Source organism: Carcharhinus amblyrhynchos, chromosome 13, assembly GCF_965287045.1.
Source record: "Carcharhinus amblyrhynchos chromosome 13, sCarAmb.v2.hapA, whole genome shotgun sequence".
Lineage (NCBI taxonomy): Eukaryota > Metazoa > Chordata > Chondrichthyes > Carcharhiniformes > Carcharhinidae > Carcharhinus > Carcharhinus amblyrhynchos.
In genome coordinates this window covers 58,175,130-58,247,218 of record NC_137336.1, presented here as the reverse complement: position 1 = coordinate 58,247,218, position 72,089 = coordinate 58,175,130, and the positions used below count along the sequence as shown (strand labels likewise).

The following is a 72,089-nucleotide window of genomic DNA, read 5'->3' as shown; positions in this document are numbered from 1 at the left end:
ATTATTATTAATTTACAGAAACCAAAGGACACAGCATAGAACTACAGAAAGATTACAGCACCAAAAGAGGCCATTCAGCACATTACGTCTGCTCCGGCTGATAAAGAAAATATTAAAAATTAGCTACATATTCTAATCCCACCTTCTAGCATCCGGTTTATAGCCTTGCAGGTTGCAGCATTTTAGGTGCCGATCCAGATACCATTTAAGGACAGTTTCTGCCTTCACCACCCTCTGGATGAAGAGGTTTTTCCTCATGTCACCGCTAATCCTTCTACTAAATCACCCTTAATCTGTACCCCTAGTAAATAACATGCCTCAGACAGTCACCTCATTTTGTCCAGGGTTGCGTATCCTGACTTCTAACCTCACCTGTGAAGAGGCATATTGCAATGTTAGATTATTCATAAATAAAAAGGAACTAATTGTTATGAGAATATACATCCGGGGTGCTGCATTTTACTGCTGCACTGCAGTCACGTACCGAGTTTGTTTCAGTTGACTGTGAGTCACATGGAGAGTTGCACAGAATAACTCAATGAAGTTCCAATATTTTAAGTCTAAAATGGGATTATTTCTAATTTATGGGAGCAAGCAGACTCAGTAAAAAGTCTGACAACACCAGGTTTTAGTCCAACCTATTTATTTGATAATATACTCACTAGCTTTCGGGGTTACCCCCTTCGTCAGGTGAATGGAGAGTAGTGAGTATATTATCAAATAAATAGGTTGGACTAAAACCTGGTGTTGTCAGACTTTTTACTGTGTTTACGCCAGTCCAACGCCAGCATACCCACAGCAAGCATACTGACAGTGAATCTGAGTTAACTTTTCATGCAAGTTGTCAGTGCATTACTCTGAGCAGAGAGACAGGCTGGAGCGTGACATACAGCCCATATCAATAACCACAGCAATCACACTCTCTAAACTAAATAGTAAAGGTCAAGGCAGCCCTGCTGACTGGAGTGTGTGTGTGCACGTGCAGATTTCATGGCAACTCTTCAGTGGCTGTGGTGAAAATGGAAAGGAAGGAGATGTCATCGCTTGGAGCAGATGGAGCAGATAGCAGGAAGCATGTCAGTTAGCAGGTCACATTGCCCTGACACAGGTAGCGTTCTGCCTGCAGCTTCATTGTCTGACTTTCATTCACACTGAGCTTCATGTTGCTGCTGGCTGGTTGCCCATTTTAAAATGGAGCTGCAGCTCCTGACTTGCTGCAAAGCATGGTGGAGAAAAAGCCATGCTGAGGCAGATCGTCAGGAACTGAGCCACTTTAGCACTGTGAAATGGAGGGGCGATTCTCCCAAAAAGGTTCTAAGTGCTGAGTTCGAGGGAAAAATAGTGTAAACACGATTGTTTTGTTCAGTGGGAGTTCAGATTCGAATCTCCCACACTCTGTGCAGTGCAGAGGTCACAAATCGTGAATATCATTAAGAGTGGGGGTGGGGGTGAGGGGTGGTGGTGGGGTGGGGTGAGGGGTGGTGGGTGGGGTGGGGTGGAGTGAGGGGTGGTGGGGTGGGGTGGTGGGGCAGGGTGGGGAGTGGGGCGGGGTGGGGGGGTGGGGGGTCATGCCACAGTCTAACAATTCCGGGCCTCTGGCATGTGCAGTAGCCCTGAACTGTCAGCCTGCAGTTTGCTGGCCAGCTCCATTGCTGGCCAGCCTGGGAACCCCGCAGTGCTGCCCCTTCCACCCGTCCCATGGCCAGATTGTGATTTCCCCCCCCATCCACTCCCGAGCCAGCCCCGAATCCCCTCATCCCACCCCCATATCCCGGAGTGCCCTATGGTGACGAAGGAACAGTGTTCCGAAAGCTTGTAGTGTTTACTATCAAATAAACCTGTTGGGCTTTAACCTGGTGTTGTGAGACTTCTTACTGTGTTTACCCCAGTCCAACGCCGGCATCTCCACATCAATTAGGGACAACCCAATCTAGTCCAGGAGGCCATGTATACAGACAATGTTGTTTTTAATTCCCTTTTTTTGATTGTAAATTTGTTTTTCCTGTAGCAACCTCGATATTCCAGTTCAAGGCCAGTGTTTTTGTTTTTGCTTCACAAGCTTGTGGGTTGAAATCCCACTCCTGCAGCAGAAGCATATAATCCGAGTCTGTGTTTCATTTCATGAATAAGTAAAGTTCTGCATTAGGGATGGCAGAGAGCGCAGACCAACATCTCTGCCGATCCTCTCGGATAGATGTAATAATTCCCATAAAGAGTCCTGGAAAGAGTACAAGAGTACTTCCTGCTGACTGGATTGGGTTTAATCCTGATGATTTGCACAGTCAAACGACCTGTCCTTACCTACCATGATGTGGTGAGTTCATGGGCTTCCAGCCATAAAGGTCCACCCAGAAGAAAAGCAAAGAGGGAAAAGAAATGAATGGAGGCAATGGTCTCTATCTGAGGATTGCCCACCTCCCCACCTCAGTCCTGCCTCCATGACCAGTTTTCAAGGGTAAAAGTGAATTAATATCAAAGCCACGTGCTCTCACACCAATGGAACAGCAATATTTATTATCCTTGAATAGCATTCTTTCAGTTTATATTTTAATTAGTTTTCTAACAATGTGCAACTAGTTTGGGAACAAAGCGTCCGTCTGTGCCGTTCCATTTGTTCATTGCTCTTGGGCTGTGCTTGGAGTTGGATAATACAAAGGTGATAAAATGTGTTGTTTCAATATTGTATCAGTGCTATTTGTGTACCCAGTCTCCCAAGCAGAGCATATGGGTAAATATTGGCAGTAAATGGGGCAGCTGACGGAGCGTTTACATAACCATGCTTCACCTTCAGTGTTCTTCTGTAGTCTTTATCTTTTACTCCAATCACCTTTAGATGGCTCTTGGCACATTGTGTGCACAGAGCAAATAATGGATTGACTTTTTACACCAAAATAAAGGATTTCAAATTCATGGCAATGAACAACATCTAATTATGTTAATAAAAAGCTAAGGAAATAGTTAGGAGCAGGTGTCAGCCAAGAGACTTAACATCAGGATATACCTTAGGATTATTGAATGAAAGACAAGCTCTAGCAAAGAGTGTGCTGATCTCAGTATCAAATAATGGGTTCAGAATTGCTACACTGTGTGAAGCCACTCGGTCCATCAGTTCTGCACTGACCCTCTGACAGAGTGTCTTACCCAAGCCCTCTTCCCTGCCCTATCCCCGTAACTCTGCAAATTTGTCATGGCTGATCCATAACCTACACATCCTGGAACACTAAGGGACAATTTAAATTTAGCGTGGCCAATCCACCTAACTTGAACATCTTTGGAGTGTGGGTGGAAACCAGAGCATCCAGAGGAAAGACACGCAGACACAGGGAGAACATGCAAACTTCACATTGACAGTCACCCGAGGCCGGAATCAAACCTCATTCACTGGCATTATGAGGCAGCAGTGCAAAGCACTGTGCCACCGTGCCACCCAAAGAAGCCCTCTTATTATCTTCTTATCCCCACTTGTACTACTACAGGCTGATGTACCTGATTAAAACATCCCGATAAAGCCACTATTCAAATACTCTAAGGTTCTCACACCTTGATGTAGAAATAAAGGAGGGCATAGCTAAAAATTACTTCACAACAGTGGCAATGCTTTGAAAGTACTTTGTAGTCTGTGAAGTATTTTGGGTCATACAGTGGCCATGAAAGATCATTGAATCATAGCATCCCTACAGTGCAGAAGGAGGCCTTTTGGCCCATCAAACTGTACCAACAGCAACCCCACCTAGGCCCTATCCCTACAGCCCCAAGAATTTACCCTATTCCCAGACATTAAGGGACAATTTACCATGATCAATCGATCTAACCCGCACATTTTTGGCATGTGGGAGGAAATTGGATCAACCAGAGGAAACCCACACAGTCATGGAGAGAACATATAAACTCCACACAGACAGTCACCCAAGACTGGAATTGAACCCGATCCCTGGCACTGTGAGGCAGCAGTGCTAACCGCTGTGCCACTCTCTGATGCTATATAAATGCAAGTCATTTTTTTTCCTTTTAAAACGCAAAACCATCAGTTTATCCGTAAAGAAAATGGATAGGTTAATATTGGTCTGGAGGACATTCTATTTCCTTTCTCTTTTGCCATGGCCATGGTTTTTGTCCCTTAAGCAACACCATTAAAGCAGATGAACTGTTTGTTTTCACATTGCTGGTTGTGATAACTATCTTCTCTTGCCACTGTCCTCATTTCCCTAAGTCAGTTCCAGTTCACAACCAGTTACAGATTTAACATTGTAGCGGCTACCAAAAAGATTCACAAGAATGGTTCCAGGATGAGGAAGTTCAGTTACGTGAATAGACTGGAGAAGCTCACTCTTCCCTTTGATGAAGTGAAGTTTAGGAAGAGATTTGATGGAAAGTAATGAGTCATGAGGGGCTTGGACAGGGAGAAACTGTCCCCATTGGCGAAAGCATCAGGGGACACTGATTTAAGGCAAAAAGAAACAACGGTGATGTGAGGAGAAATTTTTAATTGAACGAATGGTTAGGATGTGGAATGCACTGTCTGAGAGCGCACAGTGAAGGCAATTTCAGTTGAGGCCTTCAAAAGAGAATTGGATAATTACCCGAGGAGAAAAATCTGCAGGGAAAATGGCAGGTGAGTGGGATGGGCAAGCTATTCTTACAGAGAACCAGCATAGGCACAGCAGATCAAATGGCCTCGGCTGTAACTATTCTCAGATTCTATGATTCTCGTATTTTCCAGTTCTAATGGAAGTTCAAGACCTGCCTGAAATGTTCTGTTTCTCCCTGCACAGATGTTCCCTGACTTGCTGGCAATCCCTAGACTTTCCTGTTGATATCTCCAATTTCCAACATTTTGTTTACGTTGTTTGTGGGCCCTTGCAGATCGGTTGCTGACATACACAGTGACTACACTTCAAAAAGTACTTCATTCATTATAAACTACTTTGGAATATCCTAAGGTTGTGTCGGGTTGAATATAAATGTAAGCCTTTTTTTTAGTTGGGACTTTTAGCAAATTCCCCTGGCTCCTCTCACCACTCAAAATTTCAGTTCCAGTAACTAGAATGGGCCTTCTGTGTGAGGCTTCAGCAGGCAGCTATTCAAATAAAGGCCCATTCTGTTGAATAAATATTGTTAAGCTGTTCATTTCCTTCCAAGGGCAATGTGGAGCTGAGTGACAGGTTCAGGTTCACTAATCCTCAAACATTCCCTTCTTTATTACTTGGAACAAAATGGCTCAAGCTGTGGACAGATCAGTCCATGGTTCACTCAGCGTTTCACACACAGCATCTCATTGAACCTAAAGAAACTATAGAAATCCTACAGCCCAGAAAGAGGCCATTCGGTCATTGGATCTGCATCAACAACAATACCACCCATAACCACACACATTTCACCCCGCTGATCCCTCTAATCTACACATCCCGGGACACTAAGGGGCAATTTAACATGGCCAATGCACCTAACCTGCATATCTTTGTACTGTGGGAGGAAACTGGAGCACCCAGAGGAAACTCATGCAGACACGGGAGAAGGTGCAGACTCAGTGACCCAAGCCAGGAATCAAATCCAGGTCTCTGAAGCTGTGAGACATCAATGCTAACCACTGTGCCGCCATGCCGCCCTACCTAAATGTCAACTGGCCAAAACTCCAATGTTTTTTCTTTGTGGTTTTTCTGGTGATCTACTTCTACTCATCAATGTTTGTGGAATGTTAACACTGGCAAGATGACACCATGGACACAATTGTGGGTCCTCATCACCAGACGCATATGGCTCGGTTTATCAGTTTAGTTTTTATCCCTATGATATTCTGTGCGATAAAGAGTTTGAGGCAAGGAAGGCTTATTAACAAATTGTGTTTCTACTTAGTGTCGTAATATAGAGAAAGGAACCTCCTGAGGCACTTGAGGTGCAAGCAAAAAATGGACACCAGCCAAGGAAGGCAATGAGGGATGAGTTTTAAGAAGGACCTCGATAGAGGAAAGGGGGTGGGCGAAGAGGGGATGAAGTTTCAGAACATGGGCTTATGGTATAACAATGGAAGTGGTGATTGCAGAAGAGGCTGAAGTTGGAGGAAATCAGAGTTCTCGAAGGGTATGGATTTAGGGAGGGAAGGTGCCATGGAAGGAATTTGAACACAATGAGAATTTTTAAATTAAGGCATTAGAGAACTGCGAGGCAGCGGTGTGTGGAGCACTGTTGAATTCCTACTAATCACCACCCAACTGCCCACAATCTGATAAACAAGCAGCAACAAACCAGAAATCTGGCAAATGAGCTCCCTTGGCTCTGTGCTATTACCTGGGAAAACACCCTGATTACATTTTTATTGCCACCTTTTATTTTGTCAATGATATATAAATAAATCAGTCAGATGGTCATAAATCCTCCTTGGCGTTGAGAAATGTGACGTTTAGTATAGCGTGCAGAGTATTCTCTTTTGTTCTCCCACATTTCTCTTTCACCTTTGCGGTAATTTTTTCAATGTGGTTCTTGAGAAATTATATTTTATGAAGTCATTGTACCTATCAGTGCAGGTCACATATGCCATGAAGCCCTTGTACAATTAACTGTATAGTCACATGTACTGTGAAGTCATTTTACAATTGCACACATATCTTACTTGGAAACCTGCCCCATCATCTTAAATATAAATGGTCAAATATCAATTCTATATTTATTTGTTCATTTGTAACAATCTGGATGAACTGTTAGTATGTATGAAAATGAATGAGTATGATATGAAAGCCCTGATAAAGACATGGTTGTAAAGCAATCAAAGTAGGGAGCTGAACATTTAAGGGTATTTGACATTTTAGAAGGACAGGAAGGAAAGAAGTACTGCTGAGAAAAGAGACTTGCTGTCAAAGTTTTTCAGCTTGTATTCATCAGGACAGATTAGCAAGAATACCAACTGTAAAGGAAGCAGCAGCTTATATTGCATGAGGACAGAATACTGATTGGTTAGCAAGTGGACCCTGATTGCTAGAGGTTTTGCCATGAAGAATGCATCAGGGAACAGTTAACTACCAAGTTTTTGTTTAAATTCAAACCAGGCAGGTCAACTCTGATTTGTCAAGGCATTGCCATGGGGAATGAACCAGGAAATGACTGTCCCTTAAGCTTTTGTCTTTTGCAAACTGAAAAATAATGTCCATGCATTGTGCCTTTTTCAACCAAACACTGTCACTGGAGAACAAGTACTTGGAAAACAAATGAGACCAAAGGCTAACAAGTCCTGGGCCTTGTGATTTATATTGTAGTGTCTAAAAGTCTTAAAATAAATAGCTGCAGAGATAGTGGAGGCATTGGTTGTAATCCTCTAAACTTTGCTAGATTCTGGATCTCCCCCATCAGGCTGGAAAATTGCAAATGTAATGTCCTATTCAAGAAAATTGGGAGACAGCAAGGAAGAAAATTCTCAGTCAATTAGCCAAACATCTGTCATTAGGGAGATTCTGGAATGTATTATTGAACGAGCAGTAGGAGCACATTTGAAAAATTATAATACTATTAAGCAGTCAAGAGAGTTTTATTGAGTTTGTCAAATTTATTAGAGTTCTTAGAGGATGTAACATGCAAGGTGGAAAAGTGGAACCAGCACTCCAATGTATTTGGATTTCCTTAAGTCATTCAATAAGGTGCCACAAATATAGTTACAACGCAATATAACGACTTGTGGACTTTCTTTCTAAATGGAAGATAGCTTTGTGAGAGCTATGATACGACTCTTCAAATATTGGCTGTTGTACATCTGCTGTCTCACCTTTTAACTTATTTTCCTTGTCCACTTTAGCCAACTCTGTCTATATATATTTGCATTTTTCTATACTTAAGCTAAAATTACTAGTTTCAGACCCAAGTTTCTTACCCTCAAACTGAACATGAAATTCTACTATATTATGATTGTTCTTCGCAAGTTGACCCTGTTCTATGAGATTAAATAACGTTGTCCATTGTCAACTGCAATCTGTTTGTATATTTTACTTAAGCTGAGCCAATTTGTTGCTTTACAATCACACCTCACCTTGTGACAGAATTCTGTTCAATGCACATTCTGGAGAGCACATTGGGGCAGTACGTGTGAGAATGATGATGGGGGCAATTTGTTCCACAACAGATGGCAGAAAGTTGGAATTCTCTGTCTGTAAAAAGCTGAGGTTGTTGGAACAACTGGAGATTTCAAAACTGCAATTTAAGTGTTGAGTAACGCTCACTCTACAATTCTCCATCAAACACTTCCAGGTCAGGCACAGCACAGATTGGGTACAGAGTAAAGCTCACTCTACAATTCTCCATTGAACACTTCCAGGTCAGGCACAGCACAGATTGGGTACAGAGTAAAGCTCACTCTACAATTCTCCATCAAACACTTCCAGGTCAGGCACAGCACAGATTGGGTACAGAGTAAAGCTCACTCTACAATTCTACATCGAACACTTCCAGGTCAGGCACAGCACAGGTTAGATACAGAGTAGATCTCACTCTACAATTCCCCATCAAATTTTCCCAGGTCAGGTACAGCACAGTGGGCAGCATGGTGGCACAGTGGTTAGTGCTGCTGCCTCATAGTACCAGAGGCCAAGGTTCAATTCTGGCCTTTGGTGACTCTCTGTTCTCCCCGTGTCTGCGTGGATTTCTTCCGGGTGCTCCGATTTCCTCCCACAATCCAAAAATGTGTGGATTAGGTGGATTGGTGATGCTAAATAGCCTCTTAATGTCCCATGATCTGTAGGTTAGCAGGATTAATACATGGGGTTATGGGGTAAGCCAGGGTAAGAATTGGTGCAGACTCAATGGGCCAAATGGCCTCCTTCTAGGGATTCTATGATTATCTGAGCACAGGTCAGATACAGAGTGAAGCTCACTCCACAATGCCCCTCAAGCCCTCCCAGGTCAGGCACATCATGGTTGAAATTTGGTTTAAACTATTTTAGCATTCTGGCTTTTATGTTGTTTCTGCACGTTTCTGGTTTCTACACTACTCGTTGTATTCAGAGAAGCAATGACCACCATAGTATCAATAAAAGAGAGAAAGGTAAGAATGGCTGCTACAAAACGTACTAGACTGGAAATGAAAGAAACGTGATCTATCAGACACCTGACATTTCATTTCCTGTTATGAATGGTTCTACACCAGATGGGCTGATTATGAGTTAAACTGAACTCTGCACTGTTTAGAAAGTGATAAATGTCTATGTTTTACTTACTAACCAAAGACACACCTCTGCAAGCTCAAGGCCATAAATAACAGATTGTTCAACAGAAGTATTCGTTGCACCTGTTATGTTCTGTTTCATATGTCAGAGTGCTATGTTGTTAGGAGGCCAAAACAGACATTCAGGGTAGGAGCAAGTCTGTGTACACACACACACATGTATACATACATATGCATACATTATACTGACATATACACACATATATACATACGCACACACATTTTAATTTGATTTGATTCATAATTGTCACATGTATTGGGATACCGTGAAAAGTATTGTTTCTTGCACAAAATACAGCCAAAGCATACCCGCTCATAGACTACATAGGAGAGAAGGAAAGGAAAGGATGCAGAATGTAGTGTTACAGTCATAGCTATAGTATAGAGAAAGATCAACTTAATATAAGGTAGGTCCATTCAAAAGTTTGATGGTAGCAGGAAAGAAGCTGTTCTTGAGTTGGCTGGTATGTGACCTTAGACTTTTGTACCTTTTTCCTGACTGAAGAAGTTGGAAGAGAGAATGTCCAGGTGCGTGGGGCCCTTAATTATGCTGGCTGCTTCCCAAGGCAACAGGAAGTGTAGACGGAGTCAATGGATGGGAAGCTGGTTTGCATGATGGACTGCATATAGACACACATAAATATACACACATGTACATTCACACATACATATATGTGCATGCAAATATTCATACACACATATAAATATACACATACACATTTCTTCCCCCTTTGTGTTGCAAAGACATCTGCCTCTTAAATCTCTCTTCCCTGGACTGAAGACACACTAGGATTTTGTTATCCAATAAGATCTTCTAGGTTTGGTCATTGAAAAATGATTGCATTTCCCTGCAATGGCAGAGTTCATGAATGTGAAAGAACAAGAAATGGATAAAAGATGTCTCAATCTGGCAATCCCAAAACTTCTATCACCATCGACAACTTACTATGTAATAGACTTGCTCTCACTCATTGAACCTGTACAATCCACGATAACAATCGACCTTTCCCATGTGTTATGTTTCACAATTTCTGATCATTTTGTATGAACTACAATAAAATATTGCTTTGTAGTTTGATTATACTCTAAAGTGTAAATCTGCAAAGGCAAATGTTCGGGGGGGAAGAAATCTCGAACAGGAATATTTAATGGTTTCTCCAAAAGAAATCCAATGAGTAGGCCTTAAAGATCTGAGAAATGCAACTTTTAAATGGTTATCACATTCTGAACATTTCCAAAAGCCTGAGGTGTTGAGAGGAGCTAAATCCACAAATACAATCTTATGTGAGAAAAGTGACATCTGTGTGCACGTGTGTGTCCGTGTGTGAGTGATCAGTTGTGTGTGTGTCAATGTGTGAGTAATCAGCTGTGTGTGTCAGTGTGTATGTGTGTCTGTGTGTGTGAATGATCAGCTGTGTACGTGCGTGTGTGAGAGATCAGCTGTGTGTCAATATGTGTGTGTGATCAGTTGTGTGTATGTGTCAATGTGTATAGCCACTATGTGTTTGGGTGTGTGCCCTCATTACTGAGCCTCAATGTGTGTGTAATTAACCCCAATGTCAGCACATTACAGTCAGGATTAGCTAACAGAGCAGTAATAGAAACCAATCATTGGTGATGATCTCAGAGCTACTGCCACATGCCAAGGACAGTGTTACTCTGCAGATTAACCTTACTGCTGTATCGGTGTTCATACATTCAAATGTCACTCCATCCTATTCAATCCCAGTGCGGTTTAATTTCTATTTCAACATCAACGCTCTGCCCCAGCATCAATTCGTGCAGTAACCTCAGGCTGATAAAGAGGGTGGATTTTACCCTGTCCACCAAATGGTTGCGTACATTACTTAACTATCATTGAACTGTGTGTATATTTGTGACTCTGATTTTTATGGGGCTTCCTGGGCTGGCCACTAAGCTGACTGACAGACATTGGTGGAATACTTTGTAAGTATGTTGATTGAATGAAACATTGACTCTTGGCTCATTAATGAGGCTCAAGAGTTAAAATAACCTTGGCTTTGTTTCTGCAGCTGTGTGAGCTCACCAACTCCCCAGCCAGAGTTAAACTGGGGCCAATGTTATCTTGTATCCTGCAAAATATTACACATCCTTTCAGTCAGCAGGTGCCACTCTCTACCATTGTATGCTAGTGTCTGCCAATCTCTCCCCTGTGTACCAACAAAAGACTCTCACCCTGCTTACGAGCTTATGGTGCCAGCTTCTCCCGTAATTCCAACTGGTGCCACCTTCTGTCTTCGTGTGAGCTTGTGCCACCTCTCTCCCGGGGTATCAGTTTGTACCACCCTCTCTCCCCCCACCATGTTCCAGTTTATGCAGCCCTCTCTGTCCATATACTAGCTTATGTCGCCTTTTCTCCCTGTGTACCAGCTTGTGCTGCCCTCTCTCCCTGTGTACCAGTTTGTGTCAACCCCACTCCCTGGTTCCGACTTGTGTCACCCTGTCTTCTGTGTACCAGTTTGTGCCACCCTCTGTTCTAAAGGACTATTACTTACATGGCGAAAAACTGCAGCATGCGACGGTGCAGAGGGACCTCGGGGTCCTTGTGCATGAGTCGCAAAAACCCAGCCTGCAGGTGCAGCAGGTGGTCAGGAAGGCGAATGGGATGCTGGCCTTCATAGCGAGGAGGATTGAATATAAAAGTAGGGAGGTCTTGCTGCAACTGTACAGGGCACTGGTGAGGTCGCAGCTGGAGTACTGTGTGCAGCTTTGGTCGCCGCACTTACGCAAGGATATTTTGGCCTTGGAGGGAGTGCAGAGGAGCTTTACTAGGCTGATGCCGGAGTTGAGGGGGTTGAGCTATGAGGAGAGGTTGAATAAACTAGGCTTGTACTCGTTAGAGTTTAGAAGAATGAGGGGAGATCTCATTGAGACATATAAGATGATGAATGGGATGGATAGGATAGAGGTGGAGAGACTCTTCCCGCTCAGAAAGGACAGTAGGACTAGAGGGCACAGCCTCAAGATAAAGGGGGTGGCAGTTTAGAACGGAGTTGAGGAGGAACTTCTTCGCTCAAAGGGTGGTGAATCTCTGGAATTCTCTGCCCGTTGCAGTGGTGGAGGCTGCCTCGCTAAATATTTTTAAGACGCGTGTTGATGGGTTTGTGATAAGCGAGGGGATTAAGGGTTATGGGGAGAGGGCGGGAATGTGGAACTGAGCCACGACAGATCAGCCATGATCTTATTGAATGGCGGGGCAGGCTTGAAGGGCTAGATGGCCTACTCCTGCTCCTATTTCTTATGTTCTTATGTTCTCTCCGTGTACCAGCTTGTGCCTCCCTGTGTACCAGATTATGACCAGGTTGAAAAGTCCAGTGCATGGCCTGCACACTCTGCCACATTGTGAGGCAGGTGCTACTTGAAGGGTTGAGCAGATAAGGTGTTTGGAGGTTTGTGCACTCTCTTTGATGCCTTGACTTAGAATCATGGAGTCATTGGGTTTTGCAACACGGAAAGAGGCCCTTTGGCCCACTGTATCATACCAGCCATCAAACAGCTATCTATTCTGACCCCATTTTCCAGCACTTGGTCCATAGCCTTGTGTGCTGTGGCATTTCAAGTGCTCATCTAAATACCTCTTAAATATTGTGAGGGTTCCTGCTTCTACCACGCTTTCAGGCAGTGAGTTCCAGATTCTCATCACCTATAAACCTACCCCTTAACTTAAATCCTGAATTGGTCATCTGCTGAGATAAAAGGTTTCTTCCTATCTACCCGATCAATGTTCCTCAAAATTTTATACACCTTAACCACCATTCAGCCCAAAGAGAACGACTCCAACCTAATCAGCCTGTCTTCATAACTGAAACACTCCAGACCAGACAACATACAAGTGAATCCCCTCTGCACCCTTTTTAATGCAATCACATCCTTCCTATAGTGTGGCAACCAGAACTGCACACAAGCTGTGGCTTAATGTAGCTCCATCATTACATCTCTGCTCTTAGATTTAATGCCTTGGTTAATAAAGGCAAGTATCCAATATGCCTTCTTAACTACCTTATCTACCAGTTCTGACATCCCCTCTGCATTCTCCTGATGAAGTCTCTCTATGCATTTGATGTCTTCCCAAATAAACTGCTGTTCCTTACACTTGTCTTGTCCTGCAGTCCATGGTGCCTCTCAATGGGTGAAAGTCACTCTGTGACATTGGAAGGTTTACTTGGCTACTGGGAGGAGGTAGTTGAGGAGGACTATTCCCCGTGGAGGAGAGCATGGAGCTCCTCTGTAGTTACTGCAATCAGACTTGTCTCCCATCTTGAATGTAGCACAATCACACCATCCCCGTTTCCCCATTCCAGATGAGGGATATGAGGATGTGCAGCCATGCCAGGAGTGTATCTGCACCTTGTCCCAGAATTCTAACAGGGTTAAGTGGATTGGCCAAGCCTCTTAGTGTCAGGGGGACTAGCTAGGGTAAATGCATGGGGTTATGGGGTTAGGGCCTGGGTGGGATTGTGGTCGGTGCAGACTTGATGGGCCGAATGGCCTCCTTCTGCACTGTAGGGTTCTATGATTCTATGATTTTTATCTGCCTCAGAGGCATTGTTATTTTTTAGTTGTCAAATGGCTTTTTTAGCTTTGCTCCAGACTGAGGGAGCACTGAGACTGAGCCGGACCGGGTTTGGAGGAATGGGGTTGACATTCAGGTCAAAGCGTCTTAGTTGAGAAGTTCTTCAAAATGTTCTCTCCCATGAGTGCTGATTGCTGACCTGTCCTAGATGTCCGCTCTTATATGCTTGCCTCTCAGATCCATCGCCTCCATGGGAAACAATGCATGGTTACATACCTTGCCTAGTGGCAATGATTAGAAGAGGCCCAAGCAATGGTTATGCCTTAGGTTCATTGTCTGAAATTCCTTCCCTGAACTGCTTCACCTGCCCTTACACTTGTAAGATCCTTGTCAGCTCTTTACCAACAGTGTTGATCACCTATCCTGACCTGATCTCCCACTTTCTGCCTTGGTGCCTGTTCTCTCACTGCCTCTGTACACCATTGGATGTTTATTTGCATTAAAGATGCTGGCCAGAATTCTCCAACCTCTCCCATGGATGGGATTCTCCAGTTCTGCTGCTATGAATGGAGATTAGTCTGAGCCAAATTTTCCGTTCTCGCTGGCAGCAGTGGCATCGGAGAATTCGGGCCACTATTTAAATCTAAGTTTTTGTTGAAACACACTGGAGATTCACTCAACCAATTGGTGCTGTGAGTTCACGGGTGTGAATTTCCCCATCTTGCTATGCTGGTTGGTAGCAGGGCAGGAAATGTCAGCAGGAGGGCAATAACAGGTGTCCGGCCAGTTGCCATCTTCCCAGGTCATTATTTATGACATGATCAGCCTTGCTCTGGGGAATGGGGCAAGGCTGACTAGAATACTCATTACCCTATTTCAATCTATTTAGTGAGCTCGGGATGGTATTAACCGAGCTCACTTATGTTTCCTCCCTCGCCAGTGGAGGTCCACACCAGCAGGGTAGCTCAGATGGTTAGACTGTGGTGCTAATAATGCCAAGGTTGTGGTTTTGAGCCCCATGCTGGCAAAATGCAATTGTACGTGCTTATAGACACTACATCCCTGTTTAATCAAGGACCCCAAACATCCTGGACATTCTCTCTTCCATCTTCTTCCATCAGAAGAAGGATACAAAAGTCTGAGATCACGTACCAACCAATTCAAGAACAGCTTCTTCCCTGCTGCTGTCAGATTTTTGAATAGACCTACCTCATATCACCCCAATTATGACTGTAACACTACCTGCTGCACTCTCTTTTCCTTCTTTATGAACAGTATGCTTTTTGTCCATATGGTGTGCAAGAACAATACTTTTCACTGTATACTAATACATGTGACGATAATAAATCAAGTAAAAGATTGTCCCCAGAAATTGTGACCTGATGTGGTGGCCCCACTAGTGGGACTGGAGTCCACTGAGGCCCCATGGGAGATCATGGGCAGGGGGGCACTGCCCTTTGGACAGTGGCACTCTGGCAGCGACAACCTGGCACCCTGCCACTGCATTCCAAGCACCCTGACAGTGCCAGCCTGGCACACTGACTGTGCCCATTGGACACTGGGCTGTGCTAATGGAGTAGGGCTTGAGGGGGCAGGGTCTCATGGGACAGACAGAGTGGAGCCAGATGGGGGGTGGAGCTAGGCTGGGAGGGAAGGTGGGACCCAGCATCAGGGGTGGGGGCTGGTGCTGTGCCAGCAATCAGAGACCAGGGCCAGCCATCGGAGGTTGGGGCTGACCATCAGGAGGCTGGGGCCAGCCACTGGGAGGCCAGCGATCAGGGAGTAGGACGGAGGCGGCCAGGCCTGCGATGTCTGGACAGGAGGAGAGGGGGTTATGTCAACAAGTCTCCTGTATACTGGGAGATTGGCATATGCCCAATGGCCCCCCGAACAGTCTGCTGTTGGCCTCTCGAATGGGATTAGGGTCCATCACCATCCCCAGTCCCATGACGTGAATCGCTTGACAGCCTCTGTAGTGCATAGATTACCATAAAGTATCAAAAGTCAGCTCACCCACCCTCCTGTTTTCCTGCCCATTGGAAACTTCAAATTCTTTTGGTAAAATCGCACCCTACATCTCAAAATGCTTCTTGTTAGCGATATAAATGTCATTATCTCTTTCTCTCATCTTTCTTTTAGCTTTTTCTTTTATGCACTTGCTCTCTTGCTACGTCATATTCTCCTTCATAGCAAAATAGTCCTTTTCTGGGGTGAAGATACACCATCACTTGTAACAGTCTGGGACACCACATCATCCAGCGCATTGACTGCGAAAAGACCTCTTGCTTTAAAAAGAGAAGACAGTGCAAGAGTGAAATTCTGCACTAAACTACATCTACATACACAAGATTGTTTAGTATCTGCTTAAGAGAGTAAGATAAATTGGTAGCCATGCCATGGGTTACAAACTCCGATTGGACATAATCTGCAATCAAAGAATCCCCATGTGGCAGAAGGAGACCGTTCAGCCCATCGACAACAGTCCTACCCAGGCCCCAACCCCATAACCCCACACATATACCCTGCTAATCCCCCTGACATCAAGGGACAATTTAGAATGGCCCATCAAACTAACCAGCATGTCTTTGCACTGTGGCAGGAAACCGGAACACCCAGAGATAACATACGCAGACATGGCAAGGACATGCAAATTCCACACAGACACTGAGCCAAGGTCAGAATTGAACCCGGGTTCCTAGCGCTGTGATACAGCAATGTTAATCACTGTGCCGCCCTCTGGAAGGTTTCATCACTTGACCTCCAACCCCCACTCCTTCCCCACAATCTAAGACCTCCCATCTGACATATCTGTCTTTGAGACATACCGAAATCTAGATTCTATCTGATGGAGGGTTCCTAACTGTTATCCAAATTGTTCCCATCTCAGTTTTTTTCTAGAATCAATAAACCAAAATGCTGAAAGAAAATGAAAGCTTCATAATTTTTGTTGAATGCCCCATAGTCTTTCTTTCTGCTCGATTGCTTAGAGAATTGTTTTTTAAATCTCGGAGGCTTCAGGATGATTGGTGAGTCTAAGATTCATGCCTTCATTGATCCAGATAATTATACAGAAATAGGCTCAGCACTCCCGTTCCTCCAATGTTAGAAAATCTCAGAATAGAAAAGGATTCCCCAATATAAGAGTATTGCTTGAATCTGTGACAAGAAAAATCAATTTATAGACTCAATTAATGATCAAACATCTCTCACACACACACTGTCACTCATACTGTCTCACACACACACACACAGACACACAGTCATTCACACGCATGCCGTCTCTCACATGCATGCTGTCTCGCACACACACACACACACACCGTCACACAGTCTCACACACACACTGTCACACATGCACACATACACACCGTCTCACACACACACACACAGTCATTCACACGCACGCTATCTCTCACATGCACGCTGTCTCGCGCACACACACACACACACACACACCCGTCTCTCTCTCTCACACACACACACACACACACACACTGTCTCTCTCACACACACACAAACACACACAGACACACACACACACACACACACACACACACACAAACCCCCAGCAGAAGTCAGACCAGCGCCTCTCTGCTCTCACTGCTGGATGGCACTGTTGGGCAGATGTAGGTTTCCTCCTACAACAATTTGAACCTTGGGTGAAGAAAAATCACTCACTGCAGGGATTTCATAGAAAAACACAAGAGAAAGAATGCAAGAACTATATTCCTGCACAGATTCCACCCCCCAGCCCCAAATTCCATCCCACTCTCGGAGATTCAAAATCACAGCTATTCTTGGATGACAGTGCAGCTACGGAGGTGAAAGTGCTTCATCTATGATGGTGCTGTCTGATTGACAGATACACAGTCAGTATGGAAATCGTCCAATACATTACAGCCAACTGAGTACTTTCGAGATATAGCCACAGTGTGGACACTTGACCCTGCACAAGCATTTCTGTCGTAAAAATACAAAAATAACTAATTTTGCTTTTACTCAGCCAACACCAGTGTTAGTGGCTCAATGTATCTGTCTGCTCCAGTTCCATGTACAAACTCAAGGCTGTGCCGCTGACGTGTGTATGAAAGGCTGTTCTGACCTTTCATTTATACTTGCGGGTACGGTCAGCAGGTACAGGGTTAGGTGGATTGGCCATGATAATTGCCCCTTAGTGTCAGGGAGCTTACAAGGGTAAATATGTGGGATTATGGGATGGGCCTTGGGTGGGATTGTTGTTGGGCAGGCTCAATAGGCCAAATGGCCCTCTTCAGCACTGTAGATTCTATGATTCTACAATGGTATCGACTTACACTGTTGTAAATCTACCATCATTTTATTTTAATCATAATTACAGAATAAAGCATGTACTGGACTGCATTACACTCAGGGTGGCATACAGGCTGTGCAGCATGTTACACACGGCATGATGTATGGAAGGAGTGTGGTATACAAGGAATCGCATTTAACCCAGAGTGGGTTAAATGCAGACTGACCAGTATCCTGTGTATCACATATACTGCATCATGCAATCAAAATGTTCAAGTCGCAACATATTATAAGCCTTCAGAGGGTTAAAAATGTTATAAACTAGGCACCTTAATGTATGCCAAGCATCATTTAAATAATCTTGTTTCAGGTTTTCTTAACTCAGTATCATATGCGGCAATATACTCTTTGCAATGCCATACTTTCCTTTTGCCAAATTTTACTGTGTCTCCTCTTAGAATGTCAGAATCCCTGGAGTGCAGAAGGAGGCCATTTGGACCATCAAGCCTGGACTGACAACAACCTCACCCAGGCTTTATCCAAATATTTACCTTGCTAATCCCCGTGATACTAAAAGGCAATTTAGCATGGCCAATCAACCTAACCTGCACATCTTCGGAGCGTGGGAGGAATCTAGAGTATCTAGATGAACCCACACAGACACAGGGAGAATGTGACCTGAGGCCAGAATTGAACCCGGGTCCATGGCGTTGTGACGCAGCAGTGCTAATCACTGTGCCACCCTCTATTTGCATTTCCTTTTTCGTCAGGTTTTTTAGTTTCTACAATGAACTCTTTGCCCTTGCAAGTGGTTCCATTCCCCTCTGTGTCTTCCACCACAATAGACTGTTCACAACCTCAGCATTGCCTTCTCCTTGTTCTGAGTTTCCGACCCCATAGCTTTTCCATCACAAAGACCATCTATCCCATCTTGCTAACATTCCCTGTCTTCACCCCTACCTCAGACCAGCTGCTGTTAACTATATCCCACTGCTCTTCTGACTGGACTCTCACCTTCCGCAAACTGCAGTTCATCAAAAGGATACAGACCCAAGTGCTGGAAAATGGGATTAGAGGTGCTTGATGACCAGTGCAGAGATAATGGGCTGAAGGGCCTCCTCCTGTACTGTAAAACCCTATGGGCTGGATTTTCCGACCTCACCCACAGCTGGGATTCTCCAGTCCTGCTCCAATGAGTGGAGCTTTGCCTGAGGGCCAATTCTCCATTCTTGCTGGCAGCAGCGGGCATGAACGGCCAGAGAATTCCGGCCTATGATTTGAGAAGTCTGCAGTACAAATCCTATCCTGCACCATGTATCATATGCTCATCATTCCTACCCTCATGCTCTGCATGGGCTCCAATGTTTTAAATTAAAAATTCAGAATGCTGCCATTCACGCCTCTTCTCGTCATATCTTTTGTTTCTTTACTTGGCACATTACCACTGCCTTTGGTCTTGCACAATGAAACCTTTTGTCCTTTAATATCCTCCGCTTCACCAATCATAGACCTTTTCTTTTGTTCATCATTCCACCCTTGTTCCTTTCACTCGCTCAGAACCTATTGTATTTCTAACATTTCCCACCAAAAGGTTCAGCTGGAACGTTAGCTGTTTTTCCCTCCACAGCTGGGTCCTGTATTTCCAACACTTTGCTGTCTTTATTTCAGATTTCTGGCACCTGTATTTGTGTCTGTAATAATTATCACTCTTGCATTTGAATTCCTCTGTGCCCTCTCCCCTCGCTATAACTATAACAAGCACCGCCATGTCATCACTCCCTCCCCTTAGGCAAACTACTCTGTCTTTTAAACACTTCCTCCTCATTCTGCTTGATCAGTTCCATCCATAGAATCCATAATCTTTACAGTGCAGCTGGACGTCATTTGACCCATTGTATCTGCATCTGCTCTTCAAAAGAGAGTCCAGTGCCTATGCCCTCTTTCCCTGTAATCCTGGGCTTTTACCATGGCTAATCCAACTAACCTGCACATCTCTGGAGTGTGGGAGGTAACTGGAGCACCCTGAGGAAACCCACACAGACATGGGGAGAACATGCAGACTCTATACAGACAGTGATCCAAGCCAAGAATCGAACCTAGGTCCCTGGCACTGTGAAGCAGCAGTGCTAACCAGTGTGCTACAGGGCCACCCATGTTTTTGACTGAGGAATCCACACTCTAGAATTCCCTAGAAACTCTCCCTCTCTATTTGTCTCATCATCAATATGCCGCTTAAAATCCAACCTTTTGATCCAACACATGATCTCTCCTCTTTTTGCTCTATGCTACTTCTCACTTACAGCTCTGTGAAAGACTTGGGATATTTTCTCTGGTAAAGTTAACATAAAAATGCAGCTTGTTGTAGTGCAAACCTTTTGTCTCTGATTTTCCATTTTCTTTGCAGCGGTGGCTATGGGTGGTTAGATTGACACTTCATCTGAAGATAATTGTGTGTTGGTGAAGAGAGGATTATGCACCCGTTGTGTTAGACAGGTTCTATATTGTTGGGACTGGTGTCACTTCAAGGCATTTTCAGCATTTTCCATTTTAAAACCTCCAACATCTGCAGGTTTTTTAATTCCCAATTTGCCCATTTTCCTTGGCTTATTTTTGTTTTTCCCCTCAGTATTGTTAATATCAGCTATTTTGTGCTCTTAATGCTTTCTTATTATTTTGCTGATATAAAGAACAAAGGAAATTACAGCACAGGAACAGTCCCTTCTACCTTCCAAGCCTGCACTGACCATGCTTTTTTTTATAGTTTTTGATAGGAGAGGGGATTAAGGGTTATGGGGAGAGGGCGGGAAAGTGGAACTGAGCAGCGACAGATCAGCCATGATCTTATTGAATGGCGGGGCAGGCTCGAAGGGCTGGATGGCCTACTCCTGCTCCTATTTCTTATGTTCTTATTATGTTCTTATGCTGCCCGACTTAACTAAAACCCCCTGCCCTTCCGGGGACCATATCCCTCTATTCCTATCTCATTCATGTACTTGTCAAAACACCCCTTAAAGTTCATTACCATATCCACTTCCACTACCTCCCCCATATGATCTTTTAGATTATCTAATAATTTCCTACTTTTCTATTAAACCGCTTGCTGGTGATTAAACCCATTAACCTCACCTCAGCGTTTAGTTGCTTCACTGCCTTCCTCTCTTGTTCACAACCAGTCTGAATGTGTTAGTTTACCTTGCAGATGAAATGTTATATCTAAGCTTTCACGCGTTTCCCTTTTACTAATACTAAACATTCCAACAAGGAACCATTGCTAAATGTTCTGACAAAGCTAAGGAAATTTGACATGTCAGCTATGCCTCTCGCCAACTTTTACAGATGCACCATAGAAAGCATTCTTACTGGTTGCGTCACAGTTTGGTATGGCTCCTGCTCTGCCCAAGATGGCAAGAAACTACAAAGGTTGTGAACGTAGCCCAGTCCATCATACAAACCAGCCTCCCATCCATTGACTCTGTCTATACTTCCCGCTGTCTCGGAAAAACAGCCAGCATAATCAAGGACCCCACGCACCCTGGACATTCTCTCTTCCACCTTCTTCCATTGGGAAAAAGATACAAAAGTCTGAGGTCACATGCCAACCGACTCAAGAACAGCTTCTTCCCTGCTGCCCTCAGACTTTTGAATGGACCTCCCTCACATGAAGTAGATCTTTCTCTATACCCTAGCTATGATTGTAACACTACATTCTGCACTCTCTCCTTTCCTTGTCTATGTACGGTATGCTTTATCTGTATAGCATGCAAGAAACAATACTTTTTGCTGTATGCTAATACATGTGACAGTAATAAATCAAATCAAGATAGCTATTATTTCTAGTCATTTTCCTTTTCTGTGCCTACTTTGGAGACATGTGCAACTGCTGCACCCATCAAAGAAAGAACATAAGAACATAAGAAATAGGAGCAGGAGTAGGCCATCCAGCCCTTCGAGCCTGCCCCGCCATTCAATAAGATCATGGCTGATCTGTCGTGGCTCAGTTCCACGTTCCCACCCTCTCCCCGTAACCCTTAATCCCCTCGCTTATCAAAAACCCATCAACCCACGTCTTAAAAATATTTAGCGAGGCAGCCTCCACCACTTCAACGGGCAGAGAATTCCAGAGATTCACTACCCTTTGAGTGAAGAAGTTTCTCCTCAACTCCGTTCTAAACCGCCCCCCCTTTATCTTGAGGCTGTGCCCCCTAGTCCTACTGTCCTTTCTGAGCGGGAAGAGTCTCTCCACTTCTATCCTATCCATCCCATTCATCATCTTATATGTCTCAATGAGATCTCCCCTCATTCTTCTAAACTCTAACGAGTACAAGCCTAGTTTATTCAGCCTCTCCTCATAGCTCAACCCCCTCAACTCCGGTATCAGCCTAGTAAACCTCCTCTGCACTCCCTCCAAGGCCAAAATATCCTTGCTCAAGTGCGGCGACCAAAACTGCACACAGTACTCCAGCTGCGGCCTCACTAATGCCCTATACAGCTGCAGCAAGACCTCCCTACTTTTATATTCAATCCCCCTCGCTATGAAGGCCAGCATCCCATTCGCCTTTCTGACCACCTGCTGCACCTGCAGGCTGGGTTTTTGCGACTCATACACAAGGACCCCGAGGAAGAATTGCCCTAACGTAGCACCTTTCACAATCTCAGGACAATCTCAAGACAATTAAGTACCTTTCAAGTTGTATTCTCTGCTGTAATGTAGAAAATGTAACCAGGATAGGCACAGCAAGATCCCACAGTCAGTGATGAGCTAAAGAGCAGTTCAGCCTGTTTTGTGTTTTTTGGGGCGTTTCTAGTTCTGAGGAATTCAGCCACAATCCTAGAGCTGATAGCTTTGCAGCATTGGTGCCTCAGGTAAGTGCAAACACAAATATCTGAAGTTGCAATCCCTTTTGTAAAAAGCAGAGTTACAATTGTAACAACACCATCGTCATGAGGGTAAAAGTGACCTGTCTCATGTCAGTCTAAATTAAAGGCAAAATATTGTGGGTGTGGAAAATCTGAAACAAAAACAGAAACTGCTGGAAAATCTCAGCAGGTCTGGCAGCATCTGTGGTAAGAGAAACAGACATGACTCTTCTTTGAAAATCAGTTCCAAAGAGGACAAAGTAGGCCTTGGTTTAAAGATTCATCAAAAACAAAAGACAGCACCTCTAGCAGTGCAGCAGTTCCTCCCTGTACCAGGGACTTGGGTTCGATTCCCAGCTTGGGTCACTTTCTGTGTAGAGTTTGCACATTCTCCCTGTGTCTGTGTGGGTTTCCTCTGGGTGCTCCAGTTTCCTCCCACAGTCCAAAGATGTGCAGATTAGGTAGATTGGCCATGCTAAATTGCCCCTTCTTGTCAGGGGGTCCAGCTAGGGTAAATGCATGGGGTTCTGAGGATAATACCTGGGTGGGATTGTGGTCGGTGCAGACTCAATGGGTTAAATACACTGTAGGGATTCTATGATTCTATGTGCTCAAGTTTGTGCTCAAGTGTCCTGTGTGGGAGTTGTCTGCTTCAGAATGACAAAGGCTGGTTCTGGTGTTGTTTGCTGAAAGAAGGTGGGAATAGATGTTTGCCAGGTCATGAATTTGAGAAGGAAGGGTGTCCCCTTATTTTCAACACTACTCAAATTTCCAGTGGATCTGGGACTAGTGATGGAGGTTCCTGTCCAAAGTGAGTGGGAACTTCATTTTAGTGCCGAACAAGAGGGCACGCTCCACTTAACTGGCTGGCAGTCAAGATCTAAATACAACTCGGTGACTTGGCATCCAGTTTTGCTAGAGGACCAACAACTCGCATTTATATTTATCTTTAATGTGTATGCATCTTTAATGTAGAAAACATTCCAGAAGGCCTCACTAAAATTTAATGGATGGCGAACTGAAATAAGAGACACTTAGAGAGATAGCCAAAAACTTATTCAAAGGGATTTGTTGCCAAGAGGATTTTAAAAGAGTAAAAGAGACTGGCGGGGTCTTGGGGTTTAAATAGGGAAGTTCGGAGCACAGGGCTTGGTGGCTGAATGAACCATCAACAATGGTGGAGGTGTGGGACAAGGGGGAATGTAATAGAGGCCAGTATTAGAGGAATAACACTGTGGTGGGCGTGATGGGGCTTGGAGGAGAATACTGAAGGCCACAGGAAGAATCTAAATGTGAGGATGGTGGTTTAAATTGGAGGCTTTGTGTCCTGTGAGACAATGTTGGTGAGCGTGGACTAGAAATGTGAGCAGGACTGTGGGGGATGGGATGCAGCACTTTGGGTGAGCTGACATTTACAGAGTGTGAAAGAAATGTGGCTGGCAAGGAGAAGACTGCAGAAGTAGAGTCTGATGGAGACTAAAGTCTGAATGAGGGCTTTAGCAGTGGTGTAGAAGCTGAGATATCTGCAATCCTCTAATGCGGACCTCTAGTGCATTTCCAAGTAAAGTCTCTCCACCATTGGTGGCCGTGCCTCCAGTTGCCTGGGCTCCAAACTTTGAAATTCTCCCCCTATGCCTCTCTACCTCGCTTTCCTCCTTTAAGACATTCAACCAAAGCTTTCTTTGACCAAGCTTTTGGTCATCTTCTTATATGACTTGGTGTCATATTTTGTTTTATAATGTTCATGTGAAGCGTCTTAGAACCTTAAAAGTGCATCATGAATGTAAATTCTTGTTGTATTACATGCAGTCCTGTAATAGGAAGATTACTGGAACCCTGGGGAAGGTGCAACATGGATTCACAAAGTTACAGAGAGGTATTATTAATAATGGGGTAAAATAGGGGCATACTCACTGGATAAAGCGGTTGATAGGAGATGGAACAGAAATGTTCTGTGTTATGACAGGGTTTGAGAGGGTCAATAGTAGAGTTATTTCCAATGTTCAGTAAATTAGTATCAAAGGAGCAGACACTTTTCCTTTGCACTAGCAATGTGAAGGAAGAGAAGGGAACTTTTAATATGCAAAGTGCCATTAGCTTATATAATACATGACCATACATGACTATTGAAACATAGGAGGGAATTGGAGGTAATTTAACAATGTAGAATTTTAACCTCAGAAAGCATGCAAGATGAGTAGGTATTTGCATATTTATTAAAATGGTTCCTTAAAGAACAATGTTTGCAAGACTGCATGCATCAGGAAAGAATAAGAAAGTGTAACTGGAATAGGCAGTTTCACTGTGATAACAGTGACACAAGCAGGTGGCTTGCAACGGCTCCATTTGCTGTTAAAATTGTGATTGACAATTGAATAGATTGGCACATTGTACTGAAGCAGCCGAGATAATAGAAAGTTATTAACGCAGCCTATTAAACAAGCGGTTTGGCATGGTTTCAACACTTTCTTGCTTCTGTTTCTGCCTGACCTTATCAACCTCTTTACATCAGTCTTCCTGAGTGTTTCAGCATTTATTCATGCTGTGTCCCTGTTCTGTACAGGTAGGTGTATCTGTCTGTCTGTCTGAGAGTAGTGCGTGTCTGTGTGTGTATATGCCTCTGGTGTCTCTTTGTATTTGTGTATACTGGGCTGCACAGTGGCACACTGGTTAGCGCAGCGCCAGGACTCAATTCCAGCATTGGGTGTTTGTCTGTGTGGAGTTTGTACATTCTCACCTTGTCTGTGTGGGTTTATTTCGGGTGCCCCGGTTTCCTCCCACAGTCCGAAGATGTACAGGGTTAAGTGGATTGGCTATGGTAAATGTGCAGCATTACGGCGTGAGCCTGGATAAGAAGCTCTTTTGGAGAGCCTGTGCAGACTCGATTTCAGCACTGTAGGGATTTTATAGATTGTGTGGTTTATGTGTGTTGTGTTGTGGGTGTGTGATGCCTATGATTGTTATGGTCCCAAGCTTGGAAGGTGCTGTTGATGAATGCAGGACAAGTTGCTGCATTGCATCGTGTTTATAGTACACATATCTTCCACTATTTGGTGGAGGGAATAAATGTTTAAGGCTGTGGATAGGGTGTCTCGTGTGTGTGTGGGTGTGTGGGTAGGTATTTGTATCTGTGTGGATCTGTGTATGCATGTGTATATGTGTACGTATTGGTGTGTTATATGTGTGATGTATGTTATCTATCTGTAGGTAATTTAATTTAAAGTTTATTTATTAGTGTCACGAGTAGGCTTACATTAACGCTGCAATGAGTTACTGTGAAAATCCCCTAGTTGCCATACTCCAGCACTTGTTTGGGTACACTGAGGGAGAATTTAGCATGCCCAATGAACCTAACCAGTACATCTTTCAGCCTGTGGGAGGAAACCCAGAGCACCCAGAGGAAACCCAGGCAGACATGGAGAGTACTTGCAGACTCCGCACACTGACCCAAGCTGGGAATCGAACCTGGCGCTGTGAGGCAGCAATGCTAATCACTGTGCCATTGTGATGTGTCTGTGTGGTGGGTGTCTGTTGGTAGGTGTTATCTGTGATAGTGGTACATAAATCCTGCTCTCCTGCTACCATGATCTCATGAGATTTCCTGCCTCATGTGCCCAGATATCATGGTCAAGGATTGGTCTGTTCAATCACATAGAAACCCCTGACAGTAACCCATCGCTGTGAATCGACGTCATCCTCAAACTGAGGGACAACTGAGGAAACTACAGTGATGGTGTTGGTGTGTCTGAGTGTGTTGGATCTGTGAATGTGTTTGTAGTATTGCTGTCTTTGTAGTTGGTATGTGTCTTTTTGTGAGGTGTGTGTTTGTGTGTGGTGGGTTTGGGTAAGTGTGTTGTGGATGGATGAATAGTGTTTGAGTGAACGTGTGTATTGAATATTGATGTGTCCTTAGGTTGTTTGTGTGTGTGTGTGTATGTTTAGCTAACTGTGTTGAGTGTTGGTGTGTTTGGCTGAATCTCTGTGTTTGTTGAAGGTGGATGTGTCCTTATGTTTTGTGTGTGTGTGTGTGTTTGGTTGACTGTGTTGAGTATGGGTGTGTGTCTATGTTCTGAGTGTTGGTATGTTTGGCTGAGTGTCTGTGTGTGTGTGTGTGTGTGTGTGTTGAATGTGGATGTGTCCGTATGTTGAGTGTGTGTGTGTTATGTGTGTTTGATTGATTGTCCATGTTGGGTATGGGTATGTAGAGTGTGGGTGTAATTGGCAGAATGCATGTGCGTGTTTGACTGAGTGTGTGTGTAGTTGGTTGTGTGTTCTGTTGAATGTGGATGTGTGTCAGTCTATAAATTGAACATGTTTGGCTGAGTGTGCCTGTGTTGAGTGTGTTTGGCCACGTGTGTATGTGTGTTTGGCTGAGTGTGTTGTGTGTGTGTGTGTGTCTGGCTGAGTGACTCTGTGTTGAGTGATTTTCGCAATGTATTGTGTGGGTGTGTGTGCGTGTATGTGCGTATGTCTGGCTGAGTGTGTCTGTGTTAAGTGTATGTGTGTGTCTGTGTTGAGTGTGGGTGTGTAGTTTGAGTGTGTTGAGTGTGCGTGCATAGTTTGAGTGTGTTGAATGTGGGTATATACTTTGAGTGTCTGTATAGTTTGAGTGTGTTGAGTGTTGTGTGTCTGTGTTGAGGGTGGGTCTATAGTTTGAGTGTGTTGAGTGTTGTGTGTCTGTGTTGAGTGTGGGTGCATAGTTTGAGTGTGTTGAATGTGGGTATATAGTTTGAGTGAGTTGAGTGTGGATGTATAGTTTGAGTGTCTGTATAGTTTGAGTGTGTTGAGTGTGGGTGCGTAGTTTGAGTGTGTTGAGTGTTGTGTGTGTGTTGAGTGTGGGTGCGTAGTTTGAGTGTGTTGAGTGTTGTGTGTCTGTGTTGACTGTGGGTGTGTAGTTTGAGCCTGTTGACTATTGTGTCTGTGTTGAGTGTGGGTGCGTAGTTTGAGTGTGTTGAGTGTGGGTGTGTAGTTTGACTGTGTTGAGTGTAATGTGTCCGTGTTGAGTGTGGGTGCATAGTTTGAGTGTGTTATGTATTGATGCAGTGAGACTAGCATCATGTAGTTACTGGCTGAATTTCTGTGTCACTGCTGCCTCGGCACGTGGGTGGGCGTGATGTTGTAAAAAGCCAGTAGTAACCAGAGACACAAAGAGAAAGGGAGAGGGAGAGTGTTTGGGATATATCGGCTTCCCAGGGAAGGACTGGCTGCAACGAAGCACCAAGGAATTGGCAAAGTGAGAAGGAAAAAACGCGAAGATGAAAAAACAAGTCCCATTGTCCACTTGACAGTATATTGCGATTTTGTGTTTCAAAATGAGAAGTTGGAAAAAATATTTACAGAAGAAAACTGAAGAAGGCTCTTTGATTTGATACCCAGAGCTGTCCCCTCCCTAGTAAGTTGGTGATTTGGAAAGTTGGTGTGTGTTTGTGTGCAGGGAGCTGGATGCAACAACGAGTCCAGGCGCTGCTCTCGGTTCCCAGGGCGGACAGCCAGACAGTGAAAGCTCCTCCAAACTGACAGAGAGTGCCGGTGGAGTGCAGGCAGGTCCAGTATGATGGTCCCGAGGATCTCCCTACTCCTAGCGCTTGTCGGTAAGTACAACACCGCCTCAAAAGCGGGATCACTCAGCAGCTCCTTCCTTAAAAAGAAACGGAACCGGATCATCATTCTTTTACAGAATCGTTATAATAAAAAAAAGTTATTAAAATAACAATTGAGCATTAAATTTGATTTCCAGTTTAAGTTCCTTTATAATTTGATACTTTTAGAATGTACACTTTGCCACTTTTCTGTTGGGTCAGTTGTTGATGCTATTTGAGAAGTCTGAACTGATTAAAAGGAACACAACAGATAAGATTGAGGCGTATCTAAATGTGCTTTAAAAATGTCACTAATTCATAAACAGCAGACCATGGTATCTGAGCGCTGATCTAATTGTGGTAAAACCACAGGGGACCTATTCAAGACTGAGGTCCCCACACAAAGGGACAGTGATTAGTTCCTGATCAGAACCATTCTGCATTGAAAAAGTCTTTAATTCGATTAAATGGCTGCACTTTTGAGAAATGAACAAAAGGAATTACACACATGTGTACGATGCTGTAGTTTCAACTCTGCTGCCTGTAATATACTCACTCTAAAACACTATCTACCCGAGACTGTACAACACCATCTCCAGAAATAATGTCTGTACCACACCACCTGCCCAGTACAGTCTGTGTGACTCCATCTGCCCGGTACAGTCTGTACGACACCATCTCTCCAGTACAGTCTGTACGACACCATCTCCCCAATACCGTCTGTATGACACCATCTCCCCAGTACAGTCTGTACGACACCATCTGCCCAGTACAGTCTGTACGACACCACCTGCCCAATACAGTCTGTACGACACCACCTGCCCAATACCGTCTGTACGACACCATCTCCCCAGTACAATCTGTACGACACCATCTGCCCTGTAGTCTGTGCAACACCATCTCCCCAATACCGTCTGTATGACACCATCTCCCCAGTACAGTCTGTATGACACCATCTGCCCTGTAGTCTGTGCAACACCATCTCCCCAATACCGTCTGTATGACACCATCTCCCCAGTACAGTCTGTATGACACCATCTGCCCTGTAGTCTGTGCAACACCATCTCCCCAATACCGTCTGTATGACACCATCTCCCCAGTACAGTCTGTATGACACCATCTGCCCAGTACAGTCTGTACGACACCACCTGCCTAGTATAGTCTGTATGACACCACCTCCCCAGTACCGTCTGTACGACACCATCTCCCCAATACAGTCTGTACGACACCATCTGCCCAATACTGTCTGTATGACACCATCTCCCCAGTACAGTCTGTGTGACACCATCTCCTCAATACCGTCTGTATGACACCATCTCCCCAGTAGTCTGTACAACACCATCTGCCCAGTACAGTCTGTACGACACCACCTGCCCAGTACAGTCTGTACGACACCACCTGCCCAGTACAGTCTGTATGACACCATCTCCCCAATACTGTCTGTATGACACCATTTGCTCAATACAGTCTGTATGACACCACCTCCCCAGTACAGTCTGTACGACACCACCTCCCCAGTACAGTCTGTACGACACCATCCCCCTAGTACAGTCTGTACGACACCACCTCCCCAGTAGTCTGTACGACACCATCCCCCTAGTACAGTCTGTACGACACCACCTCCCCAGTACTGTCTGTACGACACCATCCCCCTAGTACAGTCTGTACAACACCACCTCCCCAGTACAGTCTGTACGACACCATCTGTCCAGTACAATCTGTACGACACCACCTCCCCTGTACAGTCTGTACGACACCATCTGCCCAGTACTGTCTGTACGACACGATCTCCCCAGCACCGCCTGTATGACACCATTTCCCCAGTACCGTCCGAATGACACCATTTCCCCAATACGGTCTGCACAACACCATCTACCCAATACTGACTGTATAACACAACCTATATGATACTTTCTATGTGTGCACAATCTGCACCTGTACTATAGTGCCCTGTGAGCTGACTGATGTATGTTATTTACACAAATTATCCATCACATCATCAATATAATCCTGTCTGATCAACGAGTTCTCTCCTTTACGACCTTTATGATATCACTAGTACAATATCAGTTGTGTATACCTCCTGTCTGTACAGTTGGATCTGAATGATATCGCCTGTCAATGCCATACTGCTTGTACAATGACACATGAACATTTGCAGAGCAATATTGCCTGTACACACTCCATCAGTGTCAGACCACCCGTACAGTGTAGTAAGCAAAAAAAAGTTTCATAAGTTGCAAGGCAATAAAGAGAATAATTTGGGGAGTATCCATCATTGGCTATTTGAATAACATGGCAAGCGATCTATGTCCACTTAAAATGTTGTTAATCTGCCTTAAGCTCCTGCCAGCAATATTCAGAAATCAAAACTTCAAGAACTTGGCCCACGGTCAATTGTAAGGAAATGTGTTCTACCTCAGTTCTCAACACAGCTTCATTCACTGATCTCCTTCAGGCAAAGCAACAGACAGAAGGTTTCATTTGGGGTGTGCTCAATATTTTGCGCTGCTGAAGTGGAAACGAAAACTAGATGAGTGGGGAAACGGCATTTGTATTTCATACCAACAACAGTTGTTGTCTATGTCTTGAGTTTCTGTTTAAAACAAAAAGCTGGGCATGGGCTTCTAAGTGAATCAGTACTGGTGTAATTTGAAACAAAATTACAACAAAAGATGTATTAACCATCTCCCATCCTGTTATAACCTTTCAGCTTTCTTGCTGCTTGATGACAGGATTGTTCTTTGCATGCTTTTGTCGTCACGTCAGTAAGGAACAGACAAGGAATAAATTGATCAAAAACCTCATTACTGGCAGGCAACCATTCACCCCCGTGCTAATTCAGTAGCACCAGAAAATTGTTTTGAGATTGCGCTGGCATAAAGTAATAGTGCAGGGTTTGTCGATGGATGCTGCGTCGATGCTGAAGGTGTTCAGGATAATGCTGTTCCGTGGTAAAATAACCTATCTTCACCCTCTTCATTAAACTCCAACCAGTACCTCACTCTCCATTGCTCTGCAAAGGAACCATATGAAACCCTCAATTAGATGTAAACCTGTACTTCACTTCCCACATTTACATTATTCTCAATAGAATCATAGAGGTTTACAGCCCTTCAGGTCCTTCGGCCCAACTTGTCCATGCCACCTTTTCTTAAACCCCCAAGCTAGTCCCAATTGCCCGCATTTGGTCCATATCCCTCTTTATCCATCCTACCCATGGAACTGTGTAAATGCTTTTTCAAAGACAAAATGGTACCTGCCTCAACTGTCATCTCTGGCAGCTTGTTCCAGACACTCACCACCCTCCGATTGAAAAAATTGCTCCTCTGGACCCTTTTGTATGTCTCCCCTCTCACCTTAAACCTATGCCGTTTAGTTTTAGACTCACCTATCTTTGGGAAAAGATGTTGACTATCTACCTTGTCTATGCCCCTTATTATTTTATAGACCTCTATAAGATTACCCCTCAGCCTCCTATGCTCCAGAGAAAAAAGGCCTAGTCTATCCAGCCTCTCCTTATAACTCAATCCATCACAGTCCTGGTAGCATCCTAGCAAATCTCTTCTGTGCTTTTTGTGCACTCATGGTAGTGTTGTTTTATTGGTATCTGGATGCATAATTATTGAAGTGTAGCTGTTCATTGCAGCCTCCTTTTTGTTATGCAGCTCAAATACAAATGGCAGATTGAATTGTTTTCACAATATCTTGGTCATTTTTCTTTAAAACATTGTTCTCAGGGAATGGCCAAATGCAACAAGATTGGTATTGAGTGCCCATCCTTAGTAGGCCTGAAAAGGGTCTTCTGAGCCTTTACCTTTTCTCCTAGTAGCGCAGAAGACTTAGGGGTGATCTTATAGAGGTCTATAAAATAATGAGGGACATAGATCAGCTAGATAGTCAACATCTTTTCTCAAAAGTAGGGGAGATTAAAACTAGAGACCATAGGTTTAAGGTGAGATGAGAGAGGGCAATATTTTCACACAGAGGGTGGTGAGTGTCTGGAACAAACTGCCAGAGGTAGTAATAGAGACGGGTACAATTTTGACTTTTACAAAGCATTTAGACAATTACATGGATAAAATGGGTATAGAAAGATATGGGCCAACTGCGGGCAATTGGAACTAGCTTGATGATTAAATAAAAAGGGCAGCATGGACAAGTTGGGCTGAAGGGCCTGTTTCCATGCTGTAAACCTCTATGACTCTATGACCTTGAACCACATGTTTTTTCAACAAGAGGGTTAGATGTGGAATTCCCTGGATAACGAAGGAATGGAGTGTCACTTGGAGATGAGGCTGTTATGCCATCTATTAATTAAATTCCCATAATGAAGTATGAATCTGTAAACTAAAAACTATTTAAAATGATTACAACAGTTTACTCTGAAAGGAGCAGGATCTAGCAGTTTTGGAGTTATCTTGGGATCAGGTACAGGGAGAGATATAGTATTGTCTGTCTTCAAAAAAATTGGGCTTTATCCACAAAAACAGGTGCATTGTAATTAGAGCAGCAGCTTTCAGTGTCGGCACATGACTGGCTTGAGGCCTCAGTCAAATTCGACCTTGGGCCTCATTTAAACATCACTGGTTAGTTGTGGCTGTAACTGTAAACCAAGAGCTTCACGGCAGCTCGCTGGATAGTATGGTGCAGAATCATCTGATTCCTCCACTGAACTGGCAGTCAGCCTGTGTCTAAGATGTAACCAAAAGAGAAAATGCTGGAAAATCTCCGCAGATCTGGCAGCATCTGCAAGGAGAGAAAAGAGCTGATGTTTCCTGTCGGGATGACCCTTTGAGGTGGGGGCGGTTGAGGGGCAATGCCAAGAAGATAATCCCAGGAGGCCACTTCAAAGACACACGCCCGTGGACTGGGGAGTTTTATATGCAGGACCAAGAGAATCATCCTTAGAGGCCCAGAAAAGTATGAACTGGAATTTTCTTTTTTTGAATCATTTCTAATGCTTTCATGGGCTGTGAGCTTCACTGTCTCTAACACCATCTCTAATTGTCCTTGAGAAGATGGTGGGAAACAGTTATAATGGTTGCTAAACAAGGACTTTGTCATGGAAGAAGGTTGATAGTTCGGAAACTATTTTCTTTGATGATAATTGTTGTTATTATAAACAACAGATTTCAAGAAAATAACGTTCATTCCTTGAAGAATATTAAGCCTATCAGCTCTTAACCTGTCTTTTAACTCAGGAGTAAACCACCACAACAGATTTTACTTTTGCTGGTTGTTATCAGATGTGTGGGGAAGAGAAAGAACTTCCAACAACATTCCCTTAGTTTATTACAGTGCCTGTTATATTTTAGTCTGGTTTTGAAGCAGGTGACATGAGCGGCTGTCAGAATAGTTCTGCACCATTTTAAAAATCCCATCAACTGAGGATTATGATCAGCCAACACTTTAACAACAGGTCATGAGGTTAAGTTCTGAGTTGCTATAAATGTCCCACTTTATTACATATACGTAATTTTGACATTTGCCCGACAATATAAAGTGGCAGATATTGGATCACCTGTGGGTTAAGTATCTCCCTGGGTTTTTACTTCCTTTGACATTGAGATGTATAACAGAGGTTGATCCGACATCTCCTGTTTCAGACTCTCACCCAAAGCCAGAAAGTACAGTGTGTGGAGTGATCACTCAGTCCTCTTTCCTCTGTTTTATGTATCACCCTTACTGTTTAGTTGCAGTCGAGTTTAGTTGCTTCCGTCTGAACTTTGCTTTGTTTTTAACACTTTCTTCCTTCAATCTGGCTCGTTTAACTTTGAATTCATCTGTCACCCGGTCCGTTACTATCGTGAGCTTAGGCTTACTTTACTTTTCTCTAAATCACATTACACCTAAAGGGTAGTCCATTGGGCCCATTTTAATTCACCAATTCAGATTTGTCCTATTGCCTCCCTTTTTCAACATCGAACGCTCGCAGCTCTTTTTCTAAGAACAGAAGAAAGTATACTATGTTGCCCTTGAGCCTGTCCCACTGTTCGATATAACCATGGTTGATCTTCTGCCTCAACTTGACTTTCCCAGTTTGCCCCCAATATTACTTGATTCCCTGAGGAACCAAAAGCCTGTCTATCTCAGACTTAAATATACTAACCGATAGAATATCCACTACATCCCGCGGTAAGTAATTGCAAAGATTCACAACCCCCTGAGATAAAATATTTTTCCTCATCTCAGCCCTAAGTGATCAATCCCTTATCCTGAGATTGTATCCCAGTGTCCCAGATTCCCCAGTCAGGAAAAACAACCTCTCACCATCTACCCAGTCAAACCCCTTCAGAATCTTGTATGTTTCAATGAGATCAATCTCACTCTCCTAAACGCTAGAGAATAGGCCCAATTTACTCATCGTAGCACAACCTTTTAATTTCATAAATCAACCTATTGAACCTTCACTGTACAACCTCCTTAAACACAGAGACCAAAATATGCACAGTACCCCAAGAGTGGTCTCGCCAAAGCCCTAAACAATGGTAATAAGACTTCATTATTCTTGCACTTCAAATCCCTTGCAATAAAGGCCAACATGCCTTCCTAATTGCTTGCTGTATCTGCATGCTAACTTTCTGTTTTATTTGCATGAGTCTCTGAGCATCAGCATTTAAAAGTCATGGGGGTGATCTTAGCAAAAAAATTCTAAGTGCCAAACGAGCGTGGAAACAGGAGAGAATCGTGCTCATTTTCTGGTCGAGCTCGCAGTCTCAATCGCATGGCACTTAATTGAAAAGAAGAGCCACAGTGAGATTCTCACCAGTAGGAGAGGGGCAGAGCCTAATTTCATTGTGAAGCTGGCTGTTGAGCTCTAGGGGGCGCTGTTGTGAAGGCACCCTGATTTTCCTGTACACAGTGTACAAGGAAACCACCTGTCATTGCTGTCCCCCCGATGCAACGTTCCCTCCTTCACTCCCCCACTACGGAGCTCTTCCCCATCACTCCTGGCACCCTGGCCCTGCCCCCACCCCCCCCACACACAAACTGTGACCTCATCAAGCCCCCCCATCAGACCCTTGCCCCTTGACATTGCCAGGGTGCCCAGATGGTGATGCCAGGCTGGCACTGACTGAGAGGCACTGTCCAGCACTGCCCCAAACCACCAGGGATCTTCAATGGCCTCCGTTCCCACCAGCAAGGCTTTTACGTCTGGTTCCTTTTGGTTGGGACTGTACATGGTCCTTGCCAGTGAGGTAACGAGCTGGTAAGTGCAAGTCAGCCTGGGCAATAGCGATTTCACGTTTTGAATATTGGAAAGGGCATGAAGCCAATTTTACCAGCAGAACAGTCCTGGTGACATTGCAAGGTGAAAAACCAGGTGTGAACCCAATTTTTTGCCTCTCACCTGATCGACAAGCGTGATGAGCCAGTAACATCACCCCCATAGTGCTTTAAAAAAATTGAGCCTTTTTGTTCTCACTATGGGAGTAAGTAACCTCCTACTTCTCCACATTATACTCCTTCTACCATCTTATTGTCCACTCGCTTAACCTTTCTTTGCATCCTCTATGTGTCTTCATTGCAGCTTATAGTATTATCCAGCTTTGAATCATCAGCAGCTGTAGATGCATTACTCTGTCAGAGTGATTATTATAGATTGTAAATAGCTGAGGCCCTAGCACTCATGGTTGCGACACTCCACTAGTTACAACCTGCCAAATTGAAAATGCCTCTATGCTTCCTGTTTGTTAACCAATCCTCCTTCCATGCTAATTTACTATTCCCGAACGCAATCCATCCTCAGCTTGCATATTAATGTTTGCGCAGCACTTTATGGAAATCCAAGTATATTACATCCATTACTTTCTCTTTATCTAACCTACCAATTACCTCCTCAAAAACTCTACAACAATTTTTTCATTCATTCGTGGGACATGGGCATCACTGGCTAGCCAGCATTTATTACACATCCCTAGTTGTCCTTGAGAAGGGGGTGGTGAGCTGCCATCTTGAAAAGCTGCAGTCCATGTGCTGTGGGTTGATCCACAATGCCATGAGGGAGGAGCTGCCAGGATTTTGACTCAGCGACAACGAAGGAAACAGTGATATATTTCCAAGTCAGGATGGTGAGTGGCTTCAGGGGCAATTTGCAGCTGGTGGTGTTCCCATGTCCTTCTAGATGGAAGTGGGTTGTCAAAATTTGTCAAACACTGTCGCTCCTCATCGCGTTCTCCATTACAGTGCCTCAGCCAATTTCAGTTAACTTGCCAACCAGTCAGTCCCTTTTTCTCTTGTTGTATAAATTGTTACGATTCCTTGAAATTTGGCATTCCTGCCTTTGTCCTGAGAGTGTGAGATGAAGGGCTTAGAACCATGTCTCGCTTTTCAGCAAGTTCTGTACTACCAAGCGACTGTTTAAGAAGACTGTTTCCCTTTTGTAAAACCGTATTAACTGCCCGAACATATTTTGATTTTCTATGTGCATTGCTAACAATAGTTTCCAGCATTTCCTTAACCAGTGATGTCAAGTTAACTGTCTGTGTTTTCTCCTCCCTTTCTTAAATGTTGAGTTACTTTTGTTAAGTTCCAATTTGTCAGGACCATTCTAGAAATCTTGGGAATTTTGGAACATGGTAAATGGAGCATCCTTTTTTGTAGCTGCCTCTTTTAGAACTCTGGGATGTAGGCCATTAGGCCTTGAAGATTTGTGCCTTAAGCTTCTCCAGTGTTTTCTCTCTTGTAGTATCAATTACTTTAAGTTCCTTATACTCATTAGACTTCAAGGAAGGAAGTGAGTCAGAGACAGGTTAGATTAAAAAAAACTACTTCAATGATACTTCCATAATATAAAATGAGACACTTTTGAGGACTGAAGCCATCAAATCCAGTCACTAATTTTTAATTTGTTTTATTATTGTCACATGTATTACCATACAGTGAAAAGTATTATCCTCAATACAGATGAAGCATACTGTTCATAAAGAAGGAAACAAGAGAGTGCAGACTGTAGTGTTACAGTCATAGTTAGGGTTTAGAGAAAGAGCAACTTAATGCAAGGTAGGTCCATTCAAAAGTCTGACAGCAGCAGGGAAGAAGCTGTTCTTGAGTCGGTTGGCACATGACCTCAGACTTTTGTATCTTTCCCAAAGGAAGAAGGTGGAAAAGAGAATGTCTGAGGTGTGTGTGGTCCATAATAATACTGGCTGCTTTTGCCCAGGCAGCAGGAAGTGTAGACAGAGTCAATAGATGGGAGGTTGATTTGCATGATGGATTGGGCTTCATTCACAACCTTTTGTAGTTTCTTGCCGTCTTGGACAGAGTAGGAGCCATACCAAGCTGTGATACCACCAGAAAGAATGCTTTCTATAGGGAATCTGTAGAAGTTAGTGAGAGTCATTTCCTTAGTCTTCTGAGAAAGTAGAGGCATTGATGGACTTTCTTAACTATAGTGTTGGCATGGGGGGACCAGGACAGGTTGTTGGTGATCTGGACATCTAAAAACTTGAAGCTCTCGACCCTTTCTACTTTGTCCCCGTTGATGTGGACAGGGGCATGTTCTCCACTACACTCCCTGAAGTTGATGACATTCCCCTTTGTTTTGTTGACTTTGAGGGAGAGATTATTGTTGCCGCACCAGTTCACTGGATTGTTTAACTCATTCCTGTACTCTGTCTTGTCATTGTTTGAAATCCAACCCACTACGGTTGTGTCGTCGGCAAACTTGAAAATCGAATTGGAGGGGAACTTGGCCACACAGAATAAATTAATCCTAACCAGCATTGCTGATTAAAGAACTCCACAGGTAGACATGGAGGAAGAGATATAAGTACACAATAAAAAGGTAAAAATCAACAATCGCACACCCAGAGCCACTAAAACATATGGAGCCAGATTCTACCATTCCCTGCCAGATGTGTTTTTGGCAGGGGAGAGCACATAATTTACGATGAGTGGCAATCCCACTATCTTTCCATTCCTGACACCATCCCCATAATACAGGAGATGGTGGGTAAAATGTCCACCTGCCCTTAAGCCTATTGGTGCACAGTGCAACAGTGATTAGCACTGCTGCCTCACAGCACCAAGGTCCCAGATTCAATTCCGACCTTGGAACACTGTGTGTGTGGAGTTTGCATATTAACCCCGTGTCTGCGTGGGTTTCTTCCAGGTGTTCTGGTTTCCTCCCACAGTCCAAAGATGTGCGGGTTAGGTGGATTGGCCATGCTAAATTGACCCTAGTGTCAGGGGGATTAGCAGGATAAATGTGTGGGGTTGCGGGAATAGGGCCTGAGTGGGATTGTGGTTGGTACAGACTTGATAAGCCAAATGGCCTCCTTCTGTACTGTAGGGATTCTATGATGCCTTTAAATGGCCAGTTATTGCTCACTTTAGGTCTCAGTCTGCCTGCACTGTCAGCATACACTAAGGAGTGGAATGTGGCGAGAGTGGAAAGGCCTTTTTGCTTTCTTACACAGTTTTGGTGAAAAGCTGGAAAGGAGGGGTGGGTTACATTGTTCAGCGAGCACTATTGGAAGCAACACCCCAAGACATACCCGCCCCCTTGTATCTCCACACCGGGCCTCTGAAACCTGCCTCATTGTTGGAATAGCCTTATTTAAAACTGTTCGAATTGGCACCAAACTTTCTTTTCAGGGGGCTTGGGAAACAAGAAGTACACTTGCTGCCCAACCACCCTCCACTTCCCTTGCCTAAACACACTGAGAAGCTGAGACATGGCACTGTCTGTGGCAGACTGCCTTTTTAACAATGTATTAACAAAACCCAGCCTGCAGGTGCAGCAGGTGATCAAGAAGGCGAATGGGATGCTGGCCTTTATAGCGAGGGGGATAGAATATAAAAGCAGGGAGGTCTTGCTGCAACTGTACAGGGTACTGGTGAGGCCGCAGCTGGAGTACTGTGTGCAACTTTGGTCACCGCGCTTGCAGAAGGATATATTGTCCTTGGAGGGAGTGCAGAGGAGGTTCACTAGGCTGATACTGGAGATGAGGGGGTTAGCCTATGAAGAGAGGCTGAATAGACTGGGTCTGTACTCATTGGAGTTTAGAAGGATGAGGGGGGATCTTATAGAGACGGATAAGATAATGAAGGGGATGGATAGGGTAGAGGTAGAGAGATTCTTCCCGCTTGGAAAGGATAGCAGGACTAGAGGGCACAGCCTCAAGATAAGGGGGGGGCAGTTTAGATCAGAGTTGAGGAGGAACTTCTTCACTCAAAGGGTGGTGAATCTCTGGAATTCTCTGCCCGTTGAAGTGGTGGAGGCTACCTCGCTAAATATATTTAAGTCACGGGTAGATAGGTTTTTGATAGACAGGGGAATTAAGGGCTATGGGGAGAAAGCGGGAATGTGGAACTGATCCACTTCAGATCAGCCATGATCTTATTGAATGGCGGGGCAGGCTCGAAGGGCTAGATGGCCTACTCCTGCTCCTATTTCTTATGTATCCTTCATGTTTGAACTTTTATCCATTTTTTTTCCCTCACAGATTACGTCCTCACGGACGAAATTGGAACTCAAGATGGCTGCCTGTCAGCAGAAACACAGTGCTCCTTGGACCATGACTGCCACACAATGTTCCAAGTGCTAAAGCAGTGCACAGATGGCAGCGGGATTGAACACTCACAACCAGCTGCCAGGAACGAATGCATGATTGCTGCGCGTGCCCTTCAGTCCAGCCAGCTCTTCACGTGCAAGTGCAAAAGGGGAATGAAGAAAGAGAGGATTTGCCTACGGATATACTGGATCATGCACCAGAGCCACATCCCAGGTACATTGTGTCTAGAAGCTCACCCCCTCCCCCACCCCGGCACCTGATCTTCGATTGCCCCCTCCTTCACTCCAGCAGGGTTGGGCTGCCAGCTCCCCGCTTGTGGGGGGGCTATATTAAACCCTGCTGGAGTGAATACTCCTGGTTTGTGGGAAGACACTAGCAGGCCTGGAGACTTCAGTCCCGGGCCAATAACGGGATGCTAATCACAGTTACAGCTCTAGGCCCATTTATGGCTTGGAGCTGATGGCGTTGGAAATCCCGAATTGGGAGACGCACCCACAGTGAGCCTGTGAAATGGCCTCTACTCAAGACTGTGGGCCCACTGCACTAAAAAAACAGTGGGATGGGAGAATTTTCTCCTATATGTCTTCAAGAGGGAGTTAGATATAGCTAAAGGAGGCTGAAGGAATTCAAGGACATGGGATGGGGGCTGGGGAGCGGGGGGGATCAGGCTATTGAATTGGATGATCAGCCATGATCACGATGAATGGTGGAGCAGGCTCGAAGGGCTGAATGGCCTATTCCTGCTTCTATTTTCTATGAAATGTAACAAGAAGCTGAGCATACACCTTGTTTGGATGAACAGTGAGTTGCCTTTTTCTTTTCCTGTAGGCTACAATGAGCTTGAAGCATCACCCTATGAATATTCGATGCCTGGCCCGACCTGGGGCCTGGACTACGGTAGACTTGCCTCTCTGGTGTCAGGTACTGCAACCTGTAAATCTCACTAAATGCATCATTCTACAAATGCCTTAGAATGGTATTATACCAAGTTAGAGCATCAGATATCTTTTCTAGTCGGTGGGGAGGCTGAAGAAGGAGTACATTTGCACTGTGAGTGACAGAATTTCCAGTTAATCTGCTTCAGATGCTTCTTTAGTAAATAATATGACAATCATTAAACATCTGGTATTGACACTGTTGTGTGTCAATGAGCCGCAGCAATCATTGGAATTATAATAATGTTTCTGACCTGGAACTGCATCACCACTCTTTGACTGCTGCTGAGTCACTACTCATTCCCTATCAGCACTGCGGGTGTACCTACACACATGGACTGCTGCAATTCATGAAGACAGCTCACCACCACTTTCTCAAGGGATGGCCAGCCTAAATGCTGACTAAGCTAACCTTATCTATATCCCAGGAATAAATGAAACAAGCCCTGGACTAACACCCTATGCTATAAAATTGGCAGTATACTATAGTTAATCATACAGGGATATCGTCCGTTATGTTATTGATTGATTGTACAATTAACCCTTGATTAGACTCCAACCTATGATTCATTCCCAAGGATTTAGCAGCTGATATACTCCCACCTAACCATTTTATTAGATTGTGGCATATCCATTATTCAGTGTTCATTCCGACTAAACAGCTTGATCAGTGTTGGCCATTGAAGCCAATAATAGATTCAAGAGACAAGTAATAAGAGTTTATGAGACAGAAGTTTAAAATTTAAGTTTATTTATTCATGTCACAAGTAGGCTTACATTAACACTGCAATGAAGTTACTGTGAAAATCCCCTGGTCGCAACACTCCGGTGCCTGTTCGGGTACACTGTGGAAGAATTTAGTATGGCCAATGCACCTAACCAGCATGTGCTTCAGGCTGGGAGAAAATTGGAGCACCCGAAGGAAACCCAGGCAGACACGAGGAGAACATGCAGGCTTCACGCAGACGGTGACCCAAGCTGGGAATCAAACTCGGGTCCCTGGCACTGTGAGGCAGCCATGTGTGGTTATAATGTGTTAACAAGGATTGGGATCTGTGAACATAATGGCTATTCCACTCAGGTTGTAGTAATGGAAAGAGAACAGTACATCTGCTCCAACTAGTCTATATCAGTGTTTATTCTCCCATGAAACTCCTCACACCCTACTTCATTACCACCATCTCCATATCCTGCTACCCATTTCTAGCATTGTCCCAAAGATGCTGATGCTATTTGCCCCAACGATACCATGTGGTAACACATTCCACATTCTAAATAAGTAAGTTTCACCTGAATCCTTTGTGGATATTTATTTTAAATTTAAATCTCCCCAGCTAGTGGAAACACTTTATCAATCTTACTGAATTACCTTCATAATTTGTAGGACCTATATTTGTCGCCCTTCAGCCTTCCAGCAAAGGAACTTCAGCCTGAGTTTCCTGAGAGTCCTTAATCCTGGTATCATGCAAAACTTTTCTCACCTTCTACAGTGCTGCCATATCCTTTTGATAATATGGAGACCAGAATTTTATACCAAATGGGGGAGATACTCGGAAAAAGTCAAGGTAACTCTTTACGAGTGGTGAGGAAAATAACAAGGGTCCTTCTTGGAAAACATATAGGTTAGCACTGAATGTTTCCTCACATCTCCATCAACCAGTAAAGAGAAATAAATGCACTCAGAAGGATGGATGAATGACCATGATAAACTGCAGGATCTAAAAATGAGTGGAGAGAGATTTGAATTTTTTACTATCTTTATAGAGAACAAAATAATTGTATGGCTGAGTAAGCCCAGACTAGCTGAACTGCATGGGTTTTGAACAAAAATGTGGTTTAGCACCTTGTGTCTATAAGCTTTTTAAATTGATGTTGCTATTGCATACCATTGGCTTTACAATTGGATTACAATTGTGTTTGTTTTGGTGTTCGTGTTGCTTCCCAGATGGGCCCAAAGTTCAACGACCAACCAACGTTAACCACTGCTTAGACGCCACTCAAGCATGCAATGTCGACGAGACGTGCAAACAGTACCGCAATGAGTATGCCAGGAACTGCCTCAAGCCTAGCTGCAACAGACAGAAGTGCCACAAAAGCCTTCGGCGGGTTTTTGACCTCATGTCAGAGGAATACAAATACCCAATCCTATTCTGCCCGTGCGAAGACAGTACGTGTGCTGAACGCAGGCGCCAGACCATTGTTCCTGCTTGCTCCTTTGAGGAAGCAGATAAAAAGAATTGTTTGACTCTACAGGACATGTGCAAAAAACATATCATTTGCAAGTAAGAATGCTGACCAATGGAATTAATTTGGGAGTTTCTAGGGAATCGGAAAGAGAGAAATGAGAGGAATTACAGCTGGTGAAAGATAATTGTCTGTCTTAGTCTGCACAACAATTCACAGCCCTTCCCATTACTTCCATTGTGTAGAAATTCAAATTAATTAACTCCCTTCTTAATTGCTTCCAATGGCCCAGCTCCATTGGAATTCTATAAAATGGCATTGAATGGAATTCTTTGTAATGGACTGGACTGGACCACTTGCTCCTATTCTGACTCCCCCTCTGAGAGTATGGAATTTCCCAATCAGGGTTCAAATCACCCAAGGACAGCGAGCAAATTCACCTTCGAAAGCCCATGAAGATTTAATCATGAGGGCGACCAGTGAAAGAAAAGTTGCTCCAGTGAAAGTCTTAAAAGAGCGGACTTTTCCTGTCCCGCTCGCCACGGGAATCGTAGCAGGCGGGACAGGACCATGCAAAGGTCTGTTGACCTCGCAGGGAAATTTCCGGCCTTTGAGCGAGCCCAGTCTGAAAATCCCATCCATTGAATCTGAGGAGGTGCTCCTCCAATCACAGGTCCCCTCTCTCCTGAACTTGCTGCTCTACCAGAGTCCGAATCTGTGATTGGAGGAGTAGTAAAGGCTGAACATCCAAGGCCAGGTGGATCAGGGAGAAGCAGAGACAAACAAGGAGGGACCTGAAAACACAAGTGAGCAGATCAGAAATAGATCAATCCACCATTATGGTAACTTCATCCCTGACTCCCTCTGGCAGTGACCAGCCCTTTCACAGATCCTGTGGAGCTGCCTCTGAAAAGCACCTTTGAATCATTAAATTTTCAGTTTACTCATTCTACGTTGTACTGGCGGTGATTGCATTAAGAGAGGGGGCTTTATCTCCTTTTGGACCTGGACTGGAGCACTTGCTCCCATTCTGACTCCCCCTCTGAAAGTATGCAATTTCCCAAATTCTGCAGTAAACTCCCACCTCTGTCTAAACTGGCCTCTCAGTCCTGACTCCTGAGGGTCAAATGAGAGGATTGACAATGGAAGCATTGCAATGGGACCCAAGCAGCACAAGCCTGGTGGCATTGTGTGCCTACAGCAACTTAACACCTCAGCATAACTCACACTTCCAATTAGCATCATCAATCTTAATAATGCTTGGAGCCAAAGTAAGCCACTTTTGAAAGAAATCGCCATTCTTTCACTGGTGCGTTTCAAAAGGGAAAAAATGCACAGGCTTCAAACAGGAAGCTGATTATTTTCTTCTCATTTATTATATTCAAATCATGCAATATGCTGTTTGACACCCCGATCAAGCTTTGTAACGGTCGATCTTGCAAACCTAGTTAAAAGGTAAAATGGCGGAAGGCAAGAAGGGCTACCTCACAATATGGAGATGGACAAGTTATTGGCCAGAATTTCCTGCTCCCCACCAGTGCGTTTATAGGTGGCGGCCTGAACTAGAATTAATAGGCTTTCCTCTGGGTTGCTGCCTCCCCAATCCTGCAGTGAGCTGGGCCCACCCTCCAGGCATGCCCTTGCCCCAATTACTGGCCAATTAAGGGCTATTTCCCACTGAGCCTCAATTTTTAGGCTGATGGAAGGATTTCACAGGCATAGGAGAAGCATAAAAATGGTCAGGCTTAGACTTCAGGCAGGAACAGAGCAGGCACAGCCCCTCTCCCACATCCACCATCAGAAGCCCCTCCTAACTTCACCAATGGCTGCCACCAATGGCCACTAACCACATACTCACGCATCACCACTTTTCACCCACCCTAGGCTTTCCCTATCCTCCTCTGCTCCATGGGACCCCAAAATTCTTTCCATCCAGTTCAGGAACTTAAGTTCTGTCATCTTCATACATTTGCTCTTCTGAGATTGGAGAACTGGCAACCAATCTGAAAGTCTGGACTTCCTCCTGTGGAAGGAGCAGAAGTCACACCTGCAGCTTGTTGATGTTGAGTTGCGTGGGGTTGTGTCCACCGCTGACTCCTCGAATGGGAAGAGCCCAGGGGAAAAAGAAACATCATTTTGACCTCTGCTCCCAATATATTGGATTTCTGGGATTGGATCTCCCAATCATACCCATCACATAGAATTTCAACAGAGTCAAACCATTCACGTGCAACAAAAACAGGAAAATGCTGGAAAATCTCAGCAGGTCTGACACCATCTGTGGGGAGAGAATAAGGCCAATGTTTCAAGTCTAGATGACTTCATCTGCATTGCCGTCTTATGGAATTCCAAAGCTATAGCTCTTTTGCTACCACAGATAAACACACCAGTACCTCCATGAGTACAGACATACACCAATATCCCTGTGCTGTCACATTAACACTTCAGTCTTACACTGACCTCATGCTCTGCCAAATGCACATGAATAAAGAAATACAGAAGTAACCCTGCTACTTGGAGGTTAACTTCAGGGGTGGCACGGTGGCACAGTGGTTAGCGCTGCTGCTTCATAGTGGCAGGGACCCAGGTTCATTCCCGGCTTAGGTCACTGTCTGTGCGGAGTTTGCATATTCTCCCCACGTCTATGGGTTTCCTCCAGGTGCTCCGGTTTCCTCCCACAGTCCAAAGATGTGTGGGTTTTGTAGATTGGCCATGTTAAATTGCCCCTTAGTTTCAGGGGAACTAACTAGGATAAATGAAAGGGATTGTGGGGATAGGGCCTGGGGGGAGGATTGTGGTCGGTGCAGACTCGATGGGCCAAATAACCTCCTTCTGCACTGTAGGATTTTATGATCCTATAATCCACTTTGACTATAAAGCTTAAAGACTATTAGATGAATTACTGACTCAACATAAATGGCTTCACATTATGTTCTGTTGTAAGAAATCCCTCCCAAATCTGACTAATGATGTTCCCCAAGTGTAATGTTTAGCTTTCTCTATTCTTTCTGACAGATCTCGACTTGCTGACTTTCAGACCAACTGCCAACCATCCAAGAAGTCTGCCAGCTATTGTTTCCAAGAGAACTATAACGCCTGCCTTCAGTCTTACACTGGCCTCATTGGTAAATACTCTGACCTTTACTTCATGAAGTGCGCACCAAATGATTTCCGCTAGTTTCTATGTTAAAGATATTGCAACAATCAACGGGCTGAATTTCTCAGTCCGAAGGTACATTATGAGCAACGGTGGGAAACCTTTTTAAAATTCATTCATGGGATGAATCACTGGATAGGCCAGCATTTATTGCCCATCCCTAATTGGTCTTGAGAAAGTGAGTAAAGTGCTGCAGTCCCTGTGTTGTGGATAAACTCACGCTGATGTTTGGGGGAGTGTTCCAGGATTTTAACCCAGTGACAGTGAATGAATGGCAATATATTTCCAAATCAGGATCATGAGTGGTTTGGAGGGGAACTTTCAGGTGGTGTTTCCATGTGTCTGCTGCCCTTGTCCTTCTTGATGGTAGCAGTTGTGGGTTTGGGAGGTGCTGTCTCAGGAAATTTGGGTTCCTGCTGTGCATTTTGTAGACAGCATGCACTGCTGCCATTGTGCATCAGTGATGAAGGGAGTGAATGTTCAAAATGGTGGATGGGTTGCCAATCATCTGGGCTGCTTTGTTCTGGATTGTGCTAAGCTTCTTCGGTGTTGTTGGAGCTGCATTTATCCAAGCAAGTGGAGCATATCTAGGCCCACATTCCTGATGCTCAGGGTTCCTAGGAAATCCCACAATGTATCCTGAAACTATGGGCAGGAATTTCCAACCAGAGTTTGCAGAAACCTGGAAGATGACCACCAATGCATCCACTATTTCTGGGGCTACTTCCTTAAATACTCTGGGATGTAAATGATCAGGATCTGGGAATTTCGTGGTCTTCAATCCCATCAATTTCCCATCACCATTTCCTTAGTAATACTGATTAGCTTCAGTTTCTCCCTTTCACTAAACCCTGTGTTCCCCAACCTTTATGGAATGTTACTAGTGTCCTCCTTTGTGAAGACAGAACCAAAGTAAGTAGTTAGTTGGTTAGTCATTTCTTTGTTCTCCATATAAATTCTCCTGTTTCCGACTGTAAAGGGCCTATATTTGTCTTCAATCTTTTTCTCTTCACATACCTATAGAAACTTTTACAGTCAGTTTTTATGTTCTCTGCAAACTTACTTTTGTACTCTATTTTCCCCTCCTTAATCAATCCCTTTGTCCTCCCTTGCTGAATTCTAAACCGCTCCCAGTCCGTAGGTATGTTTTATTTTTCTGGCAAATTTGTATGCCTCTCCCTTGGATCTAATATTGTCTTTCATTTCCTTTATAAGCCATGGTTTGGCCACCTTTCCTGTTTTATTTTTGCTCAAGACAGGAATGAACAACTGTTGCAGTTCACCATGCGCTGTTCAAACGTTCGTCATTGCCTATCCATCGTCATCCCTTTAATCCAATCCATCATAATCAACTTGTGCCTCATACCATCATGATTCCCTTTATTTAGATTCTGGACCCTATTCTCAGAATCAGCTGCATCACTTTCCAAATTGATGAATAATTTTATCATATTATGGTTGCTCATTCCCAAGGGCCCTCTCATAACTAGATTCCGTTTGATCCTTTCTCATTACACAATACCCAGTCTAAGATCGGCTGTTCTCCAGGAATGCCTCTTCTATGGTATTGTTAAAAATTTGATTTGCCTAATCTGTATGCAGATTAAAATCATCCATAATTACAGATGTCCCTTTATCGCATGCATCTTTAATTTCCTGTTTAATTCCATCCCCAACATCACAACTAAAGTTTGGGTGTCTACCTTTCTTAATTTATCTGCTATCACTTTTCTAATTCTCCTATCTGTCTTTTGTCCTTATCTTTCTTTCTCCCTCCTCTGACTCCTTGCATAGGTATCCATCTCTCCACTGTTTTAGTTTAAATCATCCTTCATCACTCTACCAAATACTGCTCCAGGACATCAGTCCCAGGCCTGACTAGCTGGACGGGTTACACTTTATACTGGTTTCCCCCCTCGCCCAGAATTGATCTCAATGTCCCAGGAATTTGAAACCTTCCCCTTCACACCACCTTTTTAGCCACATATTCATCTGACATATCTTGCAATTTCTACTCTGACTAGCACGTGGCACTGGTAGCAGTCCTGAGATGGCTATTTTTGAGGTCTTACTTTTCAACTTACCTCCTATTTCCCTACATTTTGCTTTTAGGGTGCTATGTTGTTTGTACCAATGTGTACTATGACCACTACCGGGTCACACTCTCTCCAAAATGTCCTGTAGCTGCTCTAAGACATCCTTGACTTGAGCACCAAGGAGAAACACATCATCCTGGAATTTTGTTTGTGGCCACAGCAACACCTATTGATTACCCTTACAGTTAAATTCCTTAGAACTATTACATTCCCACACTTTTTAACTCTGTGCAGCAAAGCCAGCCATGGTGCAGTGAATTTACTGTTGTCACTTTCCCCTAAGAAGCCATTCCCCTCGACGGTATCCAAAGTGCTCTAACTGTTTTGCAGAGAGTGGTGACAGGAGATTCCTGCACTGCCTAACCAGACCTCTTACTCTGTCTAGTGGTCACCCATTCCCTCCCTGCCTGTGGAGTCTGAGCCTGCAGTGTGACCATTTCTGTATACATGCTATCCACGATCTTCTCTGCCTCGCGGATGCTCCACATGTTCCCAGCCATTGCGCCAGCCACAAAACACAGAATTCCGGAAGCTGCAGTTGAGACCATAACACCATGAGAAGTAGAAACAGTAGTAGGCCATTCGGCCCCTCGAGCTTGTTCCACCGTTTAATAGGAGCATGGCCGATCCAACATTATTCACTTACACTTTCATGCCTTTTCCCATAACCTTTGATTCCCTTACTGATGAAAAATCTTATTTATCTCAGACTTCAATATACACAAGGGCACTCGCCCCACAGCTCTCTGTGGCAAGGAGTTCCAAAGACTCATAACCCTCTGAGAAGAAATTCCTTCTCATTTCAGTCTTAAATTGGCACCCCTTTATTCTGAGACTATACCCTCTGATCCTAGACTCTCCCATGAGGGGAAACATCTTCTCAGCATTTACCTTGTCAATCCCCTTAAGAATCCTGTAAGTTTCAATGAGAACGCATCTCATTCTTTTAAATTCCAGTGAGTAGAGTCCCAACCTGTTTAACCTTTTCTCATAAGACAATCCCTTCATACCAGGGATCATCCTTGCAAACCTTCTCTGAACTGCCTGCAATGAAGTAATATCTTTCCTTAAATAAGGGGACCAAAACTGCTCACAGTACTCCGGATGTGGTCTCCCCAATACCTTGTCCAGTTGCAATGAGACTTCCCTCCCCAATTCCAACCCTCTTGAAGTATCATTCCATTAGCCTTCCTGATTATCTGGTGCACTTGTGTGCTAGCTTTTTCTGTGCACAAATACCCCCAAGTCCCTTTGTGACCTGAAGCCAGGATTGAACCTGGTCTCTGGCACTATAAGGTAGCAGTGATGACCACTATGCCACCCTTTTTCTCTTGAAAAACTTTAATAAATTAGTCAGACATGATTGCCCTTTTCATGAAGCCATGCTGACCCTGCTTGATTAGTTGGAGATATTTACTGCACACATGCTAGCCTCGGGCATTGGAAATCTACCTGGCTTCCCACATAGAGCAGGAGGAGCATACCACAGCTTTGAGCCCTCCTGCCATGACTTACACCTTTAAATTGAACCTTTTAGAAGATACTTAAAATCAAATAATATCAAATTAGCCTATGGTCCTTTTTCCCTGATCCTCATTCCTGAGAAATATTGCCATTGTACGCTATAAACCACAAAATAAAGACCTTACAAACTATAGGCAATACAAGTAGTAATTATTTACCTGACTGTACTCACCCAACTCCAAGCTAGCACTCAGATTTCTCCTGTACTCTTGCAACAATGAGCTCTCTCCCTTGTAGCCCTCCACTCTAGCTCTCATTTCACTATGTCAATATAAGTTCATCCAGTTTTTAACAGCATTTATTCTTCATCCCTATTTACCTTGAGGGCATTAAGATTTAACCACAGAGTTTAGCCGTCTGTGAGATGGGCAGTCAGTTGTCCCTCCCTCAAGGGCATTAACAAACCAGTTGAGTTTTATGCCAATTCAGCAACTTTTGTGGTTATTTTCCAATGTTTGTCCACAAACTGTGGAGATGCTGGCGTTGGACTGGGGTAAACGCTAGTGGTGTTTACTACCAAATAAACCTGTTGAACTTTAGGCTGGTGTTGTGAGACTTCTTACAGTGTCCACAAACTGTCAGATTTATCAAATTTCAAATTTTGGCTGGCCCTAGCAAACACACCTCTGGAGCTCCATTGTGGATAAGATTTTCAAAAATTTCCATGGTGGGATTTGAACTCTTGATATTTGAGTTTGCTAATATAAAACCACAAGCATCAGTTCTCCATGCCATAGCAGAATAAGTTGCCTCTAGTTTCCACATGGTTTGTTGTGGATCTAATATTACTAAAAAAAATCATAAACTGGTTTCTAAATAGTTTGGTGAATTATTACACCATGAGGTGGAGCAATGTACCTTGCAAATCACAAAGTTTTGACCCTATTCTATGCTTCATTATCATTTTAGCCAAAGTGTTGTGGTTACTGTATTGTACTTTCCATATTCACAAATTACAGAGGTGAAAACAGCAGCTAGCTTTCAATTCTCTTGATTTGCTGTTCTCTGTAAGAGAACCCTCTGTAAGGGTTCTCATCAAATAAGGTGAGGACAAGTTTGGCCTTATTGAGGTTTTCACCATCCCCATACGGTCATTTCTTTTTCTTTCAGTTTTTCTGATTTGGGTTTGTCACAATGCTGGTTAATAACCCTTCTCCTGACAGTCGGAGAAGCAGGGGGACAGGAAGATGGGTAGGGAAGTGGTGTGGAGACTCTGCTGCCTTCCCACTGTACTCTATATAATCACATAATATAAATATATAAATCCTACAGTGCAAAAGGAGGCCATTTGGCCCATTGACCATAATCCAACCCAGGCTCTACCTCCATACCCCTACCTATTTACCTGCTAATCCCTCTAACCTACGCATCTCACGACACTAAGGGGCAATTTTTAGCATGGCCAATCAACCTAACCTGCACATCTTTGGGCTGTGGGAGGAAACCGCAGCACCCGGAGGAAACCCAGGCAGACACGAGGAGAATGTGCAAACTGCGCACAGACAGTGACCCAGGCCAGGAATCGAACTCAGGTCCCCGGAGCTGTAAAGCAGCAATGCTAACTACTGTGCTACTGTACTCTGATTCAGTTTGGGGTGGGAAGGCACGATGACAGCCTCCCTGACTGGAAGTCAATTGAGATTCTTAGGGCAGACTTTACGGGCCTCATCCTGCCACCATTGGCACTTAACCAGCAACAGCAGGAGCCATGATTTGTCGGCAAGCCAGGCATGGATTTCCCATAAAGATCCCAGCCTGCTCTATATGCTAGCCATCACCCCATTCCTGTCCATTTCCTCTGTTAGTGGACTTTCCCTTGACTGGCCCTAGCAAATACACCCCTAGAGCTCCATTGTGGATAGACTGCTTGAGATCTACTGCAGTCCTGAGAGTAAACAGTGCTCCCTGGGGTGCTGCCGCTACGCGAGAGCTGCCAGCCTCTAATAGACTGACAACTCTTCAAGGTGGGAAGTTCCTCCTGAGGATGGTGCAGACTCCAACATGGACCAGATAAGTGCCTAAATCCTAAGTGAAGGCTTGTACTTGACCTTGTTAAGAAATCATGGATTTGTACATTTTCTGTACCCCCTATCTTTGGAGTTTGATGTTCTACGAGGGGTATTTTACAGAACTCTATACAATTCTTTTCCCTACAGGCACGGTTCTAACTCCAAACTATGTGAGTAACAGCAGCTCGGATATCTCCATATGGTGCACATGTGTCAACAGTGGCAACCAACAAGAAGAGTGTGAGAATCTACTGAACCTTTTCACAAACAACAACTGTCTCAGTAAGTATGTAAGGGTAGAGCAGGTGACCTACTCTCAAACCCTTAGCTAATAGTTGAGTAAGAGCAACCCATAATGGTTTTCACTCTTTATTTATCCTCATCCCTATTCTCATGGAGAAGATCTTGGAATCCACACACACCACCTCCCAGTATAGGGATGAGGGAAGTCAGGAACCCATGTCATACCATTCCAAGTCATGAAGATTTGAGCTCCAAACTCCTGCTTCGTTTAATTATATTGTTATTAATGGTTTAACATCTGATGAAATGAATGTATGCTAGGCCTTCTTGAACAGATATATTGGATATTGTTCCAATTATTCTAATTAAGTCTTCAATTGAAGGAGTAAAAAAATCCTGCTCCTCCTAGCTCAGTAACTACTTCCAGACTTTTAACCCTCTGAGATCTCTATGCTCCTCTGCATGTGGCCTCTTGTGCATCTTCAGATATCATTGCTTCACTATTGGTGGGTGTACTGTCAGTTGTCTGGATTTGAACCTCTGTAATTCCTTCCCTAAACTCTCCATTTATCTATCCCTCATTTTCCTTGTTTAAGACACTAAAAAATTTACCCCTTTAATAAAGCTTTTGGTCACCCGTACATATAACTCAGTTTATGAATCAGTGTCAGATTTTGTTTGATAAACTCCAATGAAGCATTTTGGGATGTTTTATGATATTGAAGTTGCTAAATGAGTGTAAGCTTTTGTCAACAAATTTCTGTCCCAATATAAGACCCAATGATGCTTGTGATAGAGAATTGGGGAACTGATGGAGAACTTTTCTATGCAAATGCACCCCTCCCCCACCCCCCTGGCTGGGACTGCAGAGGCAACCCGCCATTGACTGGAGGTGGGCCCTTCTTGTCCTGCCATTGTCAACAGAGTTACTGGTTGAATGCACCCCAAAGATGTGCTCTTAGGCTAATTGGTTTCCACCAAATTGACACTATTTCTTCCCTGAATCTGACTGAGTAGGGTCCCATTCGTAGACATGCAGGGTAGAATAGGTGTAGGGCGATGTGGCGGCGCGGGCTCGTTGGGCCGAAGGGCCTGTTTCCCGTGCTGGGTTGTTCTTTCTTTCTTTCTTTCTTTCTTGTTGCTGGAAAACCCACACCAGGGCTGGGTGTCACTAGGACTGGAAGATCCTGCTTGTGTGAGTTGCTGGAAAATTCTGATGTCCTTCCCCATCCTTAAGGAAGGCTATTGCAATGTGACACTGCACAATTGTCACTCCCCTGTAATTTGTCATATTTGCTGCAACTCAACCTACCACCCTCATCGGTTTAATCATTATGCAATTCGACGTAATAAACTCCTTTGATAGAACTGGCGAAGCAGCATTTATTTTCATCCCTATTTACCGTGAGGGCATTAAGAGTTTAGCAGTCTGTAAGGTGGGCAGTCAGTTGTCCCTCCTTCAAGGGCATTAACAAACCGGTTGAGTTTTATGCCAGTTCAGAAGCTTTTGTGATTATTTTCCAATGTATGCCCACAACTGTCAGATTTATCAAATTAATTTTCACAAATTTCCATGGTGGGATTTGAACTCTTGATATTTGAGTTTGCTAATATAAAACCACAAGCGTCTGTTTTTTATGCCAAAGTATGAGTGGTTGCCCTCGGGATTGGAAGACCCTGGTCTGGACAGCTGGAAAATTCTGGCTTTGGATTCCAAACCACGGGATCCAATTAGTTTTAGTAATAGTGAAGTTTTAATCACAGGACTTAATAGCAGTACACTAGAGCATCCATTTCTCACAGGGAAGTCTTGGTAATGTTGAACAAATCCATTGGATATCCAATGACAAATACAGATGTTTGAACCTCAATTTAAACTGAGTGACTATTTTTAATTCTATTTTTCATTCATTCATGGGAGCATGGGACATGGGCGTCGCTGGATGGCCAGCATTTATTGCCCATCCCTAGTTAGCCTTGTTCAGAGGCAGTTGAGAGTCAACCACATTGCTGTGGCTCTGGAGTCACATGTAGGCCAGACCAGATAAGGATGGCAGATTTCCTTCCCTAAAGAACATTAGTGAACCAGATGGGATTTTCCTGACAATCGACAGTCGTTTCATGTTTATTAGTAGATCCTTAATTCTAGTTTTTTTAAAATTTATATTTTACCATCTGCCGTGGCAAAGTTAAATCCGGGTCCTCAGAACATTAGCTGAATTTCTAGATTAATGGACTATCAATAATACCACCATCACCTCCCCTTCATCTGCCCTTACAGTGAGATCCATTCCCAGCTTTTGGCCATATCTCACTGAGCAAACTCCTTAATGTTTGTGATCTGCTTGTCCTCAGATCTGAGAGGGGGACAGGCTGAAGAAACAACTAGGAAGACCTCAGGCTTAGGTTTTCTCTTAGAAACCCTACAGTGCAGATAGAGGCCCTTTGGCCCATCGAGTCTGCACCGACCACAATCCCACCCATTCCCTACCCCCATATCCCTACATATTTACTCGCTAATCCCTCTAACCTACACATCTCAGAACACTAAGGGGCAATTTTAGCATGGCCAATCTAACCCACACATCTTTAGACTGTGAGAGGAAACCGGAGCACCCGGAGGAAACCCATGCAGACACAAGGAGACGTGCAAACTCCACACAGACAATGACCCAAGCCAGGAATCGAACCCAGGTCCCTAGAGCTGTGGAGCAGCAGTGCTAACCACTGTGCTACCATGCCGCCCTGATTGATTCGTGAAATCATCCAGTTTGGTGAAAAATGTACATAAAGAAGTAAAGCGTATTGATCATCAGTCAACATGTAGGGTGGGATTAGATTCGGAGAGGTGAGTGTGGATTAGATTCAGAGAGACACTATGCAAGATGTTGATGTTTGTTTACCCCAGGGTCTTGAGTCAGAATCCAACATAACTTGAGATGAACACTGCTGCCACCTGATAGATATTGCCATAATGATTTGATTACTTTAATCTTTGATAGTGGTCTTTAAATTTGGATTGGGGAATCAGCACCCAAAATCACTATTGTTAATTCTGGTTTCTGTAGATTGGTGGCATTCATCTATCCAAATCTGTTGCCAATCCACAGAAAAGAGTGAGGACAAAATTCACCCAAGTAAAATATTGGATTTATTTCCTGTTGAGGTTCTCAATCTTTTGCCTGAAGTTTAACGCGTACTTGGTCTCTTCCAGGAAAGTCTATAAATTCATACACCAACTCTTTGCTGTTTCGTCTGCCGGGAAGCGAGCATCCCACACTACCAGCAACTCAGCACTTATCCTCCAACTTCCCATGCAAGGATAGATCAATCGATGATGCCAATGATTTAGCCACATTGGACTTGAATGAGGTAAAATTCCAACCTGACCTCCAATTTTGTCATCAGTGCAAATAATTTGCAGTTAAAGTGTGAGGCTTTCATTGACATTGTGATGTTTTCAGTGAAAAGAAACATCTCCTTTAAGTGTTGATGGCCATGGATAACGTTGGCATAAGTGATTTATCCTTTAGAGCATGCCTGTCACTACTAGTTAAGTGAATCAAATGGATCTTTCTCTTCTGTACTCTCTTATGTTGCTGCAACCACACGGTAGTTATATGATCTCAATCACATAATCTTTGGAGGCAGGTCTTTTCCTTCATTAAGTGCAGAAATATTGGAGAAAGACAGATGCATCTACTGTGATACATCTCTTCATGACTCGAGCAGCACTGGCAGGGAGTGAATTGGCAATCTGCCCTCTCAAGTTGAGTAGGGTCCATGTTGAGGAAAGATCCCTCTATTGATTCATTTCCTTCTTGCCTTGCCATTGTCCTTTAGTCAGGCAAGTAGGAGGGTCTGGGAAGTGAATATGTCCATGCTTGATGCTATGTTTCATGTAATTAGCACATGACTCAAGACTACTCTCAATTTAGAAAAGCTGAATTTGAATCCAAGTCAAAAGCTCTGATTTGACTTCAGCCTTACACATAGAGGCCCAAAGCTTTATCAGTAGAAGAATCAGGCAGTCAGGGTGCAAGCTGCTGCGTAAAAACTCATTAAGATTGTTTGTACTTTCTTCAATTTTAATATCTTAAGGAGTTTCAGGGAATGTATATTTTTACCTTATCAGATGTGAATCTATGGTGCACAGCTAACATGACATGGATTTGATATTATGCTATGCAACATCTTCATCTTAATTCCCTAATTCTATTGCAGGACTGCAATTGTCATGGTCGTGGGGAAAAGCTAAAGGCTTCTAAAGAGAAATCGCTGTCTGAGAAAATTACTGATTGCGATCCGAATTCAGGAACTGATATTCAGAGGTCTGCTGTCGTGATGTCTTGTGCCATCTACATCTTCATGTCCATTGTAGAAAACGCCATTTGAAAGGATGTACCCATGCCTTTCCAAAAGGACAGAAGGAATGAAGAGAGGCCGATACTTGCCTTCTCGACGCGCTCCCTCAGAAAACTGATTGCTTCAAAAAGAAACGCCTGAAATAGAACTTGGACTGAGAAAATACTTTGTTAAAATATCCAGCAACTTGTCTCCTTGCTAAAGCATTAACTGGAAACATCATACAGTTTATTCCACTGCAGTGTATCTGTCGTAAGTGTATGATTCACTTAAATATATAACAAGTCAAAATCTCTTCACATTAATTTCCATCACAGCCAATATAAGTGTGCAAGCAATTTAGCTAGATGGATGGATTTACTAACAAACAGTTACCCCGTCCACTTAATTCCCTTCCTAGTTCAATTCTGGAAAGAACAGCGTTATTGAAAACAATGATTACACTCAGACCACTCAACATTTGTGGAAAATTGGTCTCTTCCTTTCAATTGGACCACATCTGTTTGGATGTATGAGTGTTATATTCTGATTGATTTCTTTTCCTTTAGAAGGGAATTAAAAATCAAAGATAGTCCACTGACCTTTAAATGAGAGGCTACAAAGGTTATACAGTAGTCTGCATCATCTGAAATAGGTAAACTCTCATTTTGGGATATCACTTCTTTACTTTGAGGCCTGTGTCCTATTCTGTGAAGCTGAGGTGTGCGAATGTGATTGTTGCTATGCTGCTTTTTATACATGTCATTGACACTAGTCACGCCATGAAACGTAGCCCCAAAATTGAATGCGTGGTAAAGATAAACCATTACCTGTGATGCAGTAAGTAGTTTGGACCATTTCAGCACTTCTAGTTCACACACCAGTGATGAACACAACAAGCCACATTCAGTGAAAAATTACATGTTAAATCCAGATCAATCCTCACTGCAGCAGCCATGTCATGTGGTTGAAGGAATGACCTGTGGCTACTCATCAAGGTGATGGGTAAGGTCACCTTGTACTGATGCTACACTGGTTTCACTTACAACTTTACTATGCATTGATTGTAAATGAGTCTGACGCTGTAATTGTTATAATGTAGGAAATGGTGGCATTCTTCTCGTGTTGTATAATGTAAATGTTTAAGAAATAACCTGGCAAAACTACTGTTCACATTCTGACCACTGTAAATGTCTTTTGTACTGTGTCAAATGGCAGCTGCCGAGATCTTGAGATGGTATTAGAAAACTTCTGTGGGGAAAGAAAATACACAGCTGGACTGCATGGCTGTGGTGAGAAAATCAATTTGAAAAGAAAATTTACTGTCATATATAATATATATTTTATCAGTGATAACAGATTAGACAATTGTAAAGCTCCAATCTAAGATTTGGATTCAGATGCCATTCATAAACTCCTTGAAATTGACCATTTTTGTTTACGGCATTGAATTTCTTGAATGGATTAGTGTCCTGTAATTCACAGATGTTGTTCTTTATACTCCAGCGATACCATCCATCTTGTGTCACTGTACAGATCTGGTGAGCATTTGCATCATATATTGAGTCAGTGATGTGGCATTGAACCGTCACAGCAGCATGGTGGTTAACACAGCTACTACACAGCGCCAGGGCCCTGGTTCGATTCCCAGCTGGGGTCACTGTCTGTGCAGAGTTTGCAGCTTTCCCCACAACTGCATGGGTTTCCTTCGGGTGCTCCAGTTTCCTCCCACAGTCCTAAAGACATGCTAGTTAAGTGCATTGGTATTGCTAAGTTCTCCCTCAGTGTACCTGAACAGACGTCAGAGTGTGGCAACAGTAACGTCATTGCAGTGTTAATGTTGTGACACTAATAAATAAATCAAGATCTTTGGATTACATAGTCTAACTCAACTACAGATGACCATATTCTATATGTAAATCATCTGAAACCCACAAGTACGTACTGGTTTATAAATCACTCCTGGAAATTATTATTCTGTGTAAAGCCATCCATGCTCCTCGTTTATGTATTAACCTTTCAGTCACATTCAGCTGTCCTGTATTTCCTAACATGCCATCTGAACCCATCAATTAGAACCTAACCTGAAACTTATATAAACTATCCAATTCCTTTGATTAGATTCCATTCTGCAATTCAATCTCATGACTGTTATTCTAAACCATCTGACTTCCTCAAATAGCTTTTAGCATACTCTGAGTGTCCAATATCCTCAATTCCCACTGTGATATGAATTACCTGAACCTGTCAGTGTGCTTCTGTCTCATTCTCACGTGTCCATAATTCCCTTCACATTCATACAACAGATTTTTTTTTATATGTTTTGTGGATCAGAAAAAAGATCAAATTGTGTTTCATCTTGGAACTCCAAAGCAGCGTTCAATTTGTCTCACAATGACTCAAATAGATGCAAAAGAAAAAGAATTGCAATGTATCCAAATGCACTGATTCAGTGCACTCTAACCGATATTGCTGCTAAGAATAGCTTGAATCCAGATTCAGTCTCACGGTGGAATAAGGCAGAGAAATTCCCTGCAGCGTGGAGAGATATTACTTCAAAATCAGTTTGGACCTCCACTTCCCTAATATGTTGTTGCAAAGGTTAAACTTTTTCACTTAAAACCAAACCTGCACTGTGCATGCAGTATTAAAACCTCTTGTGGCCAATTAACCTCTAGCCAATGAAAACTTAATATAAGTGATGCTTGGTGGCTGGACAAGCTGCCAGCACTGAGCATGATGCTGAATGAACAGGTACAACTAAACCACTTTCCACCCATTCAGCAGCTGGGATGTTAAATTGAAAGAACAAAGATTTGTAGCTTAGAATATTGAGACAATGTTGGAATGCAACAAAAGATGACTAAAATATAATTCAAGGTGAGGATTTGGAGATGAGAGAAAATGAGGAAGAATTATAAAAACAGTTTGTAAAAGCTTCTTTAAAAAAGGGAGGGTAAAAAGCAATACCTGAAGGGTGAGATTGGGAATCAGTAAAGGAAACAAAGAAGTTGAAGAAACTATATTGTATCATTCAGAATAGTTGAAGAAACAAAAAACCCAACTACTAAAAAAAAACCAAAGGTTAAGGGAGTGAGGAACTTACAGCAAACCCTATTGCTAAGGCGTAAAATGGATGTCAACTCTTTCAACAGTTAATCAAAAATAAACAAACAAACATGATCTGATTTTCCCTGGGCCTGCTTATCTTTATGTTTCAGTGTGTGCTGAACTTGCTGCAGTCGATGTGCACTTGTGGTCAATGCACTCCGGTCCCAGGGTTAGAATTAATCATTTGGCCTGTCTGGAGTCAAATAATCCCAATTCCTGCTTGGCCATGTGGTGCATTCCTGTCAGCAGCTTTCCCTAGTTTTGTAGATAACAGAAAGAGAAGTGTGGTGTCATTGGTTGAGTCTTTTAACTTTCAGCACTCTTCACTGATAAAAATAGAAATCAGGAAGATATGCAACTTATGTGCATCCTTTCATCACCTCAAGATGTTCCAAAGTGCTTTAGAATCCAAGAAGTACATTTTGAAGTATAGTCAGATTTGTACAAAAGACAGCAGCCAATTTATGCACAGTGTGGTGCCACAACAACAATAAACTCTCTCAGTAGCGTTGATTGAAGAAGAAATACTGGTCAATACATAGACCTGCTGTTCTTCAAAACACTGCCCTGGAGATCGGTCGAGGTTTTGTGTCTTTGGTATGGAACCCAATCCTACCACTTCCTAACTCAGGTGAGGAGGCTCTTAACTGATTTAGGGTTGACACTTAGTATTTTCTTAAACCTTCAAACACAACATTTCTCTGCCTGAAAAGGACATTCAGGGAGGAGGCAATACCCAAGGCACATTGTCAGGCCTCTTGCTGGTTGGTTGAAAAGCAAAAAGGACAAATAAGATCACCTATCTTCTCAGCTAGGAGACAGTACAAGGTGAGAGGAATTTGAAGTGGTTGGGGGTGGGGGATGGGATTCTGTGAGGTCTGTGCTTTTTATTACATGCCTTGTGGGGCGGGGGGGGGGGAGGGATTAAGGGGCAGGGGTGAAGAATAAATTTGATGGTATTGTTCCAATCTCAATCTTTCACTTTCTGATTTACACTGTACACCAATTCATTTCCAGCCAGTAGCCATCTTCTTGGTTGGGCATCCGTTTGGTTTTAGTTTAAAGGATTTGTCTTTTAGGTTGCCATGATAGAAACTATTGAGCTATTGGTAAAATCCAACAGGAAGGACAGATCCTAATCAATAGCAGAGTGAGACTCTCCCCAGTGATATTTTAACAGTGGTATCAAGTCGCTTGCTTTAAATGGGTTAGTGCCATCCCAAAATGTCACTTAGAAAATGTAGACAATGCCAGGGGGAACATGGAATATTGAGATTCACTTGCTGGGAGAATGGATTGGAGAATTGGATGTGGGATCAGCATGCCCAATTTACATTGCTTGATTTCCAAGCAAATGGGAAGGATGGTGAGTTAGCTGCACTGATTCCAGTATCTTTTATCTGTGTTGGAGTCAAGGAAGCTCATAGAATCTTCACTGGGATCTGGAGGAATCAGACTCTGTCTCCAGGGTACCAATAATAACACTGACGTAGAAAATCTAACTGTAAGCACTTTCCTGCTAAGACAATCAGATTAAAATCAGATCAGTGTTAGATTCCCAGCCTGTGTTAACTTAGCTGTTTCCAGCAATTGGCCTCAGTGCCCCTACATTAGAGAGAAAGTGATGGGAGGAGGGGAAGGAATCACGTAGGGTTCCTGTTCCTTATCATTAACCAATTAACCTTACATTTGTGTTGAGTGAGAACAGGATGGAGCTGAGCCGTAACAACAGAAGGTGCTGGAAATACTCATCAGGTCAGGCAGCATATGTGGAGAGAGAAACCAAGTTAATCGTATCAAGGTGAATATGACTTCTTCAGAGCTGAAAGAGAGCTCATCTCTCCCCTTCAGTTCTGAAGACGTCAGACTCAACTCAAAATGTTAACCATTTCTCCATTGATGTTGCCAGACTTGCTGAATATTTTCAACAATTTTCATTTTTATTTCAGATTTCCAGCATCTGCTGTACTTTGCTTTTATGGAACTGAGCTGTGATGCCTATGTGGGGGAATAGCCTAACGGCACTCACCATCGAGCACACACATAAATTGTCTGGGTAAGGTGCAAAGGGTTCCATAACCCAACAAGGATTAGCACCTTTGAAAAGAAGGGAAAAAGAACATTAAAAAATAGTCAGAATTAGATTGATGATTAGCTCAGCAAATGCACTGAAAGCCAGCCATCTTTAGCCATTAATGTCTCTGCTGCTACATGTTGTAAACACAATGTCTGTTCCTCAGCTAACTGGTAATACCTCCGCAATCACCATTAGAAACTTAGTGATAGCTTCATTGGTTACAAGTTCAATTCTTTTAAATAATGGGGAGGCAATGGTCTAGTGGTATTCTCACTAGACTATTAATCCAGAAACTGTTCTGGGGGATCGGGGTTCAAATCCCGCTACGGCAAATGGTGGAATTTGAATTTGACAAAAAAATCTGGGAATTAAGAATCTACTGATGACCTTGAAACAATTGTTGACTGTCGGAAAAACCCAACTGGTTCGCAAATGTCCTTCAGGGAAGGAAATCTGCTGTCCTTACCCAGTCTGACTTGCATGTCATCTAGGGCCACACAGCAACATAGTTGACTCTCAATGCCCTCCAAGGGTAACTAGGGATGGGGAATAAATACTGGTTAGCCAGTCAGCAACGCCCACGTCCCACGAATGAATTAAAAGCAATTAAGTCAAACAAAAAAATTTTAAAGCAACTGCTTCCTCTTCCATTTGGATTCCATGGTGATGAATCTTTTGTTGAGAATGGCCAAATTCCTAAGAATGAGGAAAAGGTCACCTGACCTCTGAGTCTGTTGCCTGAATAGTTCACAGGCTGGACGCAGTTTTTAAACCGTGAACTCCTCCCCTAACCTAGATCTACACTGTTCCTGACACTGTGAATCAATTAGTCTCTCTAAATCTTCTTTCTCAACTGGTATTGATCCTGTTTCTCTGTAAAGGTATCAATAGACCTGGAATTAACTATACTCTTCTGGCAGTCTGTTCTGTACACAAAGGCTTGTGAACTTAATAATTGTCCAAGATAAATAAAATGGTTATTTCAATTTTATCTATACTTTAAATGACCCTAAACATCTGTATTATGTCACCTCTCAATCTGACAATTTCTGCTGAAATAAGTTTGATTGTCTGAGTCTCTCTGCAAGGCACTTCTGGGTCTGGGAATAAACCTGTCACCTGTTCATTATGAATTTGGACAAGGAAAACTGCACGTTATACTTAGGTTCTGTCACACCCTGGGTGTACACAAGGTGATGCAGAAGCTGGTGCATGCAAGTAGCAATATTTCTTTAAAAGGGCTTGCACAAGGCTGGTGGATGTAAATGGAAATAAAATTTGAGGGAGGTATAAAACAGGAAAGCAATTCATTTTCACCCACTTTACACTGTTGCACAAAACCAAGATCTAGCCCATAGTATGCACTTAGTGCAAGCATTACCTGTTTGGATGCTTGCTCATCCACAAACTTGAGGTCATCTCAAACTTTGCTGCCTGTGTTTAAACCCACACCAAATCCCACTGTCTTACTGCCCCTGTGCTCGCTGACTCAGATTGCTTCCTGGTTACCAATGTCTTGATTTTAAAATTCTCATGCTTATTTTCCAATCCTTCCATGGCCTCCCCCTCCCTCCACCCCAACACACAGACACAATCTTTACAATCTCCAACAGCACGTCAAACCCCCAAGATTGGTCCCCTATTCTAGATTCCTAAGCACCTCCAATTTTAGTCAAGCCACCATGACAGCCGTGCCTTCAGCTGGCAAGCTGCCAAAGCCCTAAATCTCTCCCTGCCATTGTGCCCTCCATTAAGACACTCCTTAAAATCTAATTCATTGACAAAGTTTTTGAGTATTTCTGAAAAAAGACATCTTAAAGTTTATTTATTAGTCACAAACAAGGCTTACTGTGAAATTTCCTAGTCCCTACAGTCCAATGCCTGTTTGGATCAATGCATCTAACCAGCATGTCTTTCAGTGGGAAGAAACTGGAGCACCCAGAGGAAGCCCATGTAGGCACGGGGAGAACGTGCAAACTCCACATAGACAGTGACCCAATCCAGGAATCAAACCCAGGTCCCTGATGCTGTGAAGCAGCAGTGCTAACCACTGTGCTACCACGTCACTCCCATTTTGTCAAACCTTTCCATCCTGCACTTCGAGTGCGAGGCTGCTCTCACCAGATATCCGGTGCCAGTAAGATAGCGAGAGGTGAGAAATCTGGCCGATTTCTCGGCCGGCGGGGAGAAAAGGTAAAATGGCAGCCCTATTGTACATAGCATTTATTGTCATTGCACTTCTGTATTGCAGTGAGACCTGGACTGAGTGTCAGCAATGCCTCCAGTGCATCCTCCAGATTCAATGGGACCAAACACTACTGTCCTTCTTGAAGCTGGCTCCACCAGCATTCAGGATAAACTGTGACAAAATCAACTCCGATGTACTGGGCACTGTGTCCGGATGGCTGAAAACTATTTTGCTTCCTCAATTTTTAAATGGCCAACATTCCAGGGGAGGACAAAGGAAAAGCTTCAAAGATACTCTGAGTTCTATTTGAAGATTGGCAGCATTGATGATAATGACAGGGAGGAGCTTGCTGCCAATCATTCAAAATGGCGACAAATTGTCCATCAAGTTGCATCATGTTTCGAGTCCCCACTTTCTAATGATAAGGAAGGGTAGTGGCAGAGAAGGAAAGGATCAGAATCTCAGAGTCTTTACAGTGCTGAAAGAAGCCATTTGGCCCATCGAGTCAGTACTGGCTCTCTGAAACAACATTCTACCTTTTCATAGAATTCTTACAGTACATTCAGCCCATTGAGCCTGCACCAACATCAATCCCACCCAAGCCCTATCTCCATAACCCCATGAATTTGCCCTGCTAATCTCCCTGACACTAAAGGGCAATTTAATATGACCCAATAAACCTAACCCGCACATCTGTGGGAAGAAACTGGAGCACCTGAAGGAATCCCATGCAGACACAGGGAGAACGTGTAAACTCCACCCAGTCACCCAAAGCTAGAATTGAACCCAGGTCCCTGCCACAGTGAGGCATCAGCGCTAACCATTGTGCCTTCCACTTTTGAGGAGTAGTTATTCCTTATTATCAAAGAAAGATCATACAGCACATTACATGTAGACTTCCTGAAAGCCTTGTGTTGGGACCCATGAAATCTAATCCCATTTCCCACCTAATCCCACTCCCCTGCTTATCCCCATTATCTTGCACATTTTTTCTTTTTAGATAGCAATCCAATTCCCTTTTGAATACCTCGATTGAACCTTCCTCTACCACCCTCTCAAGAGGTTTGTTCCAGACATCAACCACCTCCTGGGTGAAATTTTTTCTCATGCCACTTTTACTCCTTTTTCCTATTTTGATTCTGTGAGCTTTAGTTCTTGATGCTGTATTGAATGGGTGTAGTTTCTCACTATTTACCCTGTCCGAACCTCTCAGGATCTTGAATACGTCAATCAACCTCTCAGCCTTCTTTTCTCCAAGAAAAACAGACTCAATCTCTCCAATCCATCCTCATAGTCACTGTTCTTTACCACAGGAAAAGGAAGCGAATCCCATACTCCAGATCCCACTACTTTGAGGAATGTCCTGTCCCTTGTGCTCGAAAACCTGTAAGTCAACAAGTAGAGCGATATGGTGACACAATGGTCAGCACCGCTGCCTCACAGTGCCAGGCACCCAGGTTCAATTCCAGCCTTGGGTGACTGTCTGTGTGGAGTTTACATGTTCTTCCTGTATCTGTGTAGGTTTTCTCCAGGTGCTCCAGTTTCCTCCCGCACTCCAAAGATGTGTAGGTTAGGTGGATTGGCCATGCTAAATTGCCCCTTAGTGTCTAATGATATGTAGGTTAGGGGGATTATTGGGGTTCTGAGGATAGGATCTGGATAAGATGCTCTGTTAGAGAGTTGGTGCAGACTCGATGAGCCAAATGGCTTGCCTTTGCTTGTCGGGGTTCTATGATTCTGTTTTGTCTGTATAGTTACATGAAGACAGAAACGTATGACCCTGAGTAGATGTCATCCTCGAATCAAGGGAAATCCAATGATGATAAGGGAACTGGACTTGGTGCAAGTAAGGACACTGACTGCAGAGGTTGGATGACTAGGAAGAATATGGGAAAATGGTTAGGACTGTATTGAAATAGTCTAGAGGCATAAACAAGGATTTCAGCAGTGGTAGAGATGGATTGTTAAAATACATAGTATGCTACATTCCGGATAAACGCCTATAAAGTAACAGACCCAAGCTGGAGCAGATTATGATACTTGCCCTATTTAATAATTAACACCCATGCTGTACACAATTTTCCATGTGAAAAGATGTGTAACATTGAATGCTGGATGTCATTCATTGTCATCTTATTTCCCAGTTCCCCCTCCTGAAAACAATAATTCAATTGCAACAGCTTGCATGGTAAAGCCTCTTTTACTTAGTAAGATATCCCAAGACATTTCATGAGAATGGAACAACATTTGACACAATGCCACTTAAGGAGATTTTAAGTCAGGTGATGGAACGCATCATGATAAAGGTAGATTGTAAATAGCATTTTAATGGAGGGGCAAGTGGTAATGAGGTTTAGGAAAGGACTTTTATGCTTTAATGCTCAAGCAGCTGAAGGCAGATTTGCTAACATTGGAGTGAATCAAGTCAGGAATGTGCAAGAAGCCAGAATTAGAGGCATGCCAAGGTGTTGGCATACTGGAGGGCTGAATGAGGTTATAGAGATAGGAAGGGGTGAAGTGTGGCACATGGTGGCAAGCACTGCTGCCTGATGGTGCCAGGGACCCAGGTGCAATCCAGCCTTGGGTGACCATCTATGTGGAGTTTGCACATTCTCCCCATGTCTGCATGGGTTTCCTCCAGTTTCCCTCCCCACAGTCCAAAGACATTTGTATTAGATGAATTTGCCATGCTAAATTGCCCTTTAATGTCCAAAGTTGTATAGGTTAGAAGGATTAGCCACGGTAAAAAAAATGTATGTGTTACAAGGATAGGGTGGGGCAAAGGGCTTGGGTTAGATACTCTATCAGAGAGTTAGTGCAGACTTGATGGGCAAAATGGGCTCTCCTGCATTGTAAAGATTCTATGATTCTATACATCATGGAGAGATTTGATAAGGAGGAAGAGAACTTTAAAACTGATCCATATGCAGACCAGGAGCCATTGCAGAAACGTGCGCACAAGGGTGATGGGTGAATGGGACTTGAGCTAGGAAATGGCAGCAAAGGTTCCCTTCAGCCCAATTATATTGAATGTGGCTAATGGCAAGCTAGTTAAGAGTGTGCAAAAATAGTTAAATCTGCAGGGAAAAAAAAGCATGGGTGGCTGAACCAAGAGTGGAAGTAGATAGTCTTGGAGAAGGAACAGAAACTGAAATCAGAGTCAGATAGGATGTTAAGATTGTGAGCAGCCTGGTGCAGACAGTGACCGGGGAGAGGGATGGAGTCAATGACTAGGGGACACATTGGTGGCTATGGGACAGTGAATCAGAACGACTATTTTATATACCAGACATTTTAATGCTGAGTCTCTCCATAACCTGGAGGTTCTGGTTTCACTGCTTCAGAATTTAATTTTGCTTCCTACCCGAATCAGAATGCAGGACTGATTAGGCACTGGTGAGATTGCAATTGTATCAGTTGTAGTTCTAATGTGATGCATTAAACTACAACACTCTGTTTGATCAATAAACATTAAACTAATTGATCAGTAAGTTGCTAAAATTACAATATTTACGTTTAGAGGAAGAGAACGGAGAAATATGTGGTGTCAAAGTGATTGCTGAGGTCTGGGAATATGAGGTAGTCAGTACTAATGCTATGTGGTTATTGTAAATGTTTTGTTTTCCTGTGTAATGGTCTTCACTCAAAACGGGTTTCAAACCATACCTGTGATTGTGGAGCCAGGACATGGTGGTGGCTAGGGCAAGGGTTTGACATGATAACACAGTGAAATAGGATAGAATAGAACCATAGAATCCCTACACTGCAGAAGGAGGCCATTTGGCCCATTGAGTCTGCACTAGCAACAATTCAACGCAGGCCCTAACCCCACATATTTACCCTGCTAATCCCTGTAACCTATGCTTCCCAGGATTCTAAAGGACGTTTAATACACACATCTTTGGACTGTGGGAGGAAACTGGAGCACCTGGAAGAAACCCACACAGACACGGGGAGGATACACAAACTCCACACAGTGACCCAAGTTGGGAATTGAATCCAGGACCCTAGAGCTGTGAGGCAGCAGTGCTAACCACTGTGCCACCGTGGCACCCAGATGTAGTTTGGATGCACTGTGCTCGGGAGCCAAAGTCCATAGTCTCATGTGAAAACTTGTACTGTGGATGCCTGAACCCAGTATGAGAATTGGCATAGGGAATAGCAAGAAAGTGTTATCTGACATGAGTGTCATCATGCTTAAGTGTGTTGTGAAAATAGGCATGATGAATTTTCAATAGGAAATTAGATAGGCACTTGAGTGTGATAAATCTATAGGGCTATGCTGATAGAATGAGAAAGATTGGATTGCTCCACAGAGCACTGGATAGACTCAATGGGCCAAATATCCTCCTTCTGTGGTGTAATAACTGTGTAGGGGTAGTTCTTTCCAACTCCTCATAGCTATTATGCCTACTTTCTGCCCCTCATGAGTTAATTCACATCAGTTCTCTTCACTCATCACCCCTGTGCTCGCTGAATAAATTGACTCCAAGTTTACCAATGCCCTGATTTGAAAATTCTTATCTGTTGTTCAAATTCCACAGTGGCCCCATTCCACCCTTTATCTGCAACCTTCTTCAGCCTTACAACCCTCTGAGAACTATGCATTCCCCTAACTCTGACCTCTTCTGATACTCTGTCCCATGTCATGACCAACATTTATCCTTCAAAAATGTCAGTAAAATATCCGCCCTGTCTGTGGGATCTTGCTATGTGCAACAGTTCTGTGTATTAGAACAGTGACCATATTTGGAAATTTCTTCCTCTGCGATGTCTTGAGGTCATGAAAGCCGCTATATAAATGCACGGTGGCACAGTAGTTAGCACTGCTGCCTCACAGCGCCAGGGACCCAGGTTCAGTTCTCAGCTTGGGTCACCGTCTATTTGGAATTTGCACATTCTCCCTGTGTCCACGTGGGTTTCCTCCGGGTGCTACAGTTTCCTCTCACAATCAAAACACATTCGGGTTAGGTTGATTGACCATGCTAAACTGACTCTCGTGTCAGGGGATTAGCAGAGTAAATATGTGGGGTTACAGGAATAGGGTCTGGCTGGGATTGTGATCGGTGCAGACGCGATAGGCCTCCTTCTGCACTGTCGGATTCCATGATTCTATAGTTAATGGGACTTCCAATACATGTCCCATGTTTGTTGAGGGATGGGGAGAATTGGAATATCTGGCCTGAAGCATTTCAGTAATTCAGTTGTAAAAAGCCTCTGAGGCCGCAGTCACAATATGCTGCTCCTTTGGCTACTTCAATACGAATTGTTACTACCTGTGTGGACTCTGGTCTCCACATGCTGTGACTGCTGCCTCACAGAGGCTCTGCATAATAGTAGGAACTACTGAAAGGCTTCAGGTCAGATATTCCAATTCGCCCCACCCCTCAACAAGCAAGAAACACGTCCTTCTGAACAATCGGCAGTCTTGTTAAGCAAGAGCTTGCATTTATATAGCACCTTTCGTGACTTCAAGACATCACAAAGGGAGAACTTTCCGATTGTGGTCACTGTTCTGGGATGGTTAACTCAGTTGGCTGGACGTGGTGCATAGAGATGCCAACAGCGTGGGTTCAACTCTTGAGGCTATTCATGAAGGACCTCCTTCTCAACATTGCCCTTCACTTGAGGTGTGGTGGCCCTCAGGTTAAATCACCACCAGTCAGCTCTCCCCCTCAAAGGGGCCATCTGGGATAGTAGTGACTTTATCTTGACAGAGGATTGTTGCACGTTGTTACCCATTTGCACTCTGGTTTCTATGTGGTCGGTGCTGTTACTCAGTGGTTTGTTTCCCACAACTGTGTGTCACTCTGATGTTAGCCCAGGGAGGGAGACAGTGCTGCCAAGACATTAGATCATGCAATTACTTCTCTGTGTAAAGACTACTTTTCCATTGCCTGTTGTCTAATAGCTCTAAGCCGATGAATTATTGCTGAGTGGGTGAAAGAGTAGTAAAGTTGGCTAAGTGCTTCAAGATAACGATACTGCTGCCTGTTAATTAAAGAAGTGTAAAAGTGTCCCTAACATTGAGCTGCTAATGGGACTGTAATGGGAATGCTAATAATATGCTAATATTCCGGGCATTCTTCCAGGTTCACAAACACACAAGCAGCAGCTGGGTTATTCCCGAAACTGACAGGATCTGTTTCAAACGGCAAAACTTAAAGCTTCAGAAAAACAAGTGACAGCAACAAACACAGATTTGAGTAAAGAGTTGTAACATGTAAAGGCAAGAAGTTAGACTGCAAGGACAATGGGAGTTTGGTTCCTGGTATCTTAAGTCCTGTTTGATCCTGAGCTAAGCTCATCTCTCTCATCAAGACAACTAATCCCCAACACTGTAACATTGCTCATCTTTACCCCGACATCCATTTACTGCAGAAACTTTTATTTGTGCATTTACTACTCCAGACTCAACTATTTGAAAACTCCCCTTACCAACCTCATACTTTGTGTCATCCTTAAACATGAGTTCAGCCAAAATTCTGCTGCCCATATTTTAGCAGGATCATATAATCAAAAGATCATAAGATCTAGGAGCAGGAGTAGGCCATTTGGTCCATTGAGCCTGTTCTGCCATTCCATAAGATCTGATTATGGTCTTAGCTCCACTTTCCTGCTTGTCCATTATATTCCATCTGCCAAGATTTTGCCACCTCACTTAAGCTGTAAGTTCCCTTCCAAATCACACACCATCCTGACTTGGAAATATATTGCTGCTCCTTCACTGTTGCTGGATGGAAGTCCGGATACTCCCTCCCAAACAGCACGTGGGTGTACCTAACACTATATGAACCGGAGTGGTTCAGGAAGACAACTCACCACGCCTTCACAAGGGCAATTAGGAATGGACAACAAAAATGCTGACCTAGCCAGCAAGGTCCACATCCCATGAAATAAGAAATAAGAACAAACAAGATCTCCTCTGAGTGCATATGGATGCTAATCACACACAGCCCCAGGAAGCTGAGAGCCACTTTGAGATTTTTAATACTCTCTGAGCTGCCTACTTAATACTGGATTAAGCTGAACCAGGGAGAGTTATGCAATGTGCTGGCATCAGGAGTACTTGCAAAGTTTATGTATCGGATTCTTGGATCCTGAATTTTTACACATCTGCCATATAATGGTCAAATTTAGATCCTGATCATCAAATAGGTATTGATATATTGAGATGATGCTGGACCTGGGGCACTTAGATTCTGAAGAGAGGTTTGTGGACTCGAACTTGGAGGAGAGAAGGTCGAGAAGTTCAGATTGAGACTGTTAAAATATTTAAGATGTTGAAATGGCTAAAGCAGCTGTTTGGCTTACATTTTGATTGAATTAGATGACTCAGATGAAAGATTACTATCCATTAAAGGATGGGTGACCAGACTGAGCTAGTGGAGATGTACTGTGTAGATACTATGGGCATTTGCTTGATGACCTTTTAAGGATGAAGGAGTGTTTACTCAGAGCTCAAGATTTGATAAGTAATGTTGTTTGTGCATGGCCTGGGGAGACAATGGAGTTGTCGAGCAAAAGGCCCATTTCTACTCCTGCACTCCCTTCTGTTCCTGGACGTCTTAAGCTCAATCGATTAAAATACAGAGGTTTTCCACAGCCAATCCTAATGCTGTTTTGGGCTGAGATTGCCACTTCAGTATTATTTGATGCCAGAGTAGAAGCATTTTGTGCTGGTCACATGGAACTGATTCATTACACATGGAACCCATATAACTGATAGATATTTCACCCTGTATCCTGAATTTAAACCAGTCTTTGATGAAAGGATAGTGTTTACATCACATCTGCACCACATCTGGCCTTCCCACAATCTTCACAATGCTTCACAAGATATGATTGCTTTCTAATATTTTAAGCTGAAGCGCTATTTCTTTTCACCAGTTGCCACTTCCTTGGCACTCCAATCAGTCAGCAACTTTCCTACAATTTATGCATTTCACATGGAATTAGGCACTCTGGTGTGACACTCTTTGCCTGTCGGAATATATTTTCTTCAGCAGCGACCGTCACTACGACAATGCACAAACCACGAGAGCTGTCAGATCATTTTTACAGTTAATGTTGCCACACGGGTAGTTGTAACAGTGAGATACGTTTTCACAGTGAAAACTCAGTTTTGTCAAAATGAATGGAAGGAAATTCAGGATTGAAGTTCATATTGTCTTGATTCTCCCAAACTGGGATGAAGTACCCATGCCAGTGGGAAAGATGGAGTGTTTTCCATTGGCATTACCAGTGATCTGCATCTT

The 72,089-nt window shown here is 43.6% G+C and overlaps 1 protein-coding gene across 1 annotated transcript; it reads left to right on the top strand.

Moving 5' to 3' along the window:
* The first annotated feature begins 28,009 nt into the window (after positions 1-28,009).
* LOC145351536 (GDNF family receptor alpha-4-like) lies at positions 28,010-57,990 on the top strand. Its single transcript, XM_080201131.1, has 8 exons — positions 28,010-28,453; positions 39,895-40,176; positions 40,792-40,884; positions 42,844-43,180; positions 46,098-46,207; positions 52,016-52,150; positions 55,326-55,483; positions 56,336-57,990. Exons 1-8 carry the CDS (start codon positions 28,414-28,416, stop codon positions 56,504-56,506), a joined length of 1,326 nt encoding a protein of 441 aa, XP_080057257.1. The 5' UTR covers positions 28,010-28,413; the 3' UTR covers positions 56,507-57,990.
* Positions 57,991-72,089: the final 14,099 nt, after the last annotated feature.

What these genes read in the sequence shown, in the direction of transcription:
- LOC145351536 (XM_080201131.1), top strand. Translation starts at nt 28,414, where the DNA reads ATGATGGTCCCGAGGATCTCCCTACTCCTAGCGCTTGTCG. An exon ending in CCTACTCCTAGCGCTTGTCG is followed by an intron (nt 28,454 to 39,894) that starts GTAAGTACAACA and finishes TTTCCCTCACAG; the next exon opens with ATTACGTCCTCACGGACGAA. An exon ending in GTCTTACACTGGCCTCATTG is followed by an intron (nt 46,208 to 52,015) that starts GTAAATACTCTG and finishes TTTTCCCTACAG; the next exon opens with GCACGGTTCTAACTCCAAAC.